Genomic DNA, 72089 nt, shown 5'->3' with positions numbered 1-72089 from the left:
GGAAGGAATCACTAGGGATATAGTACTAGTTGGGTTACGAGGACGTAACAATTATCTTAGAGGAGTAGGATGCGACAAAGGGAGCTTGATGGCTCTACGTGTTGCGGCATATTTGGAAGTTTTGAGTCTTGGTGTAGAATAAGATTTGACTTGCGATTGATATTATTAAAGGTAATGGCTGTGCTTGTAGTAATATGTATGGTTATGAAGTAAGGTCGTAGGTAGGTATGGTTGCGATAGTGTTGACGGTTTAGGGTGGTGGCGATTATGAGTGTGAGTAAACTTCGAGGATGAAGTTCATTTTAAAGGTGGTAGAATGTAACATTTTATTTTGTTAGTCGTTCTCGCTTGGTGGATTGTATTGGTGGAATTAGATAGGCTATTCTATGGTTGATGCTATATTGTGAGCCGTGTTTTTGAGGTAGACGTTGTTGGTTGTGTTAGTGTCGACAATGGAGGAAGAGAGTTTGAGTGGTGTTGGATGGTGGAGTGGTATGTGAGCATGTTATGCAGGTAAGTGTGAACTTCGGGGACGAAGTACATTTTTAAGGAGGGAAGACTGTAATACCACAGATTTCTGAGTATAGAGTACTCGGTCGAATGGGTGGTACTCGACCGAGTGTGTCATCGAGTATTTTCACTCGACCGAGTATGGTGGTACTCGGTCGAGTATGGCATACTCGGTCGAGTATGTCAGGTACTCGACCTAGTGCCCAGTCTGTTACGAGTTATTTCAGCGGTTTTGATTAAGGTGATTAGAGAAGTATAAATATCGTGTGATCAATTTCTAAAATCATTTTTCACAAACCTAAACTACGTTTCATTCTTCTCTAATCATCTTCATCGTTTCCTAAGCCTAGATTGATCGATTGTGGGTTCTTGCATCTCGTTTTCGTGTCGATAGCGTTGGTAAGTCTCTAGTATTTCTTATTTTAGTTTATGATTGTTAATAGAGATGATGCAAACCCTAATTTGGGTTGATTTGGGGAAAAGGACTATTTAGTGATGGATTGTGATGTACTATTGTTTGATTTTCCTTGTTAGTTGACGATTTCGTAGAAGAACAATTCTATCTTTGTTGTTGTGTTGATTGCGGAATTTGCGAATAAGGTAGGGTTTCCCTAGCTACTCAGTTCTTCGTACGATTGTTGTTCAGTGATTTGGTGATTGTTTGATTTCTTATTGTGATAGTTTTGTGGTGATTTGGTATTATTAGTATCATTGGCATTGATTGTGAATCCATTGTCGGGAGATGGTCTTCACCCCCATGTTCGCCCCTTGTGGCTCCCGTTACAAGGGAGAAGTGCACATTAATGAACTGGGATCGCTAGTTGCGATGAGCGGGGCTTAGGTGACGAGGCTCCGGTCTCCCACTAGCGGTGTGGGTACCTGTTGCGATAGGTAACCTGGCAGATCTGGGCTGCGGTTCAGATAATTTACTTGGAGGTTGAAGATTGTATTGTTACAGAATTAAATTGGATGGTTATTGTTATTGTCGTAGTTATGTTTTATTGTGCAGTTTCTGTTGTTGCAAAACCCACGGTGATCTATTGGGGGATGTGAAAGGATTCATTAACCCTCAAATTAAACTCTTTAATTTTATATCTAATTACTAATTAATTAAATATGATGATCTTATGCATGCATAACAAAATATAAATAGATAAGTAAATAAAATGTTCCTTACATTGAGAAAAACGGTTTATAGGGCACAAGTAAGAACACCTTTCTTACTTGTTCTTGAGCTCAAAATAAATGGATGATCCCCTTTGTCTCAATATTGTGAGAACCTCCTTTCAGTTGCACCAAGACAAACCCTTAATACTAATTAATATATTAACTAGATATATATAATTAGTGACCTTAAAATTAATCTTATTATTATTTCTATTACTACTTTTAGTGATCTAAATATAAGATTTTGAACAATTTTATTTTCTTTTCTAAAACTTAATTTTAGAGAGAAAAAGAGAGAAGAGTAAGAAGTGAGAATGTGTAAGAATGAATGTACAAAAATAAGAACAATTCTTATCATATGGGGGTGGAAAAACCGGTGGGTTGGGGGATGGCCATTGAGCCAATGCATGCCATTTCCCTTTTTCTAATTGTTCTTATCAAAGATGCTAGGGTGTAGTTTAGGTTTTGAAGCTAATGATTGTGTTTGCCACTAATAAAACAATCTTAACCATTTCACCTAAACTACCCCATAAAACCGGTGCCCCTAGGTTAAAATGGAGTACATTTTATTTTTGTCAATTTGTCAATTTTGTCATATAATGTGTGACATGTGACATGTTACATGTTATTAATAATATTAATGCATATTTAACGATTAAATATCATTATATATTAATTTAATTATATACAACAATTAACTAGTAATTCAAAATTACAAGTATATAAAATGGTCCATGTTAATATAATCTACAACATATTGCAATTATAAATAACCGTTCCTTCTTAATTTAATTGTTTCATAAAGCAAAGTTTTAGTAATATAACATCTTAATTACTAAAACGAATCTCATTTAATCGAATTACAACAAGATTCATATTCTTACTCACATACGTGAATTGTCCAATTTTAAGGAATTAATTGATCTGTATCAATATACAATTAATTAATTTATCTATTAAGGGAATCGTCCTTTAGGTGTGACCTTAAGGGATCAACTGATCACCACCGTCAAACGACAGTAATGTCAAACTCTAGTCAGCCAATCATTACCGATTAATGTTGATCAGTTGACGTATAAAAATGAATCATCCCTTCATGTATTCTTATCATGAGTTTTAATAATGTGATCGCACTATTGTTGAAGACACATACTCCAACAGGATGGTTAGCAGATATCTAGCAGGTTTTGGTTGATTGAGCTTATCACGGGATGGATGGGAGAATCACCGAGTCTAGCTACCTTCCGCTGTTGTGTCGACATTAGATGATCATTTCTTTTATTGGTTTTGTATTTTCAGTTTTGGATTTTTGGTATTGTGGTTGTACCTGACTAAACTTTATTCACTTTAATTTAATTTGTTCTTTTATTGTCTATTTGATATGAACTAGCTTGGGCAACCGAGATAGTAATGCTCTCATGTACCAAGGTAGGCCTTGATTGGTAAGGCACTTTGGTAGATGAGGGTGTTACAGTGACGTTAACCTCAACTCAGGTGACGTTAACCTCAACTGAGATGACGCTCCACTGACTGAGGTGACCTTAACCTTAACTGAGGTAACCGTAACGTCAACTGGGGTAACTTTAACCTCAACTGAGGTAACCATAACCTCGACTGTGGTGACCTTCACCTCAACCATAACCTCGTCAGGTTACGTTAACCCTAAGTGAAGTCAGAGTAACTTCCCAATAAAGGTACATTAACTTCAAGTAAGGTTACATTAACCTTGACAAGAACCCGAGGTGACAACATCCCAACGAGTTTACATTAACCTTAACTGAAGACACGGTAACTTCCCAATGAGGTTACACTAGCTTCAAGAAAGGTCGCATAAACCTCGACGTTAACGTCAACCATCGGCAATGGTAGGACGAGTTGTCAACAAATCTAGGGTTTTCAACCCTAAAGCCACTGATGAAACAACCCAACATCCCCATCAAGGAGAGGCCACAACGGCACCACCCACGACACCCGTTTTGGCCTTGAGCCCTAACGACCACTAGGGTTTCACCTTTGAGCCCTACTTTGCACACAACAACACCAATTAATGCATCAGCAACGTACTTGATAAAATTAAGACATTAAATCCATATTTAAACATGTGAAACATAATATTAATGATAATAAATCATTCAACATGGCACTAATCATACAAATCAGCCATTAAATCATATTGATCATATCAATTGTTATAAACACAATTTAAAGAAAAACATCTAGTTACTTTTTTTTAGCGAATAAAATCTAGCGATCGTCCTCAACAACGTACATATCTTTTCCAGGAGCAATTTCCAGGCCTTTAATGTCGTATCACACGTGCCAGAATAGAACGGTCTAATTAATACACTAACTTGATGGGTCGTGTCATTGTACGCCCTCAAACAATATTTATAGTCTCTACAAACTACCCTTAGTAGAGCGGTAAGTAAAGGTCGGATCCCAAGGGACGGATATTGGATTAAGTTATCGATTGCAAGTGGTTATGCCTTAGAGTCACAATTTAGTTTGGGTTGAGATGGTTATCTAAACTACTAGACAAGTAAAAGAAAACAAAGCAAGTAAAGTAAATGGGGATGTAAACAATTGATAAAAGGCACTAGGGTGTCATGGGTTCTTAAGGGAATCATGGTGAGATCACATAAACAAGTTTCATAGATGCAAGCAAATTATTGTTGTAGTGGAATCGAGTTAGTTTATATCTTACAATTCCTAGGAAGGTTTGGGTCTTGGAGCCGACTCGGTCAAGACTTTACAACACCTACAAGTCGACTTAATTTCTTCCTATTCAACTATATGCATGGTCTAACGCATGGTCTAACAAGCCTTAAGTTGGTTTATGTCTTACAAGTCTTGTTGAATGGATAGGAGATTCATGTTAGGTTGTCAACAAGCATTTCATCAAGCATAACATGTGCATAAGTTGAAACTACAACAAGCAAGCAATTATATGAACTTATTAATTAAAGATCTACCCCACGATTAACTCCCCTAATCCCCCATTAACCCTAGTTAGGAGACTACTCACTTATGGTCATAGAAAACATGCTAATAAGGGTATCAATCACATTAACAAGTCTAAACATGATGGATGAGTAAAACAATAAACAATACTTAAGCAAAGAGTAAAGAAATTGTACCAAACTTATGATGAACAAATGGAAAGGAGAGAATAATAGAAGAGAACTTGATTGATGAATGAAGAGTTCTCAATTCTTCAATAAACCCAAATAATCTTCCAATTACCCAACTAGATCTAAGAATTCTTCAACAATAATTAAGGAAGGATTAATATGTAATTAAGCTAATTGATTTCTAATCTACTCTAATGACTTGATGCCAATCTTCTATTACAAGAGAGTATTTATACTAAGTACAAGTATTAGGTTAACTAAGGGCTTAAATGACGATTAAGTCCCTAAAATGAAGATTAATGCCTTGCAAGTCCCTAAGGAGCCGCTCGACCTAACCATGTTGGACGCCCATGCTGTAAGGAAATTCGTCCGTCCTACTTGTGGGACACTTGGGATGTGTCTTTGGGACGCCCATCTTGATCATCAGGATGCTCGGGCTGAGCTTGGGACGCCCGTCTCATAGGCTAATGGGGCTTCTTCTTCAATTTGCTGCCTCATGATCCGTGGGGATCATTGAGGAGCCTTGGGGTCCTTCATCATTGCCCATTTATTTGTTCTATCTACTTAGGCCTTTAGTATCGGTCTCCTCTTTGATGCTTGGTCATTAAATGCGATCAATTTAGCTCCGTTTTTGCTCCATGCACGCAAGGCTAGCGCTTCTTCCCTACCAAGGGCACAAAACCTCATAGAATATGCAAAGTAGGAAGCTTAAGATAGAAACGACTCTAATACATGCAAGAAAGCATAGGAACGAGGCTAGCTCGGGGACTAAATGTGTGCAAATATGAGTCAAATCATAACTATATAAAACTATTAAATAAACGCTTAAAATACGAAACTTACGATGAGGATTGATAGATTTAATCACTAGGATCGATCTAAGCTCGAAAGGAACGAAAAACGAGGAATAGAAGAAGACTAGAAATGGCAGCACAAATCCCTAGGGAAGGGAGAGGCACACGGCAACAATAGAGAGAAGAGAGGAGGAAGGAGAATTAGGTTTAGGGTTTTGTAAAAATATGAGGAAAAGAAAAGCAAGGGTTTAACTTAAACTCCTATTTACAGAAGTAGCTTATGGGTTTAATCCAAGCTTAGGCCCAAAACTCCACCCATCTACTCTAATCCATGTGAAACCCAAAAACAAAGTGGGTCTTCACCAATTTCAAGCTAAAATAGCCAATTGAATAAGAAAATAATATCTTCCTGGAAAATAAAATACGAATATGGGAAAATGAATTAAATAAATAATATACGGAAATTAGGGGTGTTACAGAGGAGACGTAAGGCGGTTCAGGAGACCATCTTACGGTAGGGTCACTCCTTGGAGTTTCCCACTCCAAGAAGGACGTGCACGTTTACGGCTTGAGTATGGAGGGACTCTTGTGATGTCACGACGTCTGGTAGGGGTCCGGTTAGCGCCCGGTGTAATACTACGGTTTTCTATGTCTTTGGGTACTCTATTGAGTGAGGCTTACTCTGTCGAGTAAGTATGTTTGTATACGAAACAGTAGTCTGCCTGATGGGTACTCGATCGAGTATGTGTGACACTCGATCGAGTAAGGGTCACTCGATCGAGTAAGTTACTTTTACGGGTTGTTTTGACGGGTTTTGATAGCAACGTGAGAAAGATATATAAACTTAATCCGTCATTTTCTTTTCACTTTTACACTTTTCTAAACTTCACAAAAGAGAAAACAAGGTTACGTAGTTCTCCTCTCTCATATTGCTATCAAATCCCAAGGCTTGTGTCGCCGTAATCCTGAGTTCTTTATACCGTTGAGACCGTCATATTATGGGTAAGATCCTTGTACCGTTTTTATGTTGATCCGTTGATTTTAGTTGAAACCCTAATTGGGTAAATTGGGGGTTTTGGGAGTATTGTGTTTATTAGATGGTGATTGTATGATTGTATGTATGTATAGGAGGAGGGTTCGTAGAAGAGAGGTTTTGAGACAGCTGCTAGATCGTCTGATTCTGTGATTGCATTCCAGGTAGGGTTTCCCTACTCAGTATTAATTACATGATGTGTGTGGTGGTTGTATTATTATTATTGATTTATCGTACTGCTGGTGATTGTGACGGTTGTTGATTAACATCGTTGATTGTTGTTGTTGTATCTGTCTGTGATCTTCGGGGTGTGTCCTTGGCTGAGTGGAGTCACTTGCGAGAGTGGCTTCACGCCCTTTATTCGCCTTCTGTGGAACCCGCCACAGAAGGGATGTGCATATTAATGAACATGGATTTATCGCTCGATGGAGATGAGCGGGGCTTAGGTGGGAACGGCTGCGGTCCCCCACTGGCGGTGTGGAGTATCTGTTGCGATGAGTACTCTGGTAGGACTACACACTTTAGTGTGTAGTCAGTTATATGGAGATTGATTGAGGAGTTTGGGGCTTGATGTGACGATTGAGCTGTTTGGCATATGTCGTGATTTGTATTGTGTAATTAGTACTAACCCCGTTGTTTGTTTTATAAAACTGTGGTGATCCATTCAGGGATGGTGAGCATTTGTTGAGCAGGTTTGATATGATGCATATGGGCTAGCTGGGATGAGTCATCACTTGCAGTTAGAAGAGTCTTCCGCTGTGTCAGACGATGTCCTTAGTTATTCAGTTTTGTTAGCAGACAGTTTTGGTTTGGTTGTATTTCAGTTAACAGTTTTGGGTTTGAACATGTAATCACTTAAACCGTATTCTACTTTTAAATTATGTTTCTTCATTGTCTTATGATTATCATTGCCTCGGGTAACCGAGATGGTGACGTTCCTATACCTGAGTGGTCCTGGTAAGGCACTTGGAGTATGGGGGTGTCACACCCGGGCTCGGTACCACGGGTGCGTCCCGCGTACCTGTTTTACGGGCTATGGTCCGGCTGTTTGGTGGCGATGTTGCGATGTCGTCACCGGGTTATATGGATGTGGAGTTGTGGTGGATGGAGACTTGGGACTCGTGTGTTTCCTTATTGCATTGCATGTTCATATTTACATGTCATTCCGTGAGCGTTTGTATTATTAAAACTAACGTGTGTTGCTATGTGTAAATTTTCACCTTCTTTATTGGGGTGGCATGTGATGATCTATATGATATTTCTGATCATATGGGAAGCAGTTTGGAGTACAGTTTTAGATATGGCGATGATCAGAACATGGATCGCGCTACGGATATTTGGAGTCGAGTTGCATAGTCACATGGTAGATGACATAGACTTTAGCCGAGTTGTATAATGTATGATTCACATTTTGTTAGTCATTTATCCACTTATGTAGTTCATTAAACATGTTATTTATATAAAATGTTACTTAATTGGAGTTCCAATTCACTTCCTCAGGAAACCGAGATAGTGACATTCCTGATTACCTTGGTCGGGTAAGAGGGGATGTTACAATACTGAATGCACTGTTACCAAGACCGTGAGTTAACAACGGAACTGTCAACACGCGGTTTCCTAAACCATATAGGACTTAAGGGTGTTTTTTTTCCTTAAAATTCTCACCCTTAAATTGTGTGTATAATGGGGTATTTATAGGATTGGAAATGTAAACAATCCATATACATAAGATAATGGGTGAGACCTAACCACCTGGTGACAATCACCATGATTTTAGGCGGAACACATGTGTCATTTTGGGTCCATTTCGACTTCCGACATTTGTCCCACAAACACTTTTAAGTCCTATATTCAATTATCTTATATAGTTAGATATTAATTTAATTATTTAACATTTAAATAATACAAATTAACAAATAATATCCACTTAACTTTTAAGCAATATTAGACCATTTCATCAATATAAAATGTGTCTCATAAAACCTTATTAGGGTTCAATTTGATGTAAAACGAGGTCCAATTTATGAGAAACTACTCGTTTTAGTATTTAACGGTACAGAGAACTGTTCGTTTGCAGAAGAGAAATTAACTGGTGATCGGATCCATTTGGTGTTCACAATTAAGCATATGTGGTCGTTGGTCAATGGTCGATACAAAACACAATTTATACTCCACGAGCAACTCTACAATTAGTAAAGAGGCAAGTAAAGGTCGGATCCCAAGGGACGGGTATTGAAATGAGAATTCTATTGTAACTAGTAGTGTCTAGGGGTGTCACAAATTTGGTTGATGTAGAAGGTTACTAAACTAAAATAACAATGAAGATAAACTAGCAAGATGAATAAAATAAGGGGTGTAAACAATTGATTAAAGGCACTAGGGTGTCATGGGTTCATAGGGGATTCATGGGATATGATCATACAAACATGTTCTCAAATTATAAGCAAGCAATTATTGTTGTGATGGATTGAGTTGGGTTATATCTTACAATCCTAGGAAAGTTTGGGTCCCGGAGCCGAATCGATTAGATTGTACAACACCTACAAGTCGACTTAATCTTTCCTACTCAACACATGCATGGTCTAACAAGACTCGAGTTGGGTTATGTCTTACAAGTCAAGTTGAAAGGATAGAAGATGATAGTAAATGCAAGGATTCATAGGCTTAGCATTTCATCAAATATAACATGTGCATGTATTAAGATCAAAACAAGCAAGCAAATAAGATATGAAAGCACATTAATTTAAGCATGAATCATTCCCCATGTTGGTTTCCCCTAATCACCCATTAAACCCTAGCTAAGAGACTACTCACTCATTATCATATTGATCATGCTAGAAAGGTTGTCAATCATACTAACATAATGAAACATGATGAATAAATGAAAGTAATTAGCAATAATTAAAAAGGGATTAAGAGATTATACCTACTAATGATTCCAATAATAAAGATGCAAAGAATAATAGAAGAACTTGATGATTGATGGAAGGTTGTCAATCTCCCAATAAACCCAATAATCTTCTAATTACCCAAAATAAAGGAAGAACAAGAGAGAGATTAAAGAACTAAAACTTGAATTAAAACTTGAGTAATATTTGATTACAATATTGAAGAGAGATTTGATTGATATTAACTACACTAATTATTGATAAGAAGAACATGCTCCTCTAATTAGACTAATGGGGTATTTATAGTGAAAATTAGGGAGGATGCATTAGGGTTAATCGAGGGCTAAACTAGTAATTACACTTTTAAGTTGAGCAAGGAGACTCCGGTATTGTCCGAGAGAAGGGCTTCTCTTATCGTGGCTTGAAGAACGAAAACGTCTTCGATCGAAATCCGTGCGGATGGGAGTCGGGACGGCCGGATCTGGGCTGGAGAATCCGAGCGGATTCTTGGTCAAGACGCTCGGATTGGCGAGGTGGAATCCGAGCGGATTCCTTTGAGGGACGCTCGGATTGGCGAGGGCGGACGGACGGATTGTGTACAATCCGTTCGGATTGTCTGGCAGCAGCTTTTCTTCTTCTTTTCTTCATGAATTCCTTGGGGATTTCCTTGGGGACTCAAGGATCCTTTTCTCAACAATGCTCTTCTACTATAATATGTACAAAGGCCTTCTAGTCTTGTCTCTCCTTGATGCTTGGTCATTGAATACAATCAATTTAGCCTCGTTTTGCCATGAAAATGCAAGATTCTTACTCCTTTCCTACCAAGGGATGAAAATCTCAAAGAATATGCAAAACAAAGAACTAAAGATAAGAAATGACCCAAATAGGCACTAAAAAGCATGGAAACAATGGTAATTCGGGGGCTAAATATGCGCCAATTATGGTCGCATCAAATATCCCCAAACCGAACCTTTGCTCGTCCCGAGTAAAGAGGTGACAAAGACTAGGACCAATACTAACCTAACCTAATAATAATAGCCGATGTGAGACAATTAGCGGGTCTCACTCCGCCCCTTCAACTCACAATAAGACAACCATGAGGTAGGATGCCTTCTTGCAAGGCAAGGTGGGTCTTGCCAAAATGGCGACACATCCAAACATTAAGCACACAAAAACACATAATGGATGCATCTACAAAAGAATAGCCACTTTCCTCATCTAAGTGGCGGAAATTATCTACAAGGGAAGCAATTCAAGGGTACACAATCCTTCATAGATGCAATTTGTTCAAACTACTAAGCCTAGAAGGATACCAATAAATCACCTCCAAAATGTGTCAAGCTAGGGTACCTTTGTCCTCAATCGTTAAATGCTTTTGTCAAGAGTAGACTCCCTATGGTGTTAGAAACACGGGAGGATCGCGGAATTCCCCTCTTGCCTAGACAAGAAGAAGGGTCGTCCCCTCTCTACCATGCACAAAAATGGATATGATGGATAAAGGGATCGATAGTAATTGAGTTTCATTTTGGGAGTTTGCTTTTGTTTTTGTTTTTCCCCCCAATTTCTTGTGGCATATAACATTTTGAGAACACTTTCTTTGCCATTTCTTTTGATTTTTGGCATTTCAATACTTGACAACTTTTTTGCATTTCTTTTTGAACATTTTCAAAGTCACCCCAATTAGTAACGAGGGTGCCTTGTATTTGAAGCTTAGGAGTTCTATTTTTGCTCCTCTTTTCATTTGATGCATTTTTGCAAACTTTCTTTCGCTTTTCATTTCATTGAACTCAAATTGATTTCTTTTTGTGCCCATTCCCTTTGATGACAAAAATGTGGTAGAACATGGATGAATGATAGAAGTATGCATGGTTTCAAGGGTCACCTTGGAATAAACGGTAGCCAAGGAGTTATCACACCACAAGGTACTCTTGACTAGGCCTTAATCCATGGGTCAAAGGATACTAGCATGACACATCCTAGGGTGTTTTACAAGCATTCTAACAAGCAAAGTCTTAAGAATAAAAAGCATCTACTAGGGCCTATATACACTTGTCAAGCTTCCCAAATAGACGGTTTCGCAAAATTTTTCTAACATGCAAACTACATGCCATGATGCAACTAACATATAAACATCCTAATGCAAATGATTCTACCAACTAACATGCCATATAAACTAAATGCAAGTCCTAGGTTCACATTGTTTTTACCGCATCAATCAAAATGAAGCCACATAGTCATTAACATAGAGAGGAAAAAGGAGATTGGAAAGATCATACCATGCGGTCTTCAATATCCTCATGTCTCGGATGTGGCGTAGTCGATCAAAGTGAACAAGGATAAACAAACACAATATATACAAGACAATATATACAAAGGAACTGAACTTGTTTTTGGTTTTTCAATTTTTTCGATTTTTTTGATTTTTGAAATTTTTCAATTTTTATGTTTTTTGAATAAAAGTTAAGTGTTAGAATTCCCATCCCCACACTAATATGGGCATTGTCCTCAATGGCCAAAATGATGGAAATTATGCAAAATGATGCATGATTTCTATACTAAATGCAATTCTACACTAAGCTACACTACATGATGCATGGTTTTTTTGTTATGACGGAGAGGATAATTTAGATTACCTCCCGTTGTGTATGCATTAACTTCCCCAAACCAAATGAGACACTATTGCTAATGTCAAGGATGGGTATAGTTCATGCACACACTATGCTATGCATGAAATTAGATTGTCATTTTGGATTTTCAAAAATGGGAACAATAAAGAACACCTCAATGGTACCGAGGTGTGAGTCCTTTGATGTTGCTAGGACTCCTCCAACAATGATCAAAATGAAATAAAATACAAAGAGATATAGACATACCATGGGAGTGTAGGAGTCTCCAAGGCTAGTCTTCCATCATGCTATCATCATCACCACTTCCCTCATGAGAGGTGGTCACATTGCCACTTTCCTTGGCACTTTCTTCATCACTTTCTTCATCATCATCTTCACCATCTCCTTCATCATCTCCTTCATCATCTCCACTTGCTTCTTCCTCAATGTTATCATCAAATTCTTCACCACTTCCAACAACCTCATTGTCTTCCACCACGTCCCTAGATGCACCCGGAAATAAGGCTTCTTTATCCGCCCAACTAGGCAAAAGACAAGATGGATCAAGGAGTCCTTGCCTAGCTAGATGTAAGAGGGGAGGATATTGAGCCAAATAAGCATTCTTCTGATCTTCAAAAGCTTGCTTGTGCATGGCTTGCATAAGAAGAGTGACATAGTCTTTTCCAATTTCAACTCCTTGCGGTTTGAACTCTTCATATTCAAAGGGGTAAGGTGGTATGACAATGGAAGAGGAGGGAGTTTCATGATCACCCTTTTGTTGTTGAATGATGTACTCGGCTTCCTTGGATAGGGGAAGTAAATAGTTGGCCCGGTGGACACTAAGACGGCAAATCTTGGCGGGTAAAGTGAATGATCGAGCCTCACTAGTAAGCCACCCATACTTGTTGTCAAGGGGATTGTGAGCAACCCACTTAAACTTGTTAATCATGATGGACATATCAATAAGATGGCCACCTTCCTTTGCCTTGTACTTGCTATCCTTATTGAAATTAGGATCAAAGTGCTTGGCTAGGACCGTGACAAGGCCGCCATTAACAATAACGGTTTGACCCTTCTTCCCACTATCTACATGGAGCCATCTATCAACCAATAGCCTCAAAGAATTGTAAGGCTTGGTGTGAATTCTTCCAATATTCAAAGTTGATTCAAGGAGAATAAAATCGAGTCCCGTGAAATGATTGGTGTCTTTCCTAGCAATTATGGTATTTCCCACAACTTTGTGCCATACTCTTATGCCCGGATGATGGACCAAAAGAGAACGACAAGCATGAAAATCTTCAAATTTCTTCCCGGAGATTGCCTCCCAAAGAGGCTCGGGGTCATACTTCCCATATTGCTTATAATATTTATGTTCATCGCTAAGACCCAAAATTCCACCCAATTCCGGAAAGGTAATGCGTCTACTAGTGTTAGCTAGACGAAACTCAATATTTTCCTATTCTCAACTTTTGTCACTTTTAAAGAACTTAAGAATTCCAAGACAAGGGAGGGGTATGTTACTTCCTTCATTTCAAACAATTTCTTCAAACCCATGGCATTGAAAAAGACTCTTGTTTGTTCAAGAACACCTAACTTCTCTAAAGCATCTTGACATATGAATTTGGTGGATTGGATTTGTTTCATAGCAAACTTGACAAATGTATTTCTATGGGTATCGGAGATGAAAGTTACCTCCGGATAATGTAAGAGTTGATCGATTGCCGGAGTAGAAGGTGATGCTCCCATAGAAATTTGTTGTTGTTGCACTTCCAAGCTTGGTGTTGCTACCACCATTGCCAAAGCTTTCTTTGTTTGTAGAGCTTTTTGCCTTTGAGAGAGAGCCTTTGCTTTTGGTGCCTTTGTTGCCTTTGTTGCTCCCTTTGTTCTTGCCATTTGATGAACTAACCAAGTAAAGAGTCAAAAATCTTCAATTTGTAGAATGCCCAAATCGATTTGGAAGTGAAAGGCTTTGCCTTTATGAAATCAAAAAAAAAAAAAAAAATCGACTCAAAGGTGAAGATTTTGTGCTTGGTTTTGATTGTTATTGAAGATGGAGTGATTGATTTGTTGTTTGAAGGATGGTTTGATTTGATTTTGGTGAGTTTTGTTGAGGGTTTTTGTTTTTGAGATGGAGAGGATGAGGGTTTTGTTGTTATGGGTAGTGTTTATGAATGAATCAATGAATGAATGAAGGTGGGATGGGTATTTAAAGAGCTCGACATTTTCAAAACGCAGGGACAATCCGTGCGGATTGGGCGCAATCCGTGCGGATTCTTCAGCTGCAAAAATTTCAAAATCCCGCCTAGAGACGGGCGGATTCTGGGGAATCCGCTCGGATTCTTTTTGTGAGACGGGCGGATTTTGTGCAGGACGGACGGATTTCTATCCAGAGATTTTTCTTTGTTTTTCTCAGTTGCAAGACGGGCGGATTGTTCACAAGACGGACGGATTCTGTGAGACGGGCGTCTTTCCAGAAATCCGCTCGGATTCTTCAACAGTCAAGAATTTTGCAATTTCAGCTCAGCCCAAGACGGGCGTCTTCTCAGCAGGACGCTCGGATCTTCTTCAGACGGGCGGATTCTCAGGAATCCGCTCGGATTGGTCCTTGTGTACACGGATTCAGTTCCATCCGTGCACAAACGCATTCCCTTATCATTCTTTCTTTCTTTCTTTCAAATCTTGTGTTCTTCATTGTGGGGGCACTACTAAGGCATGAATAGCCTAGGCAATTGCCATCCCCACACTAATATAAAGCACTACACATCAATTGAAATTGTTAATCCCTCCCTCACTTCTCTCTTTTCATGACAATTATTTTGATCAAAGTAAATAAAATCCAAAAATGACAAAAATGCAATACAAAAATTGAAAAGCAAGTTAGGGAGTTAGAAATATTTACAAGTGGTGGTTTAGGGAGGACTCCACCAAACTCTCATTCTTGATGAGATGTCAAGGGGGCATGTTCAAGGTGTTGTTGATGTTGCTCAACACCTTAAAGAAGTAATCAAAAGCTTGTTCATTGTTGTGGTAGAGGTCCTCAATAGACCGTGGCTCTTGTTGTTGATCATGATCGATGGCATGCCCAATGTAGGGATTAAAGATCCCTTCAAATTCGTCGTCCCAAAGACCACAAACTTCATTGAGTTGATCATTGAAAATCTCTTGCTTAGATGGAGACAACTCTCCCAATTTCTTCTCTTGGCCAATGAGGCCATCATCTTCTTCCTTGGTTGATTTTGATGAGCTTTGCAAGCTCTCCTTGTCACAATTCACTTGCTCTTTGAATGGAGCATCTTCAATTTTCTTCCTCCATTGGAGTTCCGATTTCTTCCTTTCATCTTTCCGGCTATAATGATCAATCATGAAACATGGCTCATGCAAACGAGGAGCTCTCATGGTCTTGTCAAGATTAAAAGTTATGCTTTCATCTCCCACTTCTAGAGTGAGCTCTCCATGTTTCACATCAATCACCGCACCCGCGGTGTGTAGGAAAGGTCTTCCTAAGATGATTGGAATGTTGGAATCTTCCTCCATATCAACAATGACAAAGTCCACCGGGATGAAAAACTTCCCAATTCGCACGGGGACATCTTCCCATATCCCTAATGGTGTCTTCGTCGATCTATCGGCCATTTGAAGAGTGATATTGGTGCACTTAAGCTCTCCCATTCCCAACCTTTTACTTACCGAGTACGGCATGACACTCACACTAGCCCCTAGATCACATAAGGCTTTGTTGATCGTTGTGTTGCCAATGGTACACGGTATTGAGAAGCTTCCCGGATCCTTTAACTTTGGAGGTGAACTCCCTTGAAGTATTGCACTACTCACCTTAGTGAAGGCGATAGTCTCAAGTTTCCGGATCGACTTCTTCTTTGTGAGGATATCTTTCATGTACTTTGCATAGGCCGGAACGTGATTGATTAATTCCGTGAAAGGAATTGAGACTTCTAAGTTCTTCACAATTTCCATGAACTTTCCAAGTTGATCATCAAATTTGGGCTTGGCTTGACGACTTGGAAAAGGAAGTCTAACCACAATGGGCTCCTTCTCTTTGGCTTTGTCTTCATTTTTCTTTGAACTTTCTTCTTTTGATGATTCCCCTTCTTTGGGACTTTGCACAACAACTTCATTTTCACTAGCTTTCACAACTTCATTCTCAACTTACTCCTTTGGTGCTTCATATCTTGTACCACTTCTCAAGTGAATGGCACTAACCGTTTCATGTCTAGGGGGATTACTTTGAGGTGGTAATTGCCCCTTTTGTCTTTGTGAGCTTGAAGATGCTAGTTGAGTCAATTGTGTTTCCAACATCTTGGTGTGAGCTAGAATGTTGTTGATGGTGGTGTCTTTTGCTTGGCTATCTTTTTGCATTTGAGTGAAAAATTCTTGTTGATTCTTTTGCATTTGGAGGACCGCTTTTTGGACATCAAAACCTTGGTCATTTTGGTGATTGTATGGATTTTGATTTTGGTAACCTTGGTTTTGATTGTAAAAGGGTCTTTGATTTTGATTTCTCATGGGTGGTGGAGTGTATGTTGTTTGAGGGTTTTGAACATTTTGGCTTTTGTATGAGAGATTTGGATGGAACTTGGTGTTTTCATTGTAAAAATTTGAATAAGGGGTACCACTTTTGTAAGCTTGGAAAGCATTAACTTGTTCGGTTGTTCCCCTACATTCACTTGAGTCATGACCCAAGGTTCCACAATTCTCACATATCCCGCTTGGGATTGATGAGGATGCCGTCATGGCATTGACATGATGCTTTGATGTTTTTGATTTTTCCTCAAGCCTAGCCATAGCTTGTTCAAACTTCAAGTTGATTGTGTCAATGTGAGCACTAAGTTGAGCACCTAATTGAGTAACGGTGTCCACTTCATACTTTCCTCCTCTAGTAGCCTTGCGAGGCCTACTATATTGTGAATTATGGACCGCCATTTCCTCAATCTTGTTCCATGTTTGATTGTCATCAACTTCGGTGAACATTCCATTTGATCCCATATTGAGAATGTTCCTTGAATCTTCATATAAACCATTCCAAAATTGTTGCACTAAAAACCATTCGCTAAGTCCATGGTGAGGACATGAGCGACAAATACCTTTGAACCGCTCCCAAGCTTCATACAAAGATTCTTCATCCCTTTGCTTAAAACCCGTAATTTGAGCTCTTAGCATGTTAGTCTTTTCCGGTGGGTAGAATTTTTGTAGAAAGCTAGAGCTAGCTTTTTCCAAGAATCTATTCCAAGGGTGGCCTTATCAAGGCCCTTCAACCATTGCTTTGCGGTGCCGATTAACGAAAAAGGAAATAAGACCCATCTTATTTGGTCTTGAGTCACGCCCGTTTGAGAGATAGCTTCACAATAATCGCAAAAGGTTTCCATATGAGAATGAGGGTCCTCACTAGGCATTCCCCCGAATTGGCTCCTCTCAACTAGTTGGATGAAGGCGGACTTGGCAATAAAGTTTCCGGTGAGATGTTGTGGTGTAGGAGTACCATTTGGTAGATCCTCCTCGGTGGGTATAGAGTGTGACGAGAATTTAGGCATTGTAGGTGGATTTTGTGTGGTATTGTTTAATGGGTTCTCTTCTCCTTCTATTGCGAAAGGATTGACAAACTCACTAGTGGGTTGAACAACTTCACCAACACCTCCCAAATTCCTCCTAACAAGTCTCCTATTATTCGTCAAGGTTCTTTCGATTTCAAGGTCAAAAGGTAACAAATTTCTTTGTAACCTTCTAGACATGCAAAATATCAAACAACTCGAAAACAATTAGAACAAACCTTGAGGAGTTTTACTTCCCCAAGGTGAAAAAGACACAACTAAAAACAATAAAAGAAATCTTAAATCAATTAAACACCGTCCCCGGCAACGGCGCCATTTTTGATCGGATCCATTTGGTGTTCACAATTAAGCATATGTGGTCGTTGGTCAATGGTCGATACAAAACACAATTTATACTCCACGAGCAACTCTACAATTAGTAAAGAGGCAAGTAAAGGTCGGATCCCAAGGGACGGGTATTGAAATGAGAATTCTATTGTAACTAGTAGTGTCTAGGGGTGTCACAAATTTGGTTGATGTAGAAGGTTACTAAACTAAAATAACAATGAAGATAAACTAGCAAGATGAATAAAATAAGGGGTGTAAACAATTGATTAAAGGCACTAGGGTGTCATGGGTTCATAGGGGATTCATGGGATATGATCATACAAACATGTTCTCAAATTATAAGCAAGCAATTATTGTTGTGATGGATTGAGCTGGGTTATATCTTACAATCCTAGTAAAGTTTGGGTCCCGGAGCCGAATCGATTAGATTGTACAACACCTACAAGTCGACTTAATCTTTCCTACTCAACACATGCATGGTCTAACAAGACTCGAGTTGGGTTATGTCTTACAAGTCAAGTTGAAAGGATAGAAGATGATAGTAAATACAAGGATTCATAGGCTTAGCATTTCATCAAATATAACATGTGCATGTATTAAGATCAAAACAAGCAAGCAAATAAGATATGAAAGCACATTAATTTAAGCATGAATCATTCCCCATGTTGGTTTCCCCTAATCACCCATTAAACCCTAGCTAAGAGACTACTCACTCATTATCATATTGATCATGCTAGAAAGGTTGTCAATCATACTAACATAATGAAACATGATGAATAAATGAAAGTAATTAGCAATAATTAAAAAGGGATTAAGAGATTATACCTACTAATGATTCCAATAATAAAGATGCAAAGAATAATAGAAGAACTTGATGATTGATGGAAGGTTGTCAATCTCCCAATAAACCCAATAATCTTCTAATTACCCAAAATAAAGGAAGAACAAGAGAGAGATTAAAGAACTAAAACTTGAATTAAAACTTGAGTAATATTTGATTACAATATTGAAGAGAGATTTGATTTATATTAACTACACTAATTATTGATAAGAAGAACATGCTCCTCTAATTAGACTAATGGGGTATTTATAGTGAAAATTAGGGAGGATGCATTAGGGTTAACTGAGGGCTAAACTAGTAATTACACTTTTTAAGTTGAGCAAGGAGACTCCGGTATTGTCCGAGAGAAGGGCTTCTCTTATCGTGGCTTGAAGAACGAAAACGTGTTGTACTGAAATCCGTGCGGATGGGAGTCGGGACGGCCGGATCTGGGCTGGAGAATCCGAGCGGATTCTTGGTCAAGACGCTCGGATTGGCGAGGTGGAATCCGAGCGGATTCCTTTGAGGGACGCTCGGATTGGCGAGGGCGGACGGACGGATTGTGTACAATCCGTTCGGATTGTCTGGCAGCAGCTTTTCTTCTTCTTTTCTTCATGAATTCCTTGGGGATTTCCTTGGGGACTCAAGGATCCTTTTCTCAACAATGCTCTTCTACTATAATATGTACAAAGGCCTTCTAGTCTTGTCTCTCCTTGATGCTTGGTCATTGAATACAATCAATTTAGCCTCGTTTTGCCATGAAAATGCAAGATTCTTACTCCTTTCCTACCAAGGGATCAAAATCTCAAAGAATATGCAAAACAAAGAACTAAAGATAAGAAATGACCCAAATAGGCACTAAAAAGCATGGAAACAATGGTAATTCGGGGGCTAAATATGCGCCAATTATGGTCGCATCAACTGGCAGCGGAATATAACTGTTTATTTTTGGTTTTTGTATGATATTGGACGAAAATTTAAAGGATATGACGTGAATAAACTCTCCTCCCTCGCAAGGAACTCAATATTACACACGACTCGGTTGTATGACTCTCACCTCGCAAGGATTGACTCACACTCAAATCTCTCCCTCGTAAGAAATAAATAGGAAAGTTATAACTCGCAAGCAATAAGCACACGACAAGAAATACTTGTATTAATTTTGAAACTTGGATGAATAAAACTGATTACAATGACCCCTATTTATATTTAAATAAACCGACTTTTAACACTCCTTAAACTGACCGAAATACCTTTCCTAAACTCGACTAAGACAACTTATAGAAACTGACTCTATGATGGCAAAATTGCCTTATTACAAACTTGCTAAGATTAGGAAATAAACAATACTACCTTAAATTTATTAGCTAAATAAAATAAGGAAACTAAGATGATCATATAATCACCACCAACTATTACACGGTTTTGGAAACCGTTTGCAATAGCTCCAATTCCTTGCGCTTTAAGTAACTTGACGACCAAGTAATAGCAGCGTGTTGACCAGCAGCGTGTTGACCATCCTTGGAAACCGTGTTGCCAGCTCCTAATCATTATTCTCCCATGTTATCGTTTCACTAAACTAGAGCTTATTTTAATCCTTCAAAATATTTGGGACACATTTCGACTTCATTTTCATTGTACTCTAATGCTCTCGCATCACTAATTTTATAACCTCTTGTAAGTTTAAATAGCTAATTACCTCCGCCTCATAATATACACACATACCGTAGCAATTTTAGTCAATTAACTATTAATTACTAAATTCCATCTTACATTTATTAATTAATAAATTCCCTTGGCCCGAGTTCGTAACTCGCCATCAAATAATACATTCACTTGACTAATTAAATGTCAATTTTACAAGGAACTTAATTAAATTGTATCCTATACAAATAATCAGTTTTTCCATTTGAGCATTATCCTATAGGTGTGACCAAAAGGGATCAGTTGACCATCGCCGTCAAACGACAGTAACGTCAAAGTCTAGTCAGCTGAGCGTTACCGATATACGTTGATCAACTAACAAGTATAAAATAAATCCCTGATATTCCTTTTACAAGATTTATTATGTAAACGCACTATTGAGAAGGACATCTACTCCAACAGAAGGTTGGTAGTGTGGATGTTCTTGGCTATTATATGAAACGTTCTTACATAAGCTATCAATGTCCGGTTCTGACATAAGCTTCTCAAAGAAAGCAGATGATCCAACAATTGAACAAGTTTAAATTATAAGCAAAGGCAATAACAACAATCCATGATACAACACTTGAACGGGCACGTTGTGGAATGCGGAATTTGCGAGTAAAAGGAACCAAGGATTTGGGAAAGTATCTGGGGTTACCAACTGAGTTACAAGGATCGAAGAGGGAACTTTTCAGAGGACTTATTGATATTGTTATGAAGCGAATCTCTTCATGGAATGGGATCTTCTTGACTTCAGCGGGAAGGTTAACTCTAATCACATCTGTCCTATCAAATATCTCTAATTACTTTCTATCGGTTTTCAAAATACCGGTAAGTGTGACTAATAAGATTAATTCTTTATTATCACATTTTTGGTGGGCGGGTGTTAGATTGGGGAGAACGATCCATTGGTGTAGTCAGAAGTTTCTTAGTTTACCGAAAAGGGAGGGCGGCCTTGGCATTAGGAATATTGAGTGTCTTAATCAAGCAATGCTAGGGAAGCATGCATGGAGAATTATATCTGGTGATCAATCTTTCTTTGCACGCATTTTTCGGAAAAAATTATTGGGAGAAGAAGTTTTGAAGGATGATTGGGTAATTCAAAATGGTAACAACTTATCATGGGGTGCTAGAAGTATTCTTCATGGTCTGATTTTTGTGCGAAACCAAATCGGGTGGAAACCGGGTTTGGATTCTGAGATGAATGTATGGACTAACAAATGGGTGAATGGAGATTATCCGGAACCAAAGGATGATTGTCTGGGAATTGACCGTGTTGGGCTTCAGTACTTGATGGTTAAGGACTTGCAGATAAATGGTCCGGGCGGGGAAATAAAATGGAATGAAGATCTTCTCCATACTTTCTTGGTGGATGATAGTGTAAAAGCTATTCTAGCTAAGCCCATTTGTCGATCACAAACATCAGATGAAGTTTATTGGTTACATAATAGTGATGGCCAATATAGTGTTAAGAGTGGTTATGGGATCCTCTTTCATAATTTTATGTTAAGGAGAGGATCAGTGAAGGATAAGGAACGGCTCAGTCGTGTTGGGTTGAATTTTTGTAGACAAAAATTATGGAAGTTGCCGGGGCCACCAACCTGGAAAATTCTACTTTGGAGGATTCTTACTAATACTCTCTCTGTGGGTATTAATTTCGTGAAGCGGAATATTGAGATTGATCCAAGTTGTAAGCTTTGTAAAGGGAGAGAGATGGCAATAGAATCTATGGAGCACTTATTTAGGGACTGTCCTGTGTCCCGAAGATTGTGGGCAGGTTCTGAACTTGGCATTCGCACGAATCAGACTTCTTTTTTGCAAATTGACTCCTGGATTATTGATTGGATGGTATACCTGGAAAAATCGGCGGAGCGTGAGGAACAACAAATCCGGTTTCTTGCCACACTTTGGTGCATATGGAGTACACGCAATCAAATTCTTTTCCAAGGTGCGGATTTTCATCCTTTAATGTTTTTTAACCATTGGTCACAAATTGTAAGTACTGGGATTCAAGCTATTAAGGAAGTAAAAAAGGGTGCTTGTGCCTTGGAAGGAAACTCAACATCTTTAGCAAGGGATAACGCTAATTGGGTTCGTAATAGTAATCCAATTTGTGTCGTGGGTCGGATTGGTGATTGTCGTTATGTGCGAGTGATGGTGGATGCGGGTTGGAAGGGTTTTGACAAGGCAGGTGTGGGGTGGATTGCTATGTCTGAAAATGGTTACATTTTCCATAGCATGGAAAAGAAAATTATGGCGGAATCTGCTTTGCAAGCTGAAGGTCTTGGTGTGCTCTTAGTGCTTCGATGGGCTTGTGAAAGGGGTTTGCGTCATTTGGAGATTTCATCGGATTGCTTATCTTTGATTTTGCAGCTTGCAGGATTGGAGAGACGTCACCTTATTATAAAGACTATCTTAGAGGAGATTGCTGATTGTTTTTCTTATTTTCATTGCTTAGCTTTTAGTTATGTCCCTAGGCTTTTAAATCACAATGCCCATCGTCTTGCATGTAAGGCGATGGATAGTTAGGTAAACCTTTATTTACAGCTGCCAAAAAAAAAAAAAAAAAAAAAAAACAATCCATGATAATTTTGCTGAAGCTTATAAAGATTAATCAACTGGTCCAGCCCAACAACAGCTCCAAACTATAATAATGCACTTAGATGTGAGCAAAAAAATTAGACGATCCAGCGTGAATTGTTTAAACTTCTCTATTGTATAATATATTTGCGGTTTCTTTGTACCTGATTGCTGTAGTACAATTGTAATTGTTGTAATACAATTGTTGTAGTGGTAATTAGATGTATTGTATGTTTGTTGTAGGCATTAGATTTGTCGAGGAACACTTCTAGTACTGCTTGTTAGGCAAGATTTGTGAAGCTTTGCTGAAAAGGTAGGGATATAACCACTTAATCTGTAATTTATTGTTATGTACATAATTGTTATTTAAGACGGTTGATAAGATGACTATAGTTGCTGCTTAATGCATGAGAAGGTTTAAGCATATTATTGTTATTATTGTTATGATTGTGATTGTGGCCAAGGTGATGATGAGGCACGGTGTTCGGGGAGTTGTGCCAATGTGTTGAGACGATACGGTGTTAAGAGAGTTGTACCATGGTGATGTGGGCAAAATGTTCAGGGAGTTGTGCCATGTCACGAGAGTGGGCGCGATGTTAAGGGAGTTGCGCTATTGGTGACCAGTTGGCTCGTATAAGACGGGAGACCGGATACCTTGTTGCTTTGTATATTTATTTATCCTGTTGTATCTTCTGTTATGTGTATGCTGTCGATGTTCTTACATCCTTATACTGTTGTCTTTCCCTACTCAGCCCTTGGTTAACAAAGTGTGTGTCTTCTGTCAAAATTGTCACCTAACCTTTTCTATTGGTGACTTGTTATGATCCAATTGATATTCCCGATTGAATGGGGAGCAGTTAAGTTAGCAGGTACAGATTAGTTGTTGTTGCTGTGTGCTGCGATGGGGCCGGGACGTGTGTTGCAGAGTTGGATCGAGTCTAGTGGTTGTCACGTTTCCCTTAGCTAGTTGTCAGACATTGATATTTTATTTGGTTCAGTTGTAAACTCTCAATTAACGATTAGCTGGTTTAAACTATACATTATTCAGTTTGAGATAGTCTTATCAGTATTGATGTAATTTATTTTTAAAGTAGCTTTGTATTATTAACTTTGTTATTCACTGTCTCGAGTAACCGAGATGGTAACGGCCTTATTTAGCTGGGAATGTCTTGCTAAAGGCTCCCGGTTAAATAGGGGTGTTATAGTGAATGGTGGTAAGAGATGGCGGTGGAGGGTCGATGTAGGGGGGTCAAGGATGGCGATGAAGGGTGGTCGGGGCTGGTGCATGGTGGTCGTCGGGGATGAGCGATGAGATGGACACAAATTGGCTTGATAATTTTATATCAATCGCCTAAAAGGTTAGATATGTGAGGGAGACAATTGAAACTAACTCGATGCACAACATTTAAAAATACACCAAATAGGTCGTAACACCATTGATACAATACCTCCGATTCTATATTATAGTAAATCCCTAATTGGTTTTCACTTAAAACTCACCGCCCTTAACCCATAATGGAGCAAAACATAGTCCCTCATATTCACTATTTTCTTCCCTATTTCCTAAACCGCATTATTCAGGTTTTCTTTTCCTTTCTTATTTTGGAAACTTTTACTCTTATTTTATTCATTCCTCTCTCCTATCACCAAACCCCACCCAACTCTTTTACCCATATTTTATTACTTTCCTTAATGTTTTGGCCCCACAATTCCTTATTTAACTACTAATTATTCATACCTCTCTCCTATCACCCAACACCACCGAACTCTTTTACTCTTATTTTATTCCTCACCTTAATACCCTTGCCCACAAACAAATGAAAGAAAATAGAGACTAGGAGGGAGCATGATTTTAGGTCTTTATGGAGTAGGACAAGTGGCTAATTTGCCCAAGTTGTCGAATGGTCGAATCGGTCGTGTTAAATATCGTCGACACTTTTACTAATTATCGTCGACAATTAACACATCTTTTCAATATTGCCCCCCATTAACTCCCTCTTGTCTCTCTCTCTCTCTCTCTCTTTCTCTTTCTCTCTCTCTCTCTAAAACAAAAAAAGATGGTTTTTCGGAAAAAAAATCGTAATTTAATTTACGAACTTTTCGATTAAAACGGTTTTAAACATATCGACTAATGACGGTAACAACGATCAAGTTAGTAACGATGTTCAAGAGATATGTTTACGTTTCAAGTTTATGATTTGACGAACGGATTAGCGATTATTGATCCCCGCGCCCAAACTAAATTAAGACGGAAATTAATAATATTTTTTTAAAAAAAATATGTCGAAAAAGGGCCTGGATGAAAAAAAATTTTGTCCAGACGGAAAATATTTTCGTCCGGGGAAAAAAAAAATTTCCACCTAGGTCTGGACGAAAAAAATTTCCTTCTGGATGAAGAATTTTTATCTCTGGACGAAAATTTTCTTCGTCTTGTTTTTCGTCCGGAAAAAAAATCATTTTCCGACTTAGATTAATTTTTTGCGCGGTAATCGATAATCGCTAATCCGTTCTAACAATAACGATTCTATTGTAAACCATCTAAATCTACTAACTAATTACAAAATTTTAAAAAATTAAACTAGTTTAGATTACTTGTCGTCGATTCCTTGAATTTGGTGGCGGAATTAAAGCTGTGGTGACGGAAATGTCGTACTTGAAAAAAAGATGTTACTATATGGGAGGTTTAGAGTGAGGGATAGATTAGGAAAGTCACGATATTTAGTAAACGTTTAGCAGGTTGGTGGTCAAAATAGTAGAAAATCAAGATCGAGGCCCGAATTCGGCGCTTAACTCGAGTAGTAGCTCCTCACATTTGCCCGGAAATTCATTTAATCAAATAAAAGATGTGTTAATAAAATTGTTGATAAAACGGAGAAATTACTTGTTATACGTGCGAATTAAGATCTCTGTAATTGTCTAATTATTGACGAATTATTTAGGTTTTGAGAGGGAGAGAAGTGAGATAATTTTTTTTTGTTTTTTGTTTTTCTACATGTTACCTTCGTGTTTTTCAATTTTTACATGATACCCCACGTTTTTCGAAAAAATTACTAGTGCCCCTAAATTTAATGAAAACCTCTCCAAAATACCCAAAATTGTGTAAGAAATGATAAAATTATGTACGAGATTTAATAAGTATGGAAGAAAAAAGATATTCTCTCGTGTACCCCTGAACTTTTTCGTTTTCTAAGATGTACCCCTCTTTTCTTGCAAAAAACCGTGACCGTCAATAACTCTTAGCTACAAGTTCAGAATACGATAATTTTTTTTTTTTTTCAAATCGACCGTCTTTAAGAGGTCTTCAGTTTGAAAAAGAATTCACCGACGTCTCAACTCGTAGTCGGGAATTATGGTCGGCCAAAGTTTATTCGTTAAAAAAGCTTTGACCGACCATAACTACCGGATACGAATTCAAAAAGCGATGAATTGTTTTTTCAAATTCAAGGCCTTATCGAGATAATTGGTTTAAAAAAATAAATTACCGTTTTCTGAACTCGTAATAGAGAATTATTGTCGGTCAAAGTTTTTTTCTAAGAAACGAGAACTACACCTTAGAAAATGAAAAAGTTAAAGACACACTAGAAAATATCAAAAAAAAAAAAATTTTGAAAAAGAGGGTGAGGAAGCAAGTAGCAAGTGGTAGTAGTACTTGGGTACTTGGTAGTCCTGCTTTACTGCTAGTTTAGTATACCAGTTGGTAGAGAGGAGGAGCGTAAACTTTAGTCCTCTTTGTTTTCCTCCCCTTTCTCTCTCTAGGTCGTCCTTTTCTTCTTCTTCTTCTTCATCACCCAATTTTCAATTAATTAAATCATAATTATCACCCTTCTCTTCATTTCACTTACAATTATCAAATTCCATATCTATTTCTCTTTCTCCTTCTTGTCTGGATATTTAATTTCACGTTTCGATTACCCTAATTTCATTTTCAGTTCCTAGGTATGATCCACTTAATAGGTTTCTTCTTGTTTTTCTTTAATTATTAATCGTAATTTTTTAGGGTTTATTTGTTGTGCTGTATATCTCTTTGTTGGATGATTAAGTATCAAGTGTGATTCATTTAATTGGGAGAAATTCAGAAACATCTAGGGTTTTGATTAATTCCTAATTTCAACAACTTCAAGTGGGGTTTGCTTTAATTTTGTTATTTATTTACGCTAACCCTAGACTAGATTCCTAGTTACTCAATTTTCTGCTGTTTGTTTGTTTTTCATTTTCATCTACACCTGTTGAATCATCATATAACTTATTTACTTTCTTCTTCTACAATCTTCATTGACAGCTTACTTACTATAGGGGTTACATTTGAGGTGGTTGATTGATTCTTTTTACCTTTGGGGCTGACGTGACAACATGTTGGAGACGTCGAAATTTACGGGTATCATAGGCATAAACAACCCCGATGGCCATTTTTACGACTTCTACCACAAGCTTGGTGAGAATTCCAACATGTCCATTGACAGCTTTGCAAGCTTGCAAGCTAGTAATGGCGGGGGTTCTGTTGCAATGTCTGTCGATAACAGCAGCGTGGCTTCTAACGATTCCCTTGCTCGTATGTTGGATCACCCAGGATTGAAACGCGTCAACAATAACTATTCCGATGCCGGGAGTGTTAATCATAAGGGAAGGGGTTCTCATAATTTAAGTGATGATGCACTTGCTCAAGCTCTTATGGATCCTAATTTCCCAACTCAAGGTCTCAAAAATTTTGAGGAGTGGACCATTGATTTGAGGAAGCTTTATATGGGTGATGCATTTGCTCAAGGTGCTTTTGGGAAGCTTTATAGAGGAACTTACGAAGGCGAGGAGGTTGCTATTAAAATTTTGGAGAGGCCCGAGAATGATCAGGAGAGGGCCAAGCTAATGGAGCAACAGTTTCAGCAAGAAGTTATGATGCTTGCCACTCTAAGGCATCCAAATATAGTCAGGTTTATCGGATCTTGTCGTAAACCCATGGTCTGGTGCATTGTTACTGAATATGCCAAGGGTGGTTCAGTTCGTCAGTTCTTGACAAAGAGGCATAACCGTTCAGTTCCTTTGAAATTAGCCGTTAAGCAAGCTCTAGATGTGGCTAGAGGGATGGAGTATGTCCATGGACTTGGATTGATTCACAGGGATTTAAAATCTGACAACCTTTTGATTTTTGCTGATAAGTCTATCAAAATTGCCGACTTTGGAGTTGCTAGGATCGAGGTCCAGACTGAAGGAATGACTCCAGAAACTGGCACTTACCGTTGGATGGCTCCGTAAGATTCTTTCTCTTCATTTATGTTTGTTTACGGTCTTTTTCACACTTCATGCTTTCATATATGCTGGATATCAAGCTTGTTCTTGCTTTAGTTTATTTGATTGTTTGAGCTGCATACTTCTACTACTATTACTACAGTATTTTCAACTTAGACTTCTTTGTATGGCATTTAGTTTTTTCCTTGTAACTAGAGTGTTTTATTTACAAGAAATGAAACAACCTCTACTTTTCTGTTTTAGATGGCTTCATAAAACTCATTATAGATAGCAGGTCTAGTTATTCTGTTGCAGATTAGTTTGTGGAGTCGGTCTTTGTGGGGGCTAAATGTTTTGACTGAAAGTTAATGTCATTTAGTTAATGTGTTCAACATTTATAGTTCACTTGCGTGCAGTTGTAAACGAGGTTTCATATTTAAAATCACCGTGCATACTGGCTGTTGTACGGTGGTAGTATTGCTAGCCAATTGTTTAAAGCTTTATGCAAGAAGGCTTTCTGTTAGTGTTTATGGTAGCTCCAATCAAATACTCTCTCTCTTCCAAATCTCATGTAACTTTCCTGTGATTTTGTATCAGTCTGACAGTGTTTAGGTTGCCGCGGGTGGAATGCTTAGGATAACGACCTAAAGACAGTGAATGGACATGTTTCCTTACTGTTTGTTTAATACTTCTTTTTAAGGTGGAAGAATCATCTTTTGCAAACCTAATGAACTTGCCATGTAGCCCTGCGTTGTGTTATTGCTCTGATTTAGTCAATGTAATTTATCAGTTCTAATATGCTTGCTGGAACCTAGGAGCATGCTCTTCCACCAACCTGGTTCAAATGAATTTTGTGGAAATTATTTAATTTTGTTAAAACAGTACGAGTATCTGCTTCTCTTCTCTTCATTTTTCTTGAGCGTGTTAATGGGAATTATAGTCTTATGTCTTAGACTCTAAAATTAACGTATTCAAATTCTCTCAAGTAGACTTGGCTCAACGCCTTAACCTACCCCAGCGGACCTGTACCGGAGTAAACCAGGATATGATACAAATCTCAGATTCAGTAGGTCATACTCGTGTTTTGCTGCGCTCGAACTCACCCTTACCCCTAAATGGTTGAATATAACACCCCTAAATTTCCCGAACGCAGAATGGTCCAACCCGATCCAAATGCAAAGATACTTGCATAACTTGACCCGCATCCACATGACCTGCACCCACAATAATGACCCCGTTTGACAAGTCTACTCATAATCATTTGTTGTAATGCTCGATGATTTGTTTCGTGTGGGCATATTCTTGCATTGTGTAATGGCTTGGGTGATTGGTAAGTAGTATCAAATATTCTGTTCAAATGAGGTGCTGGTTAGCTAACTGGAGAGGATAGGATCTGGTAGTATGACAAACTGTTTGGTGGTCTTTCTTGTGTAACGTAACTGTCGTATGATATTGTTTTGTCACAGTACCTATTTTGTGCTGTGTTCGTGTTGACCCCATTAGTGTCATGTTGGTGCTTGAAAAGTGTAAATATATTTATGTGACGTGGGATTAAAATAATTTAGAGTTAATTTAATAAATGCGTTAATCATGTCGGTTTCGTGTTTAGAGAGTTCAACCCAAACTCAACCCAATTAAATCTCGTGTCGTGGTCGTGTCAACCCACTTGCATAAGTGGGTCATTAAATCCGTTATTTCGTGTCGGGTTCGCGTCAATTTTTCGGGCCGCGTCATTGTTTGTCAACTCTAGATAGAACTGATTGAAGGCCAAATTAAGGAATGAGAGAGGGACTTAGTTTCTGCACTTGCAAATATTGGTAGATTTCTCTGCTCAAAGATCCAAATGAACAGATAATGGTTGTTAATGACTCGAGGAGATTTAAAATCTCAGGTAATGGTTGAGAGACACCTTGTATATTGCTTTCTGCTTTTTTTTTTTTTTTTTTTTTTTTTTTTTTTTTTTTCTATTTAGTTTTTTGGTGTAAAAAGAGTCGCAAGCACAATTTTGATAGTGATTTCAAATGTAGGTCATGAACTCATGATAACCACTCCTTATTTGACCACCTAAGCTAGTTGACTATGCTCTACTCTTTACACTCTTTATGTACAAATTTAGAAGACGACGTTGCTCCCTTTTCTTTCTACATGTTATTTGGAGGCCACTTGATCCTTGCATTCTTTGTCATTCCCAGGGAAATGATCCAGCATAGGCCCTACACACAAAAGGTCGACGTGTACAGTTTTGGAATTGTTCTGTGGGAACTGATAACGGGAATGCTCCCTTTCCAGAACATGACAGCTGTCCAGGCAGCATTTGCTGTCGTGAACAAGGGTGTCCGCCCAATAATCCCCCCAGATTGCCTGCCTGTTCTTGGTGAGATCATGTCTCGTTGTTGGGATCCAAACCCTGATGTGCGTCCGCCTTTCTCAGACGTTGTCAAGATGCTCGAGTTTGCAGAGACCGAGATCATGACCACTGTCCGCAAGGCGCGTTTCAGGTGCTGCATTGCTCAACCTATGACCTCTGATTAATGAATGGAGAGATTTCAGGAGAATTGGCAAAAGTGAAAGGTTGTTTCGGTTAACCGTGTAACTATGATAATTATCATTTTCTTACCTTTTAAGCTTAGAAAAAAAAGGTGGAAATATCAGGATATGGAAGAACTGCTGGGGTTTCTGCTTTTTTTTTTCTTTTTTTTTTGTTATGGTTCATTACGGAGTATAATTTAAATGAACATCTGTGATTTGCATTAGTAGGATGAGAGAAGATATGTGATCTGTATTTATACATGCGACCCTCTTTCTTTCATGTCAATTTTACTCAGTTATTTATTGATAAAGGAGGGAAATGCATTCATTGTTCTTATGGTCTGCCCTTTAGTTATGTAGGCCGTTTATGTCCAACTTTGTTATGTTGATCAATCGATTCATATACATTTAGGGGGCGTTTGGTTCGGAAAGGGGAAGGAAATGAAATCTAGAAAGGGAAAGAAAAGGAATGGAAAGGGATTACCCCAAATATCCTTAATTATTTGGTTGGATATTAAAGGGTAAGGGAATTGTCACTATGAAGAATAACATCCACCACCTCCATTGTTATCACGCACCTCCTACCACTGCTACCCACACTAAGACCGCCACTAGGGGAGTCGCAGGCGGCCCACCGCTGTTTTCTCATCGACAAACCACCTAATTGCAACCGGAGTTACTAAAACAGACTAAATCTCACCTGGTTTTGGTCCTCCATCTAATTTGAGATCTAGGGCCTCCTCAAGTGCTTAAATCATGAAACCGACGACCAATCTGGATATTATAGAGAGTTTAGAGCAACTTCGTCTAGGGTCTTTGGTCCAAAAAATGAATGTATCAAAAAGTAGCTTAAGGATCCTTTCCAGCTATCCGGATTGAGCCCCTTTGGAGAGTAGGTGCAATGTCGCTTTCAATCTTCCTCTTTTGGTCAAGCAAGCTCAAGGGAATTCTTGTGGAGTCTTTTGGGACTCTTTCTACTCCAGTTTGGCTCAGAAAACTCAGCAAGGAAGTTCACCACTTATTCAATAAAACAAGAGCAAGCAAACAAGGAAGATTGTCTTATTGAGTCCTACTTTATGCTTTATTGTTTTCTAGCCTTTTATTTTCAGAGTGTGTAAGAGTTTTTTAGCCGTTGTCCTTGTACTATTTGTAAGCCAAACACCTATCCTTGTAATATTCAAGATTGAGTTTATGATTAAAAGAGAAACCTAGTTTCCTTCTTCTCTTGGCTGTGTGCTTGAGAATACTTTGTACTTGGAGTTTGAGTGAATCGATTGCTGAGTGCTTGGATAAACTCTTAAGCCTAAACATTGGCTTTGTGCTTTATTTAAGTCATATCCAAATCCTTGATCATAAAGATTCATCCAAGTTTTCTATTTATTTTATGGAATCCTCTCCCCCAAAGCCTAAACACCTCGAAGACTCTAAAAAATCCACTACTACCCTTTGGAATCCCCTCCCCTACCTCCCAAAACACCAGATCTAGTGTTTTAGGGACAACCCACCCAATTTTTTTTTTTTTTTTGGTTCATTACGGAGTATAATTTCGAAAGGTGGTGACGACTTGGGTTGTGAGGTGGTAGTGATGTGGAGTTAAAGAGAGTAAGAAAATGAAGCAAGCAAAGAAGTTGTAAGGAATGAAAGATTTACATTCCCTTTCTCTTTCCGGAAACGTCTTTGTTTGGATGAAGGGTTTTTGAAGAGAAAGAGGTAGACAAAAAAGTAGTTGGGTATTAAGAAGAGGAAAACCTGGAAGCAAAACAATCCAAATGTAAGCTATGACATTATAGTAGACAGTATGGAGTAGTCGCAAATGATGAAGATAGTAAAAACACGAATGTCTATTGTGCTTAAATTAAAGCCAAGTTCCCCCCTCCTCCTCTTCAGGAGATCATCATCGTCATCGTCATCGTACTACATTAACAGTCACTTAAACTGGTTTCTCAGTAATCATCACTCTTTAAACTTGTCATCTCTCCTTGAATCACACGCTTTCATTATTCTCACTGGTAATCACAACAATCTCTTCTTTGCTTCTAAACTCATTTCCAGATACTCTTCTCTTTTCAAACCCCATTTTTCCACTCTTGTTTTCAATTCTCTGCTTCATAAAGACCCTTTTCTTTGGAATTCTCTCATTCAAGCACACTTTTACAATTCCCTTTTTCCTCATTCTCTTCACTTTTTCCGACTTATGCGCCTTTCCAATACCCCTCCTACCCATTTTACCATTCCCATCGTCGTTACCGCTTCTGTCAACTTGGAGTCTTTTCATTACGGTCTAACCATTCATGCCTTGGCTCTCAAGTTTGGTCTTTTACATCGCAATTCTGCTGTACCCTCTTCTTTTATCTATTTTTACTCTAAATCTCGCTCTATGCTCGATGCCCGTAAGATGTTTGATGAAATGCGCCTCAGAGATGTCGTTGCTTGGACTGCGCTTCTCATTGGTTATTTGCAAAATGGTCAGAGTCACGCAAGTTTAGAATGTTTTTGTCTCATGCATAGGACTCGAGAATATAGTGAGAGGCCGAATAATAGGAGCTTAGAAGGAGGGTTTCAAGCGTGTGCAAATTTAGGGGCTTTGCCACAAGGGAAATCTTTACACGCCTTTGCTATTAAGACTGGATATGTCTACTTCCATGGTGTTCAGTCGTCCGTTTTTTCTATGTATTCTAAATGGGGTACTCTTGCCGAATCTTGTTATTCCTTCTCTCAACTTGGAAACAAGGATCTCATATGTTGGACGTCAATCATTGCTGCTTTTGCAAAATCAGGGTTTGTAACTAAATGCTTAAGCTTATTTTGGCAGATGCAAGATGCTGGCATATGTCCTGATCAAATTGTTATTGCTTGTGTGCTTTCGTCCTTTGGTGACCCTATTTGGGTTCGTGAAGGAAAAGCATTTCATGGATTGATAATGAGAACAACATCTCTTTTAGATCAAGTGGTCCAGAGGGCATTGATCTCAATGTATTGCAAATTTGGGAGATTGGCGATTGCAGAGAGAATCTTTGATACATTAGAGGAAAAAAATTCTGAAACTTGGAACTTGATGGTTTGTGAATATGGAAAAGCTGGAGTAGGCAGAAAGTGTTTGCTTCTGTTCAGAGAAATGCTACACCGACGGATTGAGTGTGATTTCAATATTTTAATTTCTGTTATTACATCTTGTACACAGTTGGGAATACTCCACCTCGGCAAATCTGTGCATTGTTATGTCATCAAGAACCTACTCGATGATAATGTTTCCTTGTCGAATTCACTTTTGGATATGTACGGAAAGTGTGGCGGCTTAGCCATTGCAATGAGCATCTTTGGAAGGATACAGAGAGACAAAGTTACTTGGAACACATTGATTTCAGCATTCGTGCACAAGGGAGAATTCGCTGAGGCATTGGTTGCATTTGATGAAATGATTGTAGAAGGAGCAAGTCCAGATACATCAACTCTTGTGACCGTGTTATCAGCTTGCTCTCGTTTAGCTTCCGTAGAGCATGGAATGAAGATACACAACTATGTAAACTCAGTTGGAATTGAGTTAACTATCTCACTTAAAACGGCATTGATTGACATGTATGGGAAATGTGGGCATCTTGAGACGTCAAGGGAGATCTTTGATTCCATGAAAGAAAGAGATGTAATCTCCTGGAACGTAATGATCTCTTGTTATGGTTTGCATGGAGATGCAAGATCTGCGATTGAGGTCTTTGAAAAAATGGAAGAATGTAACAGCATTAGGCCTAATGAACTGACCTTTCTAGCTCTTTTGCTGGCTTGCAGTCATGCAGGTCTTACAAAGGAAGCAAAATATTTTTTGAACAAAATGCAGGATTATTCCATGAAACCCACTATAAAACACTATACTTGTATTGTGGATCTCCTTGGTAAGTCCGGTAATTTGCAGGAAGCTGAAGACGTAGTTATGTCAATGCCGGTGACTCCTGATGGAGGTCTTTGGGGAGCCTTGTTAAGTGCTTGTAAACTTCACAATGAAGTGGAAATCGGAAAAAGGATTGCTAGTCTTGCTATCGAAGCAGATCCTGAAAATGATGGCTATTATATAGCCTTGTCAAATATGTTGGATTCCACTGGTGAGTGGAAGGAGGCAGAGAAATTCAGGGCAATAATGAAGGAAAAGGGAGTGAGAAAGAGACTTGGTTGGAGTACATTGTAAATCTATCTACTAATCTTAAACCCGTGTAAATTTGCACGGTGTGTTGCTTCAAATATTATCAAAAAAAAATTGAAAAATTTGTTTGTACACTACTGTTTTGGTAAATTTTTACCAATTTAGGGTTAAAGCGGTCTTAGCGTTAGGTCCGTATTATGATTTGATTGTTTGTTGTATGTTAATTTGAATGTGCGACGTAAATAAAAAACACAAGCAATTTTGGTGACACGGAAAACCCAATTTGGGAAACAACCGCGGGGGGAGACGGAATCCCACCAAGATTTTCACTATAATTCGGGAGGAAATACAGTTCGTGCGTTATGCTATGAATTCTAGGGTGTAGTTCTCGTATTTTCTGATGATCTTTCTTCTTTGCGTTGAGGCTCTTTATATAGGGGAGCTCGGCTAGCTAGGGTTTCTTGCTTTCCCTCCAAGTTATTCCCAATTTGATACAGAATAGGACTTTCCTCCCTTGGATAAGGTAAGTGATAGAACTTTCATATGCTTCTTCTATGCGGATCAAAGCCCACGTTCCGCGCTGCACGTTGATGCTGTCACCCTGGCTCCCTGATGTCTTGCGTCCCACACTGCTTCCAGACTTGCCGCCCCAGATCAGCCCATATCCAGATTTTGGGCCTAACAGTTTGCCCCTAATTTTCCGCGAAAGCGCAACCCTAATTATTTGAGCGGGAAATTGCAGTGTATCGTTGGGTGACTTCTCGCATACCCCATTTCAATTCACATTTTAAAACCCCAACTACCCTCTCCTATTTAATCTCACCCATCCCCTTCTTTCTCTTTCATCATCATTTCATTTCCTCAAAATCTTCAAATTTCCGTCTCCCCAAACCCTTCTTCTTCAACGTCCTTTCACTGTCAGCGCCGCCTCCTTCCATCTTTTCAGGTACTCTTGCTTCTCTCTCCTTACTTGTCATGGCCAAAACCCGTCTCACGTCATCTTCATCTGCCACCATTGACCTTATAGAGGACGACGACTTCCCTTCGCAGGGAGTCCTCAAAAGACCACATTCCGGTGATTCTAACCTAACCCAAGAGGACATCCCTAGGATCAAAGCTTTGCTTGGCCTAGGTGACGATGTGGTGATCCTCATCCCCAAACCCGGTCAAAAAGCAGACGCCTTTCGTGCGGGGTGGATCTGCTTGTACACTTACCCTTTCGTCCTTGGTCTTAAATTTCCCTTTCCCCCGATGATCCAAGAGTTCATTCGGCTGAACTCTCTTCCCATGGCCCAAATTGCCCCTTATGCATGGAGGATCCTCTTGTCTACTGTTGCTTTGAACAACAGTCTGGGCGCCGAGATTGGATTGTCAGATCTGGCCCATAGGTTTGAGTGTCGGTCGTTGGGGAATGGCCAATACACCTTCAGGGCCGTGGAGAAGACTGAAAACTTCCTCCAGTCGGCGGCTAAAGGGAAGGACGATGGGTGGTACGAGGATTTCTTCTATGTCAAGCTTGAATCTCTTCCCATTCACGCCGATTACTTGTTCGAGCACTGGGTTTTTGCCAAGAGTAAGTGTATTTGCATGTCTATTTCTGATTGCCCCTGTCGCTCACTGTTCTTACTCTTTAATTTGATGCAGAACTCAAGAACCCTGAAAAATCTGAAGACGAAGCAATCTCTGTCGCCAAGCTTTTCTCCGTTCCTGAAGACCGTAGACTGTTTCCTCTCCTGCTCTCTGGTTTAGACGATTCTGCCACTGAAGAAACCATGTCTTCTGGTAAACTTCCTCTTTTAATCTTTAGAAGCTTCCTTACCCATTGGTTCCCTATTCTGACCTCTTGCGTCCTGGTGCCTCCGTAGGAAGTGCCAGACCCTCTGCTTCTGAGATCCTGATGCGTCAAGCTAGGAAAAGAACTGCTGACTTCTTTACCTCTCCTGCTTCCTCAAGAAAGAGATCCACCTCAAGGCCTGCTCCAGAACCTATCGAAGTGACTCCAATATCACGTGCTCCTGGGTCCCCTGTCCATGCTGATGAGCTGCTGTTGCGCCTCCTCGCTAACTTCGGGGATGCGATCACGCCAACCATCGGCTCGCTTTGGAGAGGCTCCTAGCTCCGGCTTGCTCCAGGGCATTTGACTCGATCGCCCCCAGGAGATGACCGACCCGGGCCGCCGAACATTGCTTCCTTGTGAGTCTTCCTCATCGGCCCCCTACTTTCTCTGCCCCTGTGCTTCCTTGACTAATGGTTTTCTTCATTGCAGGCTCTCCAATCATCCCTCTATCTCCGCAAGATGCTGCAGAGGGCCAAGACTGAGTGTCTGGCTTCCGTGGGGAAGAACAAGGAGCTTACAGCTACCTGTGCCAAACTGAGGGAGCAGCTCCATGCGGCCAAAAAGGAAAAGGAGGCAGTCAAAGACCAGCTGGCGAGGACGCAGGAGGCTAACTGCGTTCTGACTTCTGGGCTGACAAAGGCAAAGGCCCGTGCTGAAGAGATGGCTGAGCTAGCCAAAAACGTGGGAACCTACACGCTTTTGAGGGGCGGATTGACCGCATCCGTGCTTACACCGAGGGGAGGCACACATCCGGAACCTGGAGGAGGAGCCGGCCGAGTTTGCCGTGCATTTCCCAATGGCATGGATCCGAGCGCCTGTTCCTCCCGGCCGAGGCCGCTAATCCAAGCCCGATTTCACCGCCGTGGATATCTCTCGGGGCTATCTCGGGATCAGAGGAGATCCGGCGGAGCAGATCTGGTGAAGGTGTTGCTACAACTCCCGAGGTCGTTGTGTACCCGCAAGAGAAGCGGATGGAGCACGGGGAGAGAGCACCGGTCGGGATGCGGTTGTCGAGAGGATTGACCTCTCTTAAATTTTAAGTTGTCCTGGGACTTGGCCTGTGTGGTGCAAGTTTGTAAAAAACTTTTTTTCGTTTTTTTTTATCTTGGCTCGTTTTGTGCCTGCCGGTGTGCAGGCTTTAAACTCTGATGGTGCCTGCTACAGGTAGTAGGTGCCTTAACTTAAAGTAGTTCTGGGCCCAGGTTTTAGGCCCTTCTTTTGTTATACTTGCGTTTTTTGCCATTGATTTCCGGAGTTGTGATTCCACATAGGTATATCCGGAAGCCGACCGGTTCAGTGCATGCTCTTGTTCCTGGTGACAGGTTTTTGATAACATATTTCACCCATGACGTAAAATATCTTATCACTAGGATTAGCTGACTGGAGCATACCTTCATTGACTGTTTCTGACTAACAAGGAATGTTGCGTTCCTTGTGGTTCCAGACGTTTGAAATTCTGTGCGTGCACCTTTTGCTCTACGTCATAGCTATGGAATTACTGAGATTAACGTTAAGGTATGGGTGGTCTTAGTATGTCGTACCCTGCGCGCTACCTCGGCGTATGCTCCCCATGTGGCTTGACTTAAGATAAACGTCTTCGTGACCTCACATGGGTGGGTGGACCCTCAAAGTGTTCCTTATCTGACAAGTAACTAACATTAGTACCAAAGCCTTTCTTCGTAGAAGCATGATAAATTCCAAAGTAGTGCAAATTACCTGGTGCTATCTCATGGTGTTCCAGGGCAACACCTGGATCCAGGAAGCCACGGCCTGGACTACTCGGTTTAAAAACGACTCTATTTGATTTTAAAAAAAGAAAAACTAGGGAAAACAAAAGAAAAAAGTTTTCTGAAACACACCAATACCTAAAGCATATACTAACCCCCACCTTTTTTTTTTTTTTTTTTTATTCACGGACTTTTGAAAGGTCCTTTGTACACTAAAGTTTTGGCACTTCGTCAGACAAAGTACCGTTTCAAGTGACGAATGTTCCAGGGTTTATCCAGGATTTGACCGTGCATGGTCATCAACTTGTATGCCCCATTCTTGACAACGCTTTCGACCTGATATGGCCCTTCCCATTTGTAGGCAAACTTGCCTGCCTTGTGGTTCTTGGTATTTTCGAATACCCTTCTGAGTACAAGGTCCCCTACTTCAAGGGTCCTGATCTTGACATTCTTGTTATACGTCGTTGCTACAGATTGTTTATACGACGCCATACGTATGTAGGCGCTTTTCGCATGACTCATCAATCGTATCCAGGCTCCTAGCCATTTCGACCTTGTTCGCTTCTCGCCATCCGACAGTACCGTATCCGTGCGTGGGTACAGAACTTCGAGGGTATCACCGCCTCGCTCCGTATACGAGGCTATATGGAGTTTGGCATGTTGCCATTTTCGGTGTTGTTTCGTCCGACGCAGTACTAATGGTAGTTCATCCGCCCATTTTCCCCCAACTCTTCCGGTAGTTTTCTCGAGGTTTTCCACAATGATTTTGTTTGGACTCGGCTTGGCCGTTGGTTTATGGATATCCGGGGGGTGACTTTCTCGGTTTTATGTTCCAGCGAACGAAGCCCTCGGTGTTATCTCGATATGAATCGGGATCCATTGTCACATATGATCTCAGATGGTATCCCAAATCTGCTTATGATGTTGCGCTTGATAAAAGAGATCACATGCCGTTCTTTTACCTCTGTCATTGCCTCTGCTTCAATCCACTTTGAGAAGTAATCAGTCATAACTAACATATACACTCTGTTTCCTGGAGCCCTGGGCAGCTTACCTACTATGTCCATGCCCCACATCATGAATGGCTATGGAGAGATAATCGGATGCATTGGTTCTGCTGGCTGGTGGATTGCTGGAGCCGCCTTTTGACATGACTCACAGCGTTTGGCATGATTTACGGCATCTGCGCGCATGGTGGGCCAGAAATACCCCTGTCTCAAGATTTTGTTAGACAGACTTCGTCCTCCAACATGGTTCCCGCATTCTCCGCCGTGCACATCCTGCAACACTGTTTCTGCTTCCTCTTTGCTCAAGCACCTGAGGCATGGTCCTGCCAATGACTTTCTGAAGAGAATGTTATCAATCATGATATACCTGGAGGCTTTTATCCTGAAACTTTGTGCTTCCTTTCTGTGTTCAAGGAGTGTCCCATCCCTTAGCCAATTTATATATGGTACTCTCCAATTTTCATCTTGTTGTCCTACTGTGGAAACCAGCGTCCTGGCTCCCTGCGTACACTGCAGGTGTGCAGCCTCTTTCGCCGGATTCTGATCTGGCTCCTTCTGGATGGCTGGGGTCAATACATGGGTGATAGGTATATTTGATAGTTCTGTGGGCTGGAAGGTGGCCCCTAACGTTACCAGGGCGTTTGCCTCCACGTTCTGATCTCGCGGCACCTGAGTTATCTTGAACGTTCTAAACTTTGACTTTGGCTCTGTGGCTATCTTCAAGTAGGCTATCATCTTTGAATCACGCGCCACATATTCGTTGTTTACATGATTTACCACAAGTAAGGAGTCACTATATACCCTCAGGTTCCTTACCTTAAGCCCCGACGCCATCTGCATCCCAAGTATAAGGGCTTCATACTCGGCTTCGTTGTTGGTTGCTTTGAACTCACACCTAACAGCTTGTACTATCATATCACCTTTAGGTGATCGAAGGACCAAACCTACACCGGCTCCCCTTGCATTTGAGGCTCCGTCAATGTACAGGGTCCATATCTCGCTATCCTGACTCCCCGTTATTGTCAACATTCCTTATTCTGCCTCCCCACGGGTAGCAGGGCAGAAGTCAGAGACGAAATCTGCTAGGGCTTGGGATTTTATCGCTGTTTTGGGTTCGAATTGCAAGTCATACCCACTAAGATGCACTGATCATTTAGTCATTCTGCCCGAAAGTTCAGGCTTCCTCATAATAGTCTTTAGCGGGTAGTTGGTTATTACATGGATGGGTGAGATTCAAAGTATGGCCGCAGTTTATAGGAAGCAGTAACCAAAGCCAATGCTAGTTTTTCAAAGGAAGTGTACCTGGTCTCTACAGGAAGCAGAGACTTGCTAATGTAATACACGGGATGCTGCACTCCTTCTTGTTCCTTGACCAAGACCGCACTTACAGCTGCTTCCGTGACTGACAGGTACAGGAATAGTGGCTCCCCTTGCTCCGGCTTCGCGAGTAACGGTGGCGTGATTAGGTAGCTTTTGAGTTCCGCTAATGCCTTTTCATGTTTCTCGGTCCATTCGAATTTCTGACTTTTCCTCAATATATCATAGAACATCTTGCACCTATCTGAAGCCCTTGATATGAACCTGTTTAGTGTCGCCACCTTCCCTGCCAGCCTTTGCACATCTTTTGATTTCTGCGGTGATTCCAGCTGGAGTATTGCTTTTATTTGTTCCTTGCTTGCTTCAATTCCTCTCTGGGTCACCATATACCCTAAGAATTTTCCCGAGGATACTCCAAACGAGCACTTGGACGGGTTAAGCTTCATTTTAAACTCCCTTAATGTCTGGAAGGTGTCTGCCAAGTGCTCCATGTGCATTTCTACTTTTTTGGACTTTACCACCATGTCGTCTATGTATACTTCCATGGTCTTTCCTATTTGCTGCTTGAATATTTTATTTACCAACCGTTGGTAAGTGGACCCGGCGTTCTTTAGGCCAAAGGGCATGACCTTGTAACAATATATGCCTCTTTCCGACATGAATGCTGTTTTCTCTTGATGTTGTGGATGCATCTTGATCTGATTGTAACCGCTCCAGGCGTCGAGGAAAGTGAGTACCTCGTGTCCCGCAGTAGCGTCCACCATTGCATCGATATGTGGCAGTGGAAAGGGGTCCTTGGGACAAGATTTGTTTAAATCTGTGAAGTCTACGCATACCCTCCATTTGCCGTTCTTTTTGGGCACAACTACCACGTTAGAAAGCCATTCAGGTTAGCTAACTTCTCTAATTTTTCCTGCTGCCAAGAGATTGTCTACTTCTTTGTTAATGACTTCGTTTCGTTCTGCCGCGAATTTTCTTCTCTTCTGTTGTACTGGGTGCAGCCTGGATTCACACTTAGCTTATGTGAAATAACGGATGGGTCTATACCTACCATATTGTACTTCTGGGACCAAGCGAAGCAGTCCATGTTGGTTTTCAGAAATTGAGTCAGCTGGCTGCGCAGCTCTTCACTGCAAGTTGCCCCAATCAATACTGTCCTATCCGGGTGCTCCTCGTCTAGGTGTACCTGATCCAGTTCCTCTGAAGGAGGCTCCTTGTATTCTTTCGAGGTGCCCCGGTCCTGTAATTGCTATGAGGGGAGCCTGGTTGTAGCTTTGAGGGCTTGAGCGTAGCCGTTCCTGGATTCCTCTCGATCCCCTTTTACTGTGACCGTACCCCATGGTGTTGGGAACTTGAGACACTGATGATATGTTGAGGGCACCGCCTTCATCTGATGCAGCCATGGTCTTCCTAGTATCACGTTGTAAGTGGTTGGACCCTCAATGACTAAGTACCTCACCAGTTTATTAACTCCTTCAATATATGTTGGGATGGTTATCTCACCTACTGAATGCGCAGTCTCACCACTGAATCCCACCAGGGGCACAGATTTCTTTATCAGGTTCTCTTTATCAAAACCCATGGTTTTGAGGGTTTCAATCATGATGAGGTTCACAGAAATCCCTGTATCCACTAATGCTTTTCGTACGGTGTAATTGCCAATGGATACCGTTATAGTTAGGGCATCGTCGTGTTGCTCTGCACCGCTTTCTATGTCGGTTTCGTCGAAAGTTACCGGGGGTAAATTGCTCTGGCTTACTCTGTATGAAGTTTCTGGATGATCCCCTTTACTTCCGGTGGCTTTCCTCTTGGCGGCGGAATATGTCAAACCTGATAGCTCGGATCCGCCTGTTATCACGTTAATAATTTTCGTGCATATGGGTGGGGCAGAAGGAAGCACCTGGTTTGCTGCTTTTCTCCTGTCCTGCTTGCCCCCACGTGATAACAGGTGGTCCAAGTTTCCCTTGCGTACCTGGAACTTTACTTCTTTGCGCAACCTGTAACAGTCTTCTGTCCTGTGACCTATGTCCTGATGCCATTCGTATCTCTTGCTGCTGTCTCTGTCGTCGTTGGGTCGATCCTGAGTGGGAGGCTTTAGCCATCTCACCTGATCACCTAGGCCTCTAAGCGCTTTCAGCAACCCTTCCATTCGCGTGTTGAATCCGTATTCAGATAGCTTAGGAGGATGCTGAGAGTCGTCAACTTGCTGGGTTTTTTCTGCTATTCTGCTGATATTGGGTCTGCTGTATGGCTTAGCTCGTTTGTCTTTCTTTTCTGTTGTGATTTTCCTGCTAGGTTTGTCGAAGTTTGCTATTCCTTTTCTAGCCTGTATATCTTCTTCCAATCTTAATGCTGCTGTAGCTCTCTGCTGGACTTCTTCGAACCTCTCACAAGGGTACATCGTTAATTCTTTGTAGAGGTTTGATTCCTTATCAAAGCCCTGCCTGAAGGCGTTGATGGCCGTGGACATATCGCAGCCTCATATTAAGACTTTCTCTGCATTGAACCTGGTGACGTAATCTTTGATTGATTCACCTATTTCCGAACAATCCTATCTGAGATCACTTGGTCGCTTTGGTGTTCTCTTCTTTGGAGAACCGTTGATTGAATGCGTTGACCAGATCGGCGAATGAAGAAATGGTCCCGTTAGGCAAGCCGACGAACCATTGTAATGCTGCTCCGGTTAGGGTCGAACCAAATCCTTTACACATACATGCCTCCTTTGAGGCTCCCGTGGCAGTGGTAACCATCATTTTCTGCTTGAATTGGCTAATGTGATCGCAGGGGTCTGTGGTTCCATCGAAGAGGGTCATTGTCAGGACGCTGAATCCTTTTGGTAAGGCCAATGTAGCTATATCGTCAGTAAATGGCGAATCAACGTAGCTTTCTGGCGCAGCCATCTCCATAGGCAACGACATTCCTGGGACCCTCCGGAGGAGGCTTCGTAGCTCCTGGTATTGCTGTTCTATGTATGTCTCTCTCCCGGCGGATCGTAGATGCTCCTGTCACTGATGTTCTGCTCCTCATACGAAGTTCTGTTGTCCCAAGGCTGCCGGCTGGCGCATCTGCGATGCTGCTGCTGCCGGGCCGCTTTCCCATCTATACTCAGCCTGATTCGTAACTGGAGTCCTGATTATCGGGACCGCAGCTGCAGCTCTGCTCCGCTGGTGTCCTTCTGCATCTGACGTGGGTGTAGGCTCTTGGCATGCTGGCTCCTCATCTGGCGTCAATGCCCCCAGTCCTGTTGAGACCAGGCCTCCTCTTGGCTGTGGTGTTGCGTCCATGTCCAGCCTGAGTGCCTATTCGCGTGGCAACACCCGTGTCTGCCTCCGGTCCCCACTCTCTCCTGGTGGCCTCCCGGATCTGTCTTCTTGCATCCAGGGGGCTGAATTAGCGGCATGGCTTCTTAACTCGTTGATCTGTGCTCGGAGGAGATTGTTGTCCTCTTCCATCTGGATCTCATGCTTCTATTCTCGTTTTGCATTGTCCGGATTGTCCTTGCTAATGTGTCTAATCCGCTTATCATGATGCTGGTGGGACTCGGAGGAGCCTGAGCCTGTTGCCTAGATTGTGCTCCTCTCTCAGGCCGTGGGACTCTCTGCTGTCCCTGGACGACTCCTGGATCTCTGGTCTGGACTCTCTCCGAAGATGGGCTTGCTGCTACCTAGGAACTTTGACTTTGCTTGACTGCTGGTATCTGGGCAGTACTTGTGGTTTGAATCGAGGTTGTGCGTGCTGCTGTTGCCGAGGGACATGGTACCTGTGTCGCTGCCGAGCGGGGCGGTACCCGCGTTGCCGAGGCATCGCTGGTGCTACCTGGGTTGGTTTCTTGGTGTCCGGACATGTTGTGCTTGCTGTGTAGACTGACTAACGAAGACGACCACTCTGCCCCACGGTGGGCGCCAAACTGTTTTGGTAAATTTCTACCAATTTAGGGTTAAAGCAGTCTTAGCTTTAGGTCCGTATTATGATTTGATTGTTTGTTGTATGTTAATTTGAATGTGCGACGTAAATAAAGAACACAAGCAATTTTGGTGACGCGGAAAACCCAATTTGGGAAACAACCGCGGGGGGGAGACGGAATCCCACCAAGATTTTCACTATAATTCGGGAGGAAATACAGTTCGTGCGTTATGCTATGAATTCTGGGGTGTAGTTCTCGTATTTTCTGATGATCTTTCTTCTTTGCGTTGAGGCTCTTTATATATGGGAGCTCGGCTAGCTAGGGTTTCTTGCTTTCCCTCCAAGTTATTCCCAATTTGATACAGAATAGGACTTTCCTCCCTTGGATAAGGTAAGTGATAGAACTTTCATATGCTTCTTCTATGCGGATCAAAGCCCACGTTCCGCGCTGCACGCTGATGCTGTCACCCTGGCTCCCTGATGTCCTGCGTCCCACACTGCTTCCAGACTTGCTGCCCCAGATTAGCCCATATCCAGATTTTGGGCCTAACAACTACATTCTTTCTTATAATTATTATTAGGTTTTTTTTGTCAAACACAACCTTTAAAAAAAAGTTTTTCCAAACCCCACATTTAAAAAAAAAAAAAAAAAAAGTTTGTCAAACACAACCTTTAATCTAATGATGGGAGCCTGACGTGGATTCGGGATTGTAGCATATTCATATGATCGGGAATTTGAATTCATGTGAGCGTATTAGGGTTATGGTTGATGCAAGGTGGAAATGTTGTGGTTGGGGTTGGCTGGGTAGCCCTAACGGGATCTGGGAACAGGTTCTACACCAACAACAAAGCGATTAAGGCTGAATCGGCTCTACAGGCTGAGGCAATCGGGATTAAGGAAGTCCTTATGTGGGCTAAGCAAAGTAGACTCTGGCACTTGGAGATATCTACGGACTGTCTCCCACTCGTTTGTTATTTTGCAGGAATTGAACGTGCGCATCACCTGGCGATAGGAGTCCTTGAAGACATTCACTCACTTTGCTCTTTTTTTCACTGCCTATCCTTTAGTTTTATTCCTAGGTCGTTTAATGTGTATGCTCATGGCCTTGCTTGCAAGGCTATGAATAATTAGGATACCTTTCTTTACAGCTGTCCAATATATATATATATATATATATATATATTTGTCAAACACGGCATTTTGACGACATTTTGACCAGATTCCGTCAACTTAAAGCATTTTCGGTCACTTAAGCGTTTCGCATGTGAGAATCTACTTTGACTCCCTTTAAACCACCACTTGCAACCAACAACCACCACTTTGCCCTTTTTTTCACTGCCTATCCTTTAGTTTTAGGGTATTGCTCTTTCACATACGGATTTTACTCTATCACATACGTCATTTACAATTTTAACCTTGTCATTTTTCCATCTCACATTCAATTGATTTTTTTTACTCCCTTCATCCATCTCCCACCTTTGTCATTTTTTACCTCCCTTACTTTTAGAAAAAAAAAAACCAACACAACTAAAATTAATTAATCTAGTTAATTAAAATAAAAAAATAAAACTAATCAATATATACAAAACAAAAATATACAAAAAAAAAAATTATGATTTTTGGGAAAAACACAGCCAATACAGTTCATCAACACCACCTGTCCCCACCACCGTCTGACCACCAGTCGACAACCTGACGACTACACAGACCACTGTCCCAGCCGACCACTGCACCCAGTCGACCACTCCCTTCCCCCTGTACTCGCTCCTTCTCCCGCACTGTCCCTTCTTCGCACTCCCCCTCCCCCGCTACGGCCACCACCGACACCATGTTGGGGTTGGTGTCCTTAACAGTTAGTGCAAGGACTTATAAACCTCTAAAAGGATCAAAGGGCATACTTTGGTATTATTATCAGTTGATCCACGTTTATCAATAACGGTTGGCTTGCTAGATAAGTTTGACGTTATTGTCATACAGATGGCGGTGATCAACTGGTCCCTAAAAGTCACACCTATAGGATACGTTCGAGAGATGTGACGGTATGAAAATACTGTCATGTAGATGCCAAAAATTGACTAACCAGTTAGTCCGAGTTATTTGACTAGTAATTAGTCAAATATGTGATGTTGAGATATTATATTTAATACGGATTAAATATCATGGGCTAAGGCGAATTAACCAGTTAATTCGTAAAATTAAATATACGTGATTTATATTTAATTAAATGTATATTAAAATAATTATACAATACTGCTTTGTCGGACACGTATTAATAATTCAAACTAACCCGTATTATTAGCCGATGCCTTAATTTCCGATAACCGATAACGATTTATAATCGACCACGTCATATACACTTAGCGAGCGATGGACCGGACCGCGAGTTTAAGTGAAGAGAAAATGAAAAGCCCATACGGGCTCCTCTCACTCGGTTTGGCCGAGAATCACATAGACAAAAGGGGAGTTCTCTCCTCTTGTCTAACCTAATTCATTCTGCTAAAAAAAAAATTAGGGTTTTGAAGAGTATTCTCCTCTGAAAAACCTGAGATCTCTCATCTCGACAAAACTCACATCAGTTCTCCCTATATTGCAAGGCAATCGGAGAACCTTTGTTCTAGCACAAGGGCATATCTCGGACAAAGTCTTGGGTGTAACGATTAGGAGGAAATCGCTTTGATTGTTCTTTACGCCGCAATTTAAAGGACCCGAGGTTATTTCTTGTTCCTTATCGTTTCTATTGTTTTTATGTTTTATGACGATATTCGCATGTTTAAATTTACGTTATAGTCCTGCATTTTAAGGGTAGTATACGGATATTAACCCACAAGTGGTATCAGAGCGAGGCCACGTGAATTTTTCATGTGTTTTTCATAAAACGTTTTTGAAACGATGATTTTTTCTCGTTTCAAAACCGTGCCTAGTATACACGGCAGAAATTTTTTTTAAACCGTGTCATGTATTACACGGTAATTTCATCATCTTGTTTTTGCATATTGTTGTTTTATACAGAAATTATAACAATATGTCATGTTTTTGTCAATTGTTAAAATTGATTTTATGCGTTTTTGATCAAAATTGTTTTGGTTTTGTATCATAAAACTTGTTTCACGAGGGTTTGGAATTTGTCAGAAATTTTTGTACTCGATCGAACAAAATTTCCATCGATCGAGTGTTTTTTCGCTCTTGTTTTTTGCTCGATCGAGTCCCCTGTTGTACTCGATCGACCCCGTGTCAAAACCTTTTTCTCGATCGAGTCCCTGTTGTACTCGATCGACCCCCTTCTAAACCCGCCGCTCGATCGAGTTGTCCTCGTACTCGATCGAGTAGTTTTGTTGATATAGGCACTCGATCGACCACCAGTTTAGTCGATCGAGCACCTCCTGATTAGCATACCTCTCGATCGACTTGAGTTCGATCGATCGAGCCCTCTGTCCCTCGATCGAGCACTCATGTCCCTGGATCGAGGGATTTAAATCTTTAATGACTTTGAAAATTTGTTTCTTTTGATTTAAATTTTCTTTTGGCTTCAATATGTACTTTATCCGGATATAGTACACTCGCTATGATTGTGAAACGGTTCACACACGTACCATTAAGTTATTTTAAATTATATTTAAAGTAACGGATTATAATAGATTAAAATTAAATGATAGAAGCGGTTTTATCACACTAATTTTAATCATTAAAAGGTGGTTTGGATAAATTTAACATAATTACGGAATTATGTCACGAATGAATTTGTTTTTAGTTGATGCATTTTTATTTATCGTTTTGTTGAATGCCGTGAATGCCATTTTAATTACGTATTTAATTTTTACAATAAATTGTAACTTAGTGTGGCCTTAGTAGAACGTGTTACCGTAATGATGGAACACGGTCTTGGTTGTATTTTGAGATCTTGTATCTCCGTTTTGGATTTTTCACTTGTAATTACAGTTTTAATTAGAATGTAAATAGGTTTATATTTTGTAATTTTAATTGTAATTTTTGAGAAGACCAAAGATGGAGACCGGATGCTCACTCCCGCTACTTGGATCAAGATGGAACATCAAGACAAGCTTTTCGGGTCCAACGGTGGATTCCAAAGTTGTATCTTGTTCTTATACTAGGATAGGCCACACTAGGAATTTTTTTATTTACGTATCGCATTCCTTTATTTATTTTTATGCAACGATAATTTGCATCATTTTCCGCCTAAAAACCAAACCACCTATAATTTATTGCATGAAAACTGACACATATAGAGGTCACGAGTTAGTTTTCATTGACATTCTCATGTCACACGTTTTTAAGCCATCTTCCAAATAAATTCATTCACGACAGACGCTAGTTATTCGTTCACTTAAAATGAATTATAATTTTGTTGATGGGATCTTCCTCGTATAAACTAAAATTGAGAACGGTCTTTATAGGTCAAACTCCAATGAGTCCCTTCTTCGTCGGTAGGCATACTATGACCCCTTCTACGTCGGGTAAGTTGGAACTGATTGACCTATTTTATCTCAACACCATGGTCACTCGTACGATCCCGTGATTATGGTGGACTATAGATAGGATTTACGGAAATCTATCGACCAAGAGTTCTTAGGGAAGAATTAGCTAAACAGTTGGCTTATCAATTTACAGAAATTGAGTCTTGGGATCACTTGTATCTTTCTTGAGGGAGATCAATTATGCAAGTGCAAGAGTCTACATGTTTAAAATGAATTTTAAAATAGACTTAAATCACCTCGATGAGTTGCTTATTTCGTTTTGTTTTTCTTTCTTTTTCGGTGTAGATCACGTTTTTTTGCTAAAACAACAAATGGTGGTTCAAGTGATAACCCAATGCCAAGTGCCACATTGGACCGTGAGTCCTGGCTTAGGATCTTCATGAGTCGGATGAATCGGTCTACTCGATCAAGAATGATGGATCCAACTGCTGGACGGGAGGCAAAGATTACGGAATCTGCCGCCGCGACGGAAAGCTCAAATATCCGCTTGAGCCCATGCCGTTAAAACCCAGGCCCCACGGCCTGGAATTAACGAAATCAACAAGTATAACGATTTCGCTTTAGAAGCGGGTGCGGTAAAGAACGTACTTATTTTTGCAATGGAACCCAATTTGCATAAACGCTTCATAGCCCAAGGTGCAAACAAGATTTTCACCACGCTCACTAAGGAATTCTCGAAAGCACCGAGAATCGTGACCTATGAGCATACCACTCGCTTCTTTGATGCGAGACTCCAGAAGGGCCAACCGGTTAGCCCACACATTCTCAGCATGATTGAGAATGTCGAGAAGCTGGAGACCTTTAACTGTAACATCAGCGAGAACATTGTTATCGACCGCATGCTTCACTCACTCCACGATGGTTTTTCGCAATTTAGAGCGAATTACTATATGAATGATTTGAAGAAAACTCCCCATGAACTGCACTCCCTCCTCGTACAGACCGAGAAGGACATGAAGTTCAGTGGGAGCTCGAAACAGGATGTTCTCGTTGTGTCAAACAAAGGGAAAGGTAAGGGCAAAGCTCCGGCAAACCTAACGAGGGGTAAGGCGAAGTTCAAGAAGTCGGGTTCGGGTAAGAGTGGTCCTGGTGAGGCAAGTAACTCATCGGCATGACAAAGAGCAAGAGTGAAAACATGGAATGCCATCATTGCCACAAGACTGGGCATTGGAGACGCACATGTCCTGTTTATCATGAGGACTTAAAGGCGGTCGTGTTAAACCCTGTTGGTATGTCTTCTCTCTCTTCTACTTTTATTCATATGATTGAGATTAACCACGCAAGTTACGGAACTTGGGTACTTGATACTGGTTGTGGTTCTCATCGGTGTAATCATGTGCGGGGCTCGAAACATCGAACCCCTCGTAAAGGGTGAGGTGGACTGCGTGTTGGGAATGGAGCAAGAGTAGCCGCCATCTCAAGGGGACATATGTGATCCACTTCCAAGCGATTTGAGTTGTCATTATATGATCGCTATTATGTACCTAGTCTTTCCAAAAACATTATTTCGGTTTCTGCGCTTGATAAACTTGGTTTTTCATTTGTAATAGAAAACAATGCTTGCATTTTCTCATTACACGATATGATTTCTGACAAGGCGTCTCCATGAACGGAATTTATGTTTTAGATCGACCAATGAAATATTACACGTAATGAATAAAAAGTTAAAGGTTGGTGACAAAGATCAAACGTATCTATGGCACCGCTGTATGGGACACATTAATGAGAAACGCGTAAAACAGCTCATCAAACATGGAGCTATCTCGGCCTTTGATTTTCAATCATTTGGCACGTGTGAATCATGTCTCATCGGTAAGATGACTCGGATTTCCTTCAAAGGTGTTGGAATGCGCGCTGCTGACCTATTAGGGCTCATACACACGGATGTATGTGGTCCTATGTCAATCACCGCACGAGAAGGCTATAGGTATTTCATCACTTTCACGGACGATTTGAGTAGATATGGTTATGTCTACTTAATGAAGCACAAAAGTGAATCCTTTGAGAAATTCAAAGAATACCAGAATAGGGTACAGAACCTATTAGGTAGAAAGATTAAAACACTGCGTTCAGATCGTGGTGGCGAGTATCTTTCTCACGAGTTTGATCAACACCTAAAGGACTGTGGGATTGCCCTACAGTTAACTCCACCTGGAACACCTCAGCTGAACGGTGTGTCCGAACGGAGAAATCGAACTTTACTTGATATGGTTCGATCCATGATGAGTCACACGATATTACCTGATTCATTATGGGGTTATGCTCTTATGTCAGCCGCTCTAATACTTAACCGAAGTCCGTCTAAAGCTGTTGACAAGACGCCATATGAACTATGGAAGGGAACGGTCCCTAACTTGTCCTTTATACGGGTTTGGGGCTGCGAGGCTTATGTCAAGTGGAGACACGAGGATAAGCTCGGCCCGCGATCGATCAAGACATACTTTATAGGTTATCCTAAAGGATCACGTGGTCATTACTTTTATTCGCCAACCGAACAACGTGTTTTTGTTGCGGCTAGTGCGACATTCTTAGAGAAGGAATTTCTCGAGAATGCAAAGAGTGATAGAACCTTCGACTGTCGGAGGTTCCAACCAAATACCGAGCAACTATTGGAGGAACCTATTCCTTCAATCCCGGCTGCGGTTAACATTCCTGAGGAACCTAGGAGGTCGGGAAGAGTCTCTATTCCTCCGGACAGATACATTGGTATGGTCGAGGAACATGACATAGATGACGTTCTACTCTTAACGAGTAGTGAACCCGCAACCTATAAAGGTGCCATGACAAGTTCTGACTCAAAGCTATGGCTTGAGGCCATGCAATCCGAGATGGACTCCATGTATGAGAACAACGTGTGGGATCTTGTTGACTTACCTGCTAAGGTTCGTCCCCTTCAATGCAAATGGCTTTACAAGATAAAGCATTCTGTGGAAGGTCGACAAGATATCTACAAAGCACGACTAGTTGCTAAAGGTTTCACCCAAGTGCCAGGTTTGCACTACGATGAGATTTTTGCACCCGTAGTCATGCTGCGTTCCATTCGAATTATCTTAGCGATTGCCGCTTTTCATGACTATGAAATTTGGCAAATGGACGTGAAAACCGCCTTCTTAAACGGCTTTTTGGAGGAAGAGTTGTACATGGTACAACCCGAAGGTTTTATCGATCCAGAACATCCTAAGAAAGTGTGCAAGCTTAAGCGTTCCATTTATGGACTTAAGCAAGCATCAAGAAGTTGGAATCATCGCTTCGACCAAGTGATAAAAGACAATGGATTTACTCGATCGGTCGAGGAACCATGTCTATATATCAAGTCGAGTGGGAGCAAGATTGTCTTCCTAATATTGTATGTTGACGACATACTCCTGATTGGGAATGACATACCTCTCTTAACTTCGGTGAAAGTATGGTTGAAAAACCATTTCCGGATGAAAGATCCGGGAGAGGCCTGAGAGAATTCTAGGCATCCGTATCTATCGAGATAGATCACGACGGATGTTATCTCTCGATCAGAGTCTTACATAGACAAAGTCCTAGAGAGATTCAAAGCATGACTAACTCCAAGAAGGGGTTCCTTCCTATGGCTCCAGGGGTGCATTTGAGCAAGTCTCGGGCACCGAGACACCAGGAAGAGAAAGAGCGCATGACACGGATTCCTTATGCTTCGGCTATAGGATCAATCATGTATGCCATGATATGCACACGTCCAGACGTGGCATATGCATTGAGTATGACAAGTCGATTCCAACAGCAACCAGGTGAACCACATTGGTTGGCTGTCAAGAACATTCTTAAGTACCTCCGGAGGACTAAAGATTGGGCATTGACTTATGGAGGCTCTCAAACGCTATGCGCAACCAAGATTCAGATGCTAGCTTCCAAACGGATCGAGATGACTCGAAATCTCGATCCGGATTCGTTTTTACTCTTAATGGCGCTGCGATCATTTGGAAGAGTTCGAAACAAATCACATTACAGCAGATTCTACGATCGAGTCCGAGTACTATGCCGCGTACGAAGCAACAAAGGAAGCGATATGGATGCGTCAATTCTTACATGGACTATCTGTAGTGCCTAGTTCGAATGACCCGATCACCATCTATTGCGACAATAGTGGTGCCATCTTCCAAGCTAAGGAGCCTAAGTCTAGCAACAAATCTAGACATGTACAACGGAAAGCTCATCTAATCCGGGATTACGTGGAGCAAAAGGAAGTAGTGATAGAAAAGATTGCTACAGATGATAACATAGCAGATCCTCTCACTAAAGCATTACGACAAGATAAGCATGAAGGGCACGTTAATTCCATGGGAATCAAACGTGTTCCTGAGTTGTAGTACTCTTTTATGGATTAGATTCATTCTCTTTTGTACTCTATACGACATCATCGTTTTGATATTATATATATATTTTGTTTTTCATGTGGAATTGTACGACAATTTTGAACACCACAAAGTGAACGAACAAACATTATAGTTTTTAGTCCTTAATTGCCCACATGAGCTGATAACTCGGCAATTATTTTGTGACGTTGGTTGATGGTGGGTTCAACGAGCCATAAGTCAACCGGTTGACTGACCAATCACAGAGGCGATTTATACGGATATTTCGTAGGACACTATTGTGACATCGACGTGGAGTCCTAAATGTTTTATAACATTCGTTGCCCGGTCGTGGATAGGACCTCCATAGTGATCCTCGTAGTCGATTCTTTGACTATCGACTGTCTCTTGAGACTACGGCAGATTTTGGGTGACTTTGGTTTCTTTCTCACGGTCATCCGTAACAGGGGGCCAAGTAGATTTTTTTTCGGGTCATTTCATGTCGTGCTTAGATCGGAAGGAGTCGAGTTGAAGGAAATATTCAGCCTTTATCAGTTACTCGATATTTCTCAGGGCCACTCGAGGAGTCAGAATCGAAATGCATGGCCATGCTCGGATACGGATTCGTTTTATCGGTTAAGTTACTCTCTAGTCGGGGAAACCACTCTAGATACGGATCGATTGTAAAATACGACCTTTGTGGATCCAGATCCGCAAATTGTTTTACATTGAGTGGGAGAAATTTTAAATGAATATGAGAATCGGTTATCGCACATACACTTGTTCGGACAAGTGGGAGTTTGTTGGAGCTTGTGTCCTCCAGTTAGTGCGGATAACGTCATTGCACATACACTTGTACGGACAAGTGGGAGCTTGTTGGGGTTGGTGTCCTTAACAGTTAGTGCAAGGACTTATAAACCTCTAAAAGGATCAAAGGGCATACTTTGGTATTATTATCAGTTGATCCACGTTTATCAATAACGGTTGGCTTGCTAGATAAGTTTGACGTTATTGTCATACGGATGGCGGTAATCAATCTGGTCCCTAAAAGTCACACCTATAGGATACGTTCGAGAGATGTGACGGTATGAAAATACTGTCATGTAGATGCCAAAAATTGACTAACCAGTTAGTCCGAGTTATTTGACTAGTAATTAGTCAAATATGTGATGTTGAGATATTATATTTAATACGGATTAAATATCATGGGCTAAGGCGAATTAACCAGTTAATTCGTAAAATTAAATATACGTGATTTATATTTAATTAAATGTATATTAAAATAATTATACAATACTGCTTTGTCGGACACGTATTAATAATTCAGCTAACCCGTATTATTAGCTGATGCCTTAATTTCCGATAACCGATAACAGTTTATAATCAGACCACGTCATATACACTTAGCGAGTGATGGACCGGACCGCGAGTTTAAGTGAAGAGAAAATGAAAAGCCCATACGGGCTCCTCTCACTCGGTTTGGCCGAGAATCACATAGACAAAAGGGGAGTTCTCTCCTCTTGTCTAACCTAATTCATTCTGCTAAAAAAAAATTAGGGTTTTGAAGAGTATTCTCCTCTGAAAAACCTGAGATCTCTCATCTCGACAAAACTCACATCAGTTCTCCCTATATTGCAAGGCAATCGGAGAACACTGTTCTAGCACAAGGGCATATCTCGGACAAAGTCTTGGGTGTAACGATTAGGAGGAAATCTGCTTTGATTTCTGTTCTTTACGCCGCAATTTAAAGGACCCGAGGTTATTTCTTGTTCCTTATCGTTTCTATTGTTTTTATGTTTTATGACGATATTCGCATGTTTAAATTTACGTTATAGTCCTGCATTTTAAGGGTAGTATACGGATATTAACCCACACACCATACCCTCCCCTGCTCCGACAATTATCGTCCACCATACAGTCCCTGCTCCGACAGCACCGTCCAACAACTAAACCACCGTACCTTCTGCCAACCATCAACCTTATTGAAGAACTTAAAGAATTATAAACCCTAATTTTTGGGCAAAATAGTTGATAAACAACTTATTAATAATTGCTAAATAAAATAATTACATCACTACTTAAAGAATTATAATCCATTATTCAAGTTTTAACAACAATTAGATTCAATTCTAGGGTAAAATGTATGTATAAAATCTATTGAGTCTAGATTTAGGAAAAGGGTATAATATGGAAACTTAATGAAAAAATGTATGTGAAAGAGTAAAGTCCGTATGTGAAAAAGCAACACCGTAGTTTTATTCCTAGGTCGTTTAATGTGTATGCTCATGGCCTTGCTTGCAAGGCTATGAATAATTAGGATACCTTTCTTTACAGCTGTCCAAATATATATATATATATATATATATATATATATATAATTTTTTTTGTCAAACACGACATTTTGACCAGATTCCGTCAACTTAAAGCATTTCCGGTCACTTAAGCGTTTCGCAAGTGAGAACCTACTTTGACTCCTTTAAACCACCACTTGCAACCAACAACCACCACAAACAACACAACTGTGACCTACATTATCCCCCCCCCCCCTCCCCCCTTCTCCCTTCTACCTACATGCCAAATTTAAGACTAAACAAAGCATCATAACCCCGTTAAAAGACCCACGAAAAACCCTCTGACCACCCGATGTAAACCCAGACCTTACACTCCCTTTACCTACATACGAGCCTTACTTTATACAAAAATCGACCCCACATAAGGCCACATTTAACCACCATGTTAACAACCCTGGAAAGCCTGTAATCCCACCTTTCCAACGAGTCCAAGAACATCTCAAACCGACCTCGTTTGCTATCTCAAACATCGACTGAAATTCACCCCATTGCAAATGGTCAGGAAATGCTTTAAGTTGACTGAATCCGGCCAAAATGTCATGTTTGACAAAAAAATTATATTAAAAGTTGTGTTTGACAATTTTTTTTTAAAGGTGGTGTTCGGAAAAACTTCCTTTTTAAAGGTTATGTTTGACAAAAAAAAACTTATTATTATTCTTATTTACTTTTCAAACTTGTGTAATGTAAAATGATTTTCAATCCTTAGTAATAAATTGTCTACATTTAACCTTTTTTCTTAAATTTGATTTTAATTTTAATTTTTACTTGTTTAATGTTATACTCTTTAGATCTGATGAATAATTCTAGTATATTTTTTTTCAAATAGTTTTTAACTCTAATGAACCAATCTTGTCTTCTATTTGGGTTTAGGTCTTGGTGAGGTGATACTAGAGGTGGCAATTCGGTCAGTCGGGTCGGGTCATATTAGGTTCGGGTTAGATCGAGTCAGCCTATTGATGAGCGAGTCGTTGTTCACTCAATCAAACACATTTATAATCCAACAAACAACTAGCAAGTGGTAAGTCAGAGTCGATCCATGGGACGGTGTGTTTTAGGTTCTAAGTCTATCTATTCTAATATGTGTCAATGTCACAATCAAATTGGGTTTATAGTCTAAGCTAATGAAAAGCAAGCACGCAACAAAAAAACCAAAGCAAACAATAAAATAGAAATGTAAACAATTGATTAAAGACACTAGGGTATCATGGGATCATAGGGAAATCATGGAGAGGATCACATAAATGAGTTACACAATCAAAGTTGTAGTTGACTTAGAACCGAGGCTCTCGATCTTACGGTTTCTAGGTCGAGTCAGGCTAGCTCTCGCGTACACCCGGTCTTCATACCAACATCATGCATGGTCTAGCTACTCTTAAGGCTCTCGATCTTATAGGAGATGCTAAATAGATAAAGAATCATGTTAGGTCGTCAATCAAGCATTTCATCAAACATAACATTTATACTAGTTGAAACCACAACAAACAATCAATCATATGAACTCATTAAGCATGGATTTACCCCATAATTACTCCCCTAATCTCCCATTAACCCCAACTAAAAGACTACTCACTACACATCATGATTATCATCCTAACAATGGTGTCAAACATCATAACACAAGTAAACATGATGATTAAGCAAGGTAATAAACAACTTAATTAATGAAAGATGAACAAGAAATTAAAGGGACATTGAGAAGTAATACCAACTAATTGAACAATAAAAGGAAGGAAATTTTGAATAAAGATGAAGACTTGTCACTAATCTTAAATACAAAACCCAAGGAAATCCAAGAACAATGCTAGATCAAGAAGTTATTGAAGAGTAATTCAGGAAAGATTACATTAATTAGAGAAAGATTAACGTCTTGCCTGGATTGCTAGTAATGGGCAGGAATAAGTTAGGGGTAATAAATATGGGCTTTTTTAGAGGTTTGGAAATAGGATAAATTTTCAGGAAGAGTAATTATTTCCCTCAAGAAAGGGTAATATATTACCCACCCACCGCCCTAGGTAAAGATTACTGGAGTAAAAAAAACGGCTATAACACTACAACTTTCCTTTTCATCAGGTATTTTCTTCATCTCCCTCTTCTACTTGTACTTCTCCCATCTCTTGCAAATGATATTGTTAATGATTCATCATATATTTTAGTTCAATGTTTAGTTATTTAATTCATGTTTGCTATATTTTAATTTTTTGTATCAATCAAATTTTATTAACCAAATCTTGGTGGGTACTTGATGGATTAGGCAATTAAGTCAACTATGTTTAATGATTGGCAAAAACTTTCAGTGAAGATGATTTTAGCATATGATAATTGTTTTGGTAAAAATTTACCGATTAGTTGTTTAGATTAGTGAGTCAAAGTGATCGTCTATAACTACGAGCGAATCAAGGAGTCACGGTGCAAAACAAAGTAAAAGACAATGAAAGAAAGATCGACGCAAGGAATTTTTGGTGACGCGGAAAACCCGGTGTGGGAACAACCGCGGGGGGAGTCGGAATCCCGCCAATATTAGCACTATAATCGGAATATTTTAGCAAGTAAGGAAGCTACAATGGTGTTTCATGAGAATGATATAGAAGAAACAAGATGTCGTTGCTTAGTGATTATGTGTTGCCTTGGAATGAGATCCTCTCTTGACTGAATTTGGTCTTTCTCTTATAGTTGTTCTTCTTAGGGTTTAGATCCTCCAGGCTCCTCCGGGTCAGCCTCCTACTTTTCGGGAGCCGTTACCCCATTTTTTAGGGGTCAGTTACCTGATTTTTAGGAATTAAATGTGCTGACTTTTTCTTATTTGACTGTTTCCTCTTTCCTCTTAAATCCCCCACTAAATGCTCAACTAATGCCACATTAAATGCTAGTCTTTATTTTTCCAAATCCTCCATCAGTTCCTCCATTTATTGCTAATCTTTATTCCTCTAATATTGCTGCTTCCTCTAGAGTGTCGTTTCCTCAGGCTCCTCAATAGTCAGGCTCCTCCGGAGTCAGGCTCCTCTGGAATCAGGCTCCTCTAGAGTCGAGTCACTCTGGGATCAGGCTCCTCTAGAGCCAGGCTCCTCTAGAGCCAGGCTCCTCCAGAGTCAAGCTCCTCTAGAGTCGAGTCACTCTAGAATCAGGCTCCTCTAGAGTCAGGCTCCTCCATAGTCAGGCTCCTCCGGAGTCAGGCTCCTCTAGAATCAGGCTCCTCTAGAGTCGAGTCACTCTAGAATCAGGCTCCTCTGGAATCAGGCTCGCTCTTCCAGAATCAGGCTCCTCTAGAATTTGTTTCTCGACTTCTAGGTCCAGTCGCCAAAAATAGGAAGTAGGTGAGTTGACCCTTAACCTCTTTGACTGCACTTGTTCTAATATCCCATGTGTGCTTTTCTCATCTACGGCCCGAATTCATCCACGGCATTTATCCTCTCAAGCCTTGATTGTCCATTCGTTGCTTGCCATGTGTAACGATATGAAAATGTAAATTTTGCCCATAACAATTGCCCCCAATTTTCCTCCTCAGCCTCGAGATGAAGAGGGAAATTAGCCTTTTAAGTTCTGGATGTTGTCGTCACTATGCTAGAACAAATACCTGCCTGCTGGATATACCGGGCCTAGTTCTGAACCCCTTCTCTGTGCCCAGACTTTTACTCGAGATTTTTACTCCAGGCTCCTGGTAGGCTGATTTTTGGGTCTCTTTGTTTGTGCTGGTTTGGAAGTAAGGCTATGTAGGTATCCAGGGCGGAGCGGTGCTGGTAGATTCTCATTGGAGTGAGGTTGATGGATAAGCAAAGCTGCCTCCTCCAGGATCTTCTTCCAGACTCTCTACGGTTCTCCTACTCTGGAAGTAGCAGCAAGTAGATGCTTTATAGATATCGACCTATGGATTCCAGTCGGTGGATGCTGGTGGACGCTAGGTCTTGCTCATGAAAGCTTATGGTTGTTGGGTCGAGCTGGGACCAGTCTCCTACTGACTTTACCATTCTTCCTCTGAGTGTCAGGGGTAATTCTGGTGGTGAGAACCTCGAGCAGAACTTGCTCCTGCAATTAGTATGCAGCTGGTACCTGAAAAATGTCAGTGATGCAACATAGGTGTATGCGACAATATACTAATGCATGATCCACTCTATATGGTGGCTAGGCACGTTGTGACCTTTATATGCTGTGAATGCAATGTCTATCAATGTGTCGTGAGAATGATCACGTTTGAGCGTGTGTTATGATGTCGCGAGTGTTCTATCGTTTGTTTTGTATTCTGCCGTTTCTGGCGTACTTTTGTTTTGTATTCTGCCGTTTTCTGGCGTACTTTTGTTTTATCGTGCGTGCACCTTTTTTTTGTTTTTTGTTGCCGGCCTTCGTTGATTGGAGGCTCGGGATTTAGTTGCCCACTGTTCGCAGAGGAGCCCCGCTTGCGTGGGTCGAGTACTACAGAGCCTCGTTCGTCCGATCCGTGGGTACTCAACCATAGGCCCACGCTTCACTGGTAGAGTTTTATCTGGTAGACTGTGTACCAACATATGTCGTCTTAAAAATTGAGGGTGCTGGCGATAAAGCCTGAAACCTGGAATCTGCCGGAGTTCCATCTGGCAGACTATGTACCAAAATATGTAGTCTCCTGGCGAATTGTTGGGGAGGCTCTTGCCCCCTGCATGTCTTACTCAGCTTGGCTGTGGAGGGCATGCAAAACATCCTGCCTCCTGATCACCTTTCTCTTGCTGAGCAATAACTAGTTATGTTCCAAACAGGTTGCAGAATGCCCCTATTCTTGTAGCTACTGACCTACTGTTTGCAAGTTTTTCTTTTAGTTATTGCTCTTTATCTACTTGTTGTAGGACTACTCGTCATTGGATACTCTTTGTTGTGGCACCATTAGGACCCTACTGATTGCAAGTATATCATTTTGTTTATTTGAGGAAGCACCTGTGAGAATTTGGTGTTTCAGCATTCTGGTTGCTGCATATCTCCTGGATCCTCGGGCTGTTCGGAGTCATTGATGGTTGAACGACATGCACTGCCCCCAGACCATGGATCTCTACCCTGCCAAGGATCACAATGCAAGATAACGAACAACCAACCACTGAATACCTCACCTCCTTGTTGATCCTCCAAAAATTGTTCTATCTGAATGTTATTCTGGAAGCAGAGTCGTTTGATGGATCTGCCAGCTAGCATGATTATCTATTGGATCTGCAGAAATACTGGCCCTGGCTTGGATGTTGCCCCCAGGGTAATGAGAGCGTCTGGCCCCAGATTCTGGGTTGGTCTGCAACCGGAGATCTGTCTGGTTTTAGGTGCTTGACTTTCAGAGACTCTTCAAGCTTGGACGATTAGGTCCCCTCCTGGTACCCTGGTCCCTGCAGGTACCAGAGACTTACTGACATAGTATAATATATGTTGAACTTCTTCCTGCTGTCGTACCACTACTTCACTGACTTCCACCTCAGTTACTGGTAGATAAGGAACAGTGCTTCTCCCGAGTCTGGTTTGCCACAAGAGCCTCTCTAGATGTATGGTCAGCACCATAGGTAGCCCTCCTGGGCCCTGAGTCTTCCTCCAGCCGCATAACAGCGATTGCCTTTGTTTGTACTTCCTCGAAGGTAGTGCATGGGTACTTGGTTAGGTCCTTGTATAAATCTGAATCCTGGTGGAGTCCTTGGCGGAAGGCTTCGATAGCTGTGGCTATGTCACACCGGGGAATTGCTACCTTCTCCCTGTTGAACCTGTTCAGGAAATCTCGGGTAGTCTCCTCTGGTCCTTGCACTATTCGATACAGGTCGCTGGTTTGCTTTTCTGGTTTGCGGCTGCTGGCAAACTGCTGGTGGAAGGCGTTAACTAGGTCGGCGAAACAGGCTATGCTCTTGTTGGGCAGGCTGACGAACCACTGCAAGGCTGCTCCGGACAACGTGGACCCGAACCCCTTGCACATACAAGCTTCCTTTAGGGACCCTGTTGCGGTTATCACCATCATTTTCTGCTTGTAATGGATGTGATCGAGAGGATCCGTGGTCCCGTCGTAGAGTGTCATGGTTGGTGGTACGCATCCTTTGGGGACACCAACGAGGGTTATGTCATCCACAAAAGGGGAGTCTGCGTAGCTATTGCGTGCTGCCTTTTCCAGGGGTCGTGCTACGCCTGGAATCCTCGTACATCGGTCCCTTAACTCCGGTATCTTCGCTCCCGTAAGCTACTGTTCTGCAAGAGGGTTAGAGGGAGGTGGAAAAGAGCCAACAACTGTACCTCCGAACCAGGTTCCTCCTGGGAACTGATTGCCTGGTTGACTCGCCAAAGGTGTGGTGTAAATAATGGTTCCTGGTTGGCATTCAAGTGCCTGCTGAGAGGAGGTTCCTCCAAGCCAGGTTCCTCTAGAGAAATGACAGCTTGCTGGATTCATCACGTTAGTGCTGGATCCTGGATTCCATCCTGTCGCCTGCTAGACGGGTGTTCCTGCAAGAGATTGCAAGTTAGTCCCTGGCAAGCTATTAGACAAATTACTACCTGGAGTCTGCTGCAGACTGGGTGGTCGATCAAAAGACAGGAACCCTAATCCGCTGGGCTCGATGGCTCCTCTGGGTGGTACTCCTTCGAGATCCAATCTGGTGACCAGTTCTGACGGAATCTGCCGGAACAATCCTCCACTGGTGGCTGAAACTGGGGCCTCAGAAGGTGGAGGTTGTGGAGCAGATGCTGGCCTAGCCTGTGCCACCATTGCGATCTGGTTCCTGAGATCTTGATTGTCCTTCCTCAAGCTTTCAATGGCCCGGTGCAGGGTATCCATTCCTTCTAGCACCACTCGCATTGGATCTGGTGGCGAGACTCCTGATTCCTTGGGAATTCCTCCTGATGATGCCTCCTGGATCTGGGTCCTAGTAAGGACTTCACTCCTGCTGGGGCCGCTCTCCCGCCGATTCCATTCCGTCACACCGGGTGCCGCCGATGCTTTAGGTACTGCGATGGCTTGAAAGGTGGTGGCATGGCTTTGGGAGACACGCTGACGGGGACCATCTCGGCTGGGCCCGGTGACGCAGATGGATCGGTCCCGTGGATGCTGGAAGAGGCCTTCCACCAGAAGGTTGAGGGGGTGCTCCCTGGGTGCTGGACGGATTTGAACTGGCTCCAGACATAGAGATGAATAAAATTGCACTTGCAAAATTAGGTTATAGAAAATGATCACTATGCCCCACGGTGGGCGCCAAATTGTTTTGGTAAAAATTTACCGATTAGTTGTTTAGATTAGTGAGTCAAAGTGATCGTCTATAACTACGAGCGAATCAAGGAGTCACGGTGCAAAACAAAGTAAAAGACAATGAAAGAAAGATCGACGCAAGGAATTTTTGGTGACGCGGAAAACCCGGTGTGGGAACAACCGCGGGGGGAGTCGGAATCCCGCCAATATTAGCACTATAATCGGAATATTTTAGCAAGTAAGGAAGCTACAATGGTGTTTCATGAGAATGATATAGAAGAAACAAGATGTCGTTGCTTAGTGATTATGTGTTGCCTTGGAATGAGATCCTCTCTTGACTGAATTTGGTCTTTCTCTTATAGTTGTTCTTCTTAGGGTTTAGATCCTCCAGGCTCCTCCGGGTCAGCCTCCTACTTTTCGGGAGCCGTTACCCCATTTTTTAGGGGTCAGTTACCTGATTTTTAGGAATTAAATGTGCTGACTTTTTCTTATTTGACTGTTTCCTCTTTCCTCTTAAATCCCCCACTAAATGCTCAACTAATGCCACATTAAATGCTAGTCTTTATTTTTCCAAATCCTCCATCAGTTCCTCCATTTATTGCTAATCTTTATTCCTCTAATATTGCTGCTTCCTCTAGAGTGTCGTTTCCTCAGGCTCCTCAATAGTCAGGCTCCTCCGGAGTCAGGCTCCTCTGGAATCAGGCTCCTCTAGAGTCGAGTCACTCTGGGATCAGGCTCCTCTAGAGCCAGGCTCCTCTAGAGCCAGGCTCCTCCAGAGTCAAGCTCCTCTAGAGTCGAGTCACTCTAGAATCAGGCTCCTCTAGAGTCAGGCTCCTCCATAGTCAGGCTCCTCCGGAGTCAGGCTCCTCTAGAATCAGGCTCCTCTAGAGTCGAGTCACTCTAGAATCAGGCTCCTCTGGAATCAGGCTCGCTCTTCCAGAATCAGGCTCCTCTAGAATTTGTTTCTCGACTTCTAGGTCCAGTCGCCAAAAATAGGAAGTAGGTGAGTTGACCCTTAACCTCTTTGACTGCACTTGTTCTAATATCCCATGTGTGCTTTTCTCATCTACGGCCCGAATTCATCCACGGCATTTATCCTCTCAAGCCTTGATTGTCCATTCGTTGCTTGCCATGTGTAACGATATGAAAATGTAAATTTTGCCCATAACAATAATGACGTTTATAGCAAATTGATGTGTTTATTTGTTGATGGCCTTTGCGTGTGGTTTCCTTTTTTTTTTTCTTCCGTAACTTCGTTTTTAGTATAATGATGAACATGTTTCCATTGTATTTGCACAATTCATTGTTATAGTAGTTGATAATTTGATATTTGCATAATTTGCTGGAGTCCCTTGTGTAAATTATTAATGATGTCATGTTGTGTTTTCTACTTGATTTTGTATGCAGTTATGGCTCGTAGATTATTGTCCCAAAAAGAAAAAACCGTTGTTGGGATTATTTGGTACATTAGGATGAGGGACATGATACTCGTATGGTTTTATTATCACATGATGTCTATTTTAGAAAAAATGAAAGTACTTCGCAAAAAAAATATATTCATTCGGCCAAGAGAACATTGATTCAAGGAATTGCAAACTTGAATGGCTTCCTTACTTCTGATATTGCCTGTTTGGACCAACTAAGAATGGATAAATTTACTTTTGATGTATTATGTGGGCTAATTCGGTCACGAAAAATTCTTGTGTCCTCCCGGAGTACCGTACTCCTCACACCTAAGTTATTATTATATTTTATTTGGTGAATTAGTTTGAAGTGTAGGGAGTACGGTACTCCGGGAGGACACAAGAATTTTTCTTCGGTCACATGGTCTCTTAAACGAGTCAAAAAAAATATGTTTTAGAAGAGAGAGTAGCTATATTTTTGAATATAATAGCACATGATCAGAAGCAACGGATGCTTGTTAGACGCTTGAAAAGGTCAAAAGAAACAGTAAGTTGGAACTTTCGTCAGGTTTTGAGAGCCGTATTACGTTTATATCAATATTTGATAAAAACTTCACAACCTATACAAGAGGATTGCAATGATGCAAGGTGGAAATGGTTTAAGGTATAATTTATTTAATGTAAGTGGGTTTCAAAAATTTCTATGTTAGATATGATGTAAAATCTACTCGGAATTATGGATTTGAACGGTCTTGTGAACTGTTCGATTTATATTTCAAGTATGCAGCGAAATTTAAACTGTTTATTAGATTTTTATGTGTTTTTGAACGAAATTTAAAAGGGATATGACGTGATTACTCTCTCCTCCCTCGCAAGGAACTTGATTGCAACACACGACTGGTTTTTGTGACTCTCACCTCGTAAGGATCAGCTCACACTCTAATCTCTTCCTCGCAAGAAAGAAATATGACACTCAAAGCTCGCAAGCAATAAGCAACAAGAAAACTTGTATTAATTCCCAAACTCAATGTATGTAAAAACTGAATACATAAGACCCCTATTTATACTAAATAAAACCGACCTTAAACTCCCTAAAAATAATTAACTTTCCTAAACTAATTAGGAAATAACAACTACTCTATCTAGAATTAGGAAATTAAACTTTCCTAGATAAATTAGGAAAGTATTAGACCAACTCGACTTAGGAAAATAAGATAATCCTATTTGAATGCAAAATACTTATTACCTAAATATAATTAAACTAGGATATGACTCCTTTTTGTAAGAAGTCTCGACATCACTACCTTGGATGCCAAGTAAACATGTGAACTTGTCTGAATAATGCTGGAGCATTTTGAGCAGTCCTGACGAGTGTTCAATAATCTTCATTTCCACAGATTCCATTCCAATACTTCGTTACTACCCATTGCTCCTGCATCATTCTCCCTTTCTTTTTGAGAATTTGCCCTCAAATTTTGAAAATGTTTGATGCCACCGGGATAAAAAATGAACCAACTAAACCTAACCATGATTGTAGTTATGATTCCATGTAGAACTTTTGTGAAATCCTTCAATGAAACAATCCTCATGTAGCTTTTAGGACGATTCCCTTTGTTGTTAAACCAATACCCTTCGAACCATCCTTTCCTGTGCCTTCCACCCCACCTCCCTCCTTGCACAAGTGTTGCAAAGTCAAAACGAGACTTGTTTGGAATAATAAGATCATCTTGAACTTCCATTTGAATAAAAATAACGAAGTAACATTGATATTTCCCACTATATAGTTTCTTGTCAATGGATATATCAAGTTGCGACTTATACGGTTCTTTGAATTGAAAATCCAAATAGGTATTATCTTGTAGTACCTCTTTTCCTATGATTGGTACTAAACAAGGATCGTCGGACTTCCCATTGGACATATTTGGAACTTCTTCATTATCACCTCAATCTAATGATTCAACAATATGTGTGTCAATCTCGTCTTCCCCTTTTGATTCATCACTCTTAATCGGACAGTCCTATGAACTGTCTGTTTGAGAAAGATAAGTCCGCTCCGTAATCTGACATTCACCTGTACTGCTCGGTGCATGCTTTTTTGCTTCATCTTCATGAACGTCTTTGAACGACTCAACTTGCTCGTCTTGAAGCTTGTTTTCGACATGCTCTTCTTCTTCCTCATGAATAGCAACAAACTCAATATCTTCTTCCTTGATCGGACTAGTTTGAAGATGTAAATTGCGAACCACTTCTTCTTGTTGATCGTCATCACTCAATGGTTCAACATCATAGATCATTCTTTCTTCCTTGTCGCCTTTCTCGTGACGTGGACTCTCGTTTTCTGGTGTGACAAAATTAGGGATCATCTTACGAAGCTCTTGCATGGTTAGAGCTCGTTTTTGAGGACACTCATGAGCTATGTGTCCATAGCCTTGACACTTGAAACATCGCCTCATAGAACTTGTATTCTTAGGCTCCATAGCAATTGTTTTCCCTTTTTCTTTAGGATCTTCTTTTCTTGATTCACTGGGATTCACGGTATGGTTGTTATTCTCGTAATCACAATATGATTCCCTAAACCAACCATAGCTTCTACTAGTCTTCTTGCCTTTGTCATGTTTTTCGAATTTTAGTGCAAGTCGACAAACATCATCGAATCCAGTGTAGTTTTGAACTTCAACCCTAGTAGCAATTGATGGCATAAGCCCCTTGATAAATCTAGCAACTCTAAGCACTTCCTTTTCATCAAGATCATAAACAATCGTCATCCTCTAGAATTCTTTGATATACTCGGACACAGACAGATTTTCTTGTGATAAAGATTGCAACTTTAGGTAATTTTCTTGCTCATAGTCTCTTGGTAAGAATCTCCTCATAAGATGCTTCTTTAGCTTCTCCCAAGTATTAATCTTGCTCTTCTTATCTCGCTTTCTCTATTTTTTTAAGTTTTCATACCACAATGATGCATATTTAGTAAGTTTTAGAATAGCTACCTTGAATTGTTTATGCTCATCATACTCCTTGTATTCAAAAACTCGTTCGGCTTGCCTAACCAATCCAAAAACTTCTCGGAATCCAAATCTCCATTGAAATCAGGTATGTCAAGCTTTAGATCTCGATCATCATCGTTCTTGTTCTCCTTTTTAGGCTTGGAAATCGCATCATCAGAATCTGATCCACGAGACCTACTACGACTTGGACTTCGTTCTCTACCTCGTCCAACTGGAAGGTTCTTCATCATATACTTTAGCTCGGCCATAGCTTGTTTCATCTCGTCTAACTGTTCTTGAAGTGTGCTTGTACCGTCACCGGTACCCTTGCTTGAATCGGCATCTCCTGGCATCTTCACTTCCCCAGATTAATTTGTTATGAAACGAATTAATAACCTTGCTCTGGTAACCAATTTGATGTAAAATCTACTCGGAATTATGGATTTGAACGGTCTTGTGAACTGTTCGATTTATATTTCAAGTATGCAGCGGAATTTAAACTGTTTATTAGATTTTTATGTGTTTTTGAACGAAATTTAAAAGGGATATGACGTGATCACTCTCTCCTCCCTCGCAAGGAACTTGATTGCAACACACGACTGGTTTTTGTGACTCTCACCTCGCAAGGATCAACACACACTCTAATCTCTCCCTCGCAAGAAAGAAATATGACACTCAAAGCTCGCAAGCAATAAGCAACAAGAAAACTTGTATTAATTCTTAAACTCAATGTATGTAAAAACTGAATACATAAGACCCCTATTTATACTAAATAGAAACCGACCTTAAAATCCCTAAAAATAATAAACTTTCCTAAACTAATTAGGAAATAACAACTACTCTATCTAGAATTAGGAAATTAAACTTTCCTAGATAAATTAGGAAAGTATTAGACCAACTCGACTTAGGAAAATAAGATAATCCTATTTGAACACAAAATACTTATTACCTAAATATAATTAAACTAGAATATGACTCCTTTTTGTAAGAAGTCTCGACATCACTACCTTGGATGCCAAGTAAACATGTGAACTTGTCTGAATAATGCTGGAGCATTTTGAACAGTCCTGACGAGTGTTCAATAATCTTAATTTCCACAGATTTCATTCCAATACTTCGTTAATACCCATTGCTCCTGCATCAAGATATTTTCTAATAATATTTTTTTTATATTAGCATTGCTTAGAAGCCTTAGACGGGACTCATATCATGGTAAAAGTTCCTCTACATAAAAAAATCAAAGTATCGTACAAGAAAAGGAGATATAGCTACAAATGTTTTAGCAGCTTGTACAAAAGATATGCAGTTTACTTATATTTTACCGGGGTGGGAAGGTTCAGTCGTTGATGGTAGAGTTCTCCAAGATGCAGTTAGTAGAAGGCATCCATTTAAAGTCCCTCGGGCTGAGGTTTTTTTTTTTCCTAATTTTACTTTCTTAAGTCCTTAATGTTGAGATAGGCAAAATTAATAAATCTTTACGTAATTTCTAATTGGTAGGATATTATTATCTAGTTGATGCTGGTTTTACAAATGGTGAAGGCTTTCTTGCTCCATATAGGGGACAAAGATATCATCTCAATGAATGGTAAGATGGTCGTCAACCAATAAATCATATGGAGTTTTTTTTAATATGAAGCACTCCTCGGCAAGAAATTTAATTGAGAGGTGTTTTGGGTTATTGAAAATGCGTTGGGCAATACTAAGGAATAGTATTTTTTATGTTGCTGAGACACACACTGATATTATTAGTGCTTGTGCTCTTCTTCATAATCTCATTCGTCGAGAAATGAGTTTTAATCCAATGGAACCTCTCTTAGATACAGAATTTGGTAGACAATTCATGGATAATTCTCAAGACTATATCAACATTATTGATACCTCTAGAGCTTGAACCGATTGACGAGATGTTTGATAGATGGCGACTACGTAGGCCTTTTAGGCTTGTTGCTTATAATGCTTGATGGTTTAGTACTTCTGATTTTGTGCTTAGTATTATAGCTTGTAACCTTCTTGAATAATTATGTTTCATTATTGGTGATTGAAATAACAAATTTATATTTTTGTTCATCTATATTCTACTGTTTTAACATTTTTGTAATAATGCTTCTTGAAAAATGTATATACGTAGAACCTGCATAATGACTGAAACAGGAGCAAGTACTGAAAAATTTAATCCAAGAAGATGGACACTAGAAGAAGATACCTTGTTGGTAAACTTGTTACTATCTTTGCATGTGGATGGTAAATGGAAAGCTGAAGGTGGATTCAAATCTGGTTATCTTGTGCATTTGGAGAAAATAATTTTTGACAAAATGCCTGAACCTAGACTCAAAGCAACCAATATTGATTCAAGGTTAGGTTATCTTAAGAAACGAATTAATGCACTCTTGGAGATTAAGTATAAGGGGAGCGGGTTTGGATTGGATGATGGTTTGAAGATGATAACGGGTAATCACAAGCTATTTGATGAATGGTGTAAGGTATTGCTTCACTCTTATATCCATTATTTTACGTTAGGTTTGTTTTTAAGAATTGTACTTTCAATTGCAGTCAAATGATTTTTTTTGTATGGATTTATTATACAGAGCCATAAGGATGCTAAAGGTTTGTAGAGAAAGTCATTTCCATTGTTTGATGCCATGGAAGAAATTTATTCAAAAGATAGGGTGACAGGTGTTAATAGCAATATGCCTCTTGATAGGGTTGATCAAGAGATAAATAATGAAATAAGTAATGATGAAACACAAAGTGTTGTTGAAGTGTCAGTAAGAGAACTCTAGATGAGACTTCAAATCAACCAACTAAAAAGAAGGGGCGTAAGAACAAGGAAATTCAAAATATGCAGAAGAGTTTCGAAAAACTTATGGGAACCATGTTAGAAAATAGCAATTCCCAAATAGCTCAGCTAATGGCGATGCTTGAAGGTCCTAAAAATTTCAAGACGGGCTTGCGTGAAGAATTAGGGAAGGTTAACGGGATATCAAGGAATAATATTTTGACTTTGTTAATGACGATGACCGAGAGTGATGTTGCTATCTTTCGAGATTTAACGGACGAGGATGAAAAATACGATTTCTTGGGTATGATTTTGGCTAGGAATTAAAGTTGTGTTGGGGGTAACGAATATTTGAATGTTTACGGTAGAATGAAGCATGATGACATTTTTTTTAGTTTGTTAATGGCTTTGAATAATGATGGTGGAAAACATTGTCCTCCATATGACAATTTTATGAGAACTTATATTATTATGTCTTTTGCTAAAATTAGTTTTTTGATTCAAGATATTGCATAGAGTTTCATTTAATTACTCTTGTACCAAACATGGGGGATGATTACTCCAGTAATCGTCTCCCTTTATGCCAATCCCAAAAATTAGGATACAGTTTCCCCCTGTATTAAACTCTCTTGTAATCATTTAACTAGAATATTTTCCCCGGAAACATTACAAGGATTTCAGGCAAGCCCTAAGTCTAATCTACTCCTAATATAAGCTTAGCCTCCTCTAAGAGAGCTTAATCTCAAATTATTATAAAGTAGGGTTTATATAGAGAGTACAAGCTCCTTGCAAGTCTCCTGAGAAACTTTGTGGGGATTGAGTTGCTCAGGAACTCGTGCGATTTGCTGGAGGACTCGCACGAGTTGGACAGTCTTGATGACTACTGCCCATGAACTCGTGCGAGTTCAAGGTCATCCCGTACGAGTTCGGGGCATCTCGCGCGAGTTGGTGCTCAGCATGGCTCCGATTGTAAAATGGGTGTCATTTGCTCATTCGGACTCCGAATCGAGTGATTCAAAAGCCTATACCACTTCATTTTTTTGATGTCGTTCCATATATTATAGTTTCAGAGAAAAAAAAAACAGTTATTGGTTTAGGTCCGAGGGAGTTTCTCTTGTAATTGCTCCCTTCTTGTCATTGTTGACCAACAACTTGTGGGGGTTAGCATCCAAGCCATTCCAAATTTTGCTTTATTGATCTAAGGGTCCTTGTTCCTTGCCTCCTCTTCATGCTTGATCATTTGAAAACATCAGTTTAGCTCCTAAATGCTCCTTAAATGAGTGATTTCGCCACTTTTGCATCGTTTCCTATAAATGGCACAAAATATCATAGAATAGTGAATAGGAAATTAAAGACTATAGAAGTAATCCTAATTAGCACACATAGCATGCAAAATGAGATTTTTTTTGGTGGAATGTAAGATATCATTAAGCTCAATTAGGGATGTCAACGGGCCGGATCTGGACCGGGTCTTATAGGATCCAGATCCAGATCCGCGCTATCTACCCTAGATCCAGATCCATCCCAGATCCGACGGGTCCAATTTATCGAGACCCAGATCCTACCCTAGTGGATACGGGCCGGATCCGGGTCCCATGCGGAACTAACACAAATTTAAAAAAAAAATAACAATAATAATGCATAATTACGTAAGTACAACATAGTGATCCCCAAACCCCAATGTTCAAACACCCCTTTGAAACTAATGAAGAATCAGGCCTTAATTTAACACCAACCCTCAATTATTTTCCAGGAAATAGAAAATACAAGAATTAATGATAAATCTTTAATCCTTATGGTATGTACTTAAGGAATG

At 40.5% G+C, this 72089-nt stretch overlaps 2 protein-coding genes and 1 non-coding gene across 4 annotated transcripts; all 3 read left to right on the top strand.

The window, feature by feature from the left end:
- Positions 1–17197: 17197 nt before the first annotated feature.
- Positions 17198–17304, top strand: LOC141602816 (small nucleolar RNA R71). The gene has a single exon (XR_012524724.1). It is a non-coding gene; the product is annotated as a small nucleolar RNA R71 (small nucleolar RNA).
- A 9475-nt stretch (positions 17305–26779) lies between these two features.
- LOC141600100 (serine/threonine-protein kinase STY13-like) lies at positions 26780–31192 on the top strand. 2 transcript variants are annotated; one of them, XM_074420286.1, is made up of 3 exons: positions 26780–27042; positions 27386–28349; positions 30519–31192. In XM_074420286.1, exons 2-3 carry the CDS (start codon positions 27457–27459, stop codon positions 30856–30858), a joined length of 1233 nt encoding a protein of 410 aa, XP_074276387.1. In that variant the 5' UTR covers positions 26780–27042; positions 27386–27456; the 3' UTR covers positions 30859–31192. The 2 variants fall into 2 exon arrangements, with proteins under 2 accessions (XP_074276387.1, XP_074276388.1); XM_074420287.1 differs by having other exon boundaries at positions 26794–27042; positions 27400–28349.
- A 660-nt stretch (positions 31193–31852) lies between these two features.
- Positions 31853–35119, top strand: LOC141600099 (pentatricopeptide repeat-containing protein At4g39952, mitochondrial). The gene has a single exon (XM_074420285.1). It carries the CDS (start codon positions 32669–32671, stop codon positions 35030–35032), a length of 2364 nt encoding a protein of 787 aa, XP_074276386.1. The 5' UTR covers positions 31853–32668; the 3' UTR covers positions 35033–35119.
- The last annotated feature ends 36970 nt before the right edge of the window (positions 35120–72089 follow it).

Source organism: Silene latifolia, chromosome 9 (genome assembly GCF_048544455.1).
Source record: "Silene latifolia isolate original U9 population chromosome 9, ASM4854445v1, whole genome shotgun sequence".
In the NCBI taxonomy this organism is placed as follows: Eukaryota; Viridiplantae; Streptophyta; class Magnoliopsida; order Caryophyllales; family Caryophyllaceae; genus Silene; species Silene latifolia.
This window is presented reverse-complemented; position numbering and strand designations above follow the sequence as displayed.

What these genes read in the sequence shown, in the direction of transcription:
- LOC141600100 (XM_074420286.1), top strand. Translation starts at nt 27,457, where the DNA reads ATGTTGGAGACGTCGAAATTTACGGGTATCATAGGCATAAACAACCCC. An exon ending in ACTTACCGTTGGATGGCTCC is followed by an intron (nt 28,350 to 30,518) that starts GTAAGATTCTTT and finishes TGTCATTCCCAG; the next exon opens with GGAAATGATCCAGCATAGGC.
- LOC141600099 (XM_074420285.1), top strand. Translation starts at nt 32,669, where the DNA reads ATGATGAAGATAGTAAAAACACGAATGTCTATTGTGCTTAAATTAAAG.